Genomic DNA, 72,089 nt, shown 5'->3' with positions numbered 1-72,089 from the left:
TCCAACAATGAAATCTACTTATAAGCTCTTTTATAAACAATACATTTTATCTCTATCACACTACCGTTTCCAAATTCAACTACTTGAATTGACTATCTCAAAAAAACACAAAATCCAATACTTGTGTGACCATCAATGGTTCATAGATACAGCTAGTTGTGTGTTCACTCTACTCACATTATTCGAACAACACGTGTTTTTTATATGCACTTATCCTTATTAGTCTCACTTCGTGCATCAACCATTTGATCACAAGAATAATAGAACTCAAGTCTGATCGCACTCAACAGATCATGGTAAGAGTGTCTAGTATTATCGCCCTATGATCTCTATATATCACTAATAATACTAGCAAGAACCAATATGTTATGGTTAGGGTAAAATACAATCTTTTTACTCATATATCTCGATCGAATATTTAACCAATGGTATATCGAGAGTGACAAATTAATTCGATAAAAAGCGATGCATCTTTCAGTAATAATAGTGACATCATATGTATAACTAGAGAACTACCTTCCCTAAAACACATATCTTATTCTGGCTAGAGATTTCTTGCACAATAATCTCATCATATCATATATGATATACATACACGCTATTGAGCAGTAAATCCTTCTATACAATACATTGACTCCTATGTATTTCGTGACTACACTCAACATTGCCACTTCACGACCTCTATAGATTCGGTAAACAAGTCAAAGTGTGGCGCTAGTACGTAGAGCCTCCATGTTATCTCGAGTCTAATGGCTGATGATGTACAATCACAACCGCAGATTATTCCACTTGATAAGTGATAACCACTTGGAAAGCTCGAGTGAGGGTTGTTCAATAATCCATCCCATGATCACCAATCTGTATGAATTGACATTTGCATGTCTTTACCAATGAAACATGACGGTTATATCATATATGCTAGTCTCGAGCTCGCGGCTGAATTGATTAGACAAATATTTATAATATTTAGTACATGCGTGATGAATTTCACGACCAACCTTGCGAAATTAACCTCATGTTACTAAAGTAAATTAAAAGTCATTATCTATATAGTTTGCATGAATATACAGATAAAATAAATACCATAATTGGATAAAATCGTAAAATATTATTTAATTAAGGATTGTTTTATATTACAATTACTAAAATACAAGCTACAAGTTGTCTTCTTGGACACCTACTCTAAAATACAACCTTCACAATTCCTATTGTGAAGCATTAGAACACAATATCGAAATATTGAACGATTTCTATGAAGAATCACACCAACAATTCAACAAAAAAGAATTTTCAATGCCCGCATTTCAATATCCATAAGCTGAAATCATTTTTGCCCCTAAACATTTCGTTATCAAATTTCGCAGAATTCATTTTTGCGATCAAGAAAGTTAAACTACCGGTCAACACTTCAACTAGATGACCAACAATGAATCACCACCCTTTAACAAATATTAATAATAATAATTTAGAATATTGGGGAAATAAAAAAAGAATATTTTAAAACATCTATAATGTTCTGCACAAATCTAATCGAACTTTCTTCACAAACGTGTCCCTGAGAACCTCAAGCATCAACACGTATCACGCTACTTCCGGTGGCCACGTTACTATTCTAGCTTATCATCTTCCATCCACCACCGATATACCCAAGTATATATACACATGTGAACTTGTAACAATCAGTTCGGTAGAGTTCACTCCATATATTTACATAGAATCTTCAACCAGCCAATTTCGATTATCAATGGCAACCGACGGCCAGAAATTCCCACCTCAGAAGCAGGACACTCAGCCCGGGAAACAGCATGTTATGGACCCAATTCCCCAAGCAGCAACTCCACAATACAAATCATCCAACAAGCTTGCGGTATGATCGATATTTAATTAATTTTTCTTATTATTTGTTCATGAATCAAGCGTGCTTTAATTTACAGGGTAAAGTGGCTCTTGTCACTGGAGGTGATTCGGGCATCGGGCAAGCGGTATGCAACTGTTTCGCGCTGGAGGGTGCAACTGTGGCTTTTACGTACGTGAAGGGACAAGAAGACAAGGATGCGAAGGACACTCTTGAATTGTTGAGGCAATCGAAAAGCGCGGAGGCGAAAGACGCCATTGCTATAGCTGCGGATTTGGGGTATGATAAGAACTGCAAACGAGTGGTTGATGAAGTGGTTGATAAGTTCGGGCGGATTGATATTCTGGTTAACAATGCTGCCGAGCAGTACAAGGCTTCTTCGGTTGAAGACATTGATGAGGAGAGGCTAGAAAGGGTGTTTAGGACTAATATTTTCTCTTATTTCCTCATGACCAGGTGATCATCATTGTAGCCATCACAGGGTTGCCTTGGGATAGAAAGCATAAATAGTCCTTAATCTGCTGCTTTTGTTGTTGCTTGTACAGGCATGCTTTGAAGCACATGAAGGAAGGTAGCTGCATCATCAACACCACATCAGTGAATGCGTACAAAGGGAACGCCCGGTTACTGGACTACTCATCGACCAAAGGGGCAATCTTGTCATTCACTCGCGGGCTCGCCCTCCAGTTGGTGAACAAGGGAATACGGGTGAACGGGGTGGCGCCGGGCCCTATTTGGACACCTCTGATTCCATCATCTTTTGATGAAGAAGAAAATGTCGACTTTGGGAAACAAGTGCCGATGGGAAGGGCGGGCCAGCCGATTGAGGTTGCACCGAGTTATGTGTTTCTGGCTGCGAATGTCGATTCCTCTTATATGACAGGGCAGGTGCTGCATCCCAATGGGGGATATACAGTGAATACTTGAGTTTATTGTAGTCGTGTGATACGGTTGTTTGGTGTAATAACTGTTGGGTTTTTTTTTTTCCTGAACTCTAATCGAAATTTCGAAGTGAATTGTTTGTCTTTTATTCATTAAAAAAAAATGCAAATAATAATAATAGATCAGATGTACGGAAAGAGGCATGACTAATGCACGATCTTGTTCTTGATGGATATTTTAGTCTGTCACACTCTGGACTGACCGTAGATTGTGTCGACAATCAACTGAGTAGTTCTACTATTGTCCTGTCTTTCCGGTCCACCACTGAGTAGTTATACCATTGTATGCAAGAGGTGGCCGTCTTATATCACAAACTCACGTTAGAAAGAGTGTTAGATTTGGACCAAATTCCGCTCTGATAGTAACATGACTGATTTCAGATGGGTGTTTAGTTGGACGTTTCTTAACAGATAAGACCTCAATTTCCAAGCCATGATAAAGACGATGGCTTCAATTTAGCAACCGATCAAAGGCGTTCGCATGCAAAATCTTGGCTCTAATTTGTATTTGTTTTAGTTCTTTCATGGAGTGGATGCTAACAGAGATTGCGAGATGGTCCTGGGACGTCTGAACATCATCTGCTTCTTATAGAGCAACTAAACTTTGGTGGTGGTGTAATTTCAATGGATTACAATTGAATGAACTCGTCACTCTTTCACGAATATCGAGTTCGGATTATATGAATATGCACCATATCACAATTATCTAAGATAAAATAGGATTCAATATAAAATGTGATACACACACATCGATATAACGTGGTTCGACAATTGTCTATTCCACGAATAAATAGCACCCGATTCAATCTTTATTAACCACGAATCATCAAGATGGTGTATTCCAGATTACAGGACGAATCACAAGCTATTCCACTTGTTTCTCACAATAGAAAATTGAGAGAGAATCTCTTGTAGAGTTGTGAAGATAATAATGAAGCAGAGAAAATGTATCAGATTGATCACAAGTTTTACAAAATGCATCTCAAAATGTGTCAATGCACGTGGGATTATCTGTTAGCAACTCCCACCAACTGCTTCTTTCCTTATGTTTTGGTCTGTTAACAAGCCTCGTGCCATTGGACCATCCCCACCAGAAACAAGATTCCATGCTTGAGTCAAAGCTTCGAGACAATATTTCCACAATTTTCCACCTTGTCTCGTGATTGATCGGAGTGCTACTTGCCATTTTGTGTTCTTATTCTAAGGACCTTCCAGCTCTTCAACATTGATTAATTCTGAGCAATGTTGAAGCTTCTCTTTTGTAAATGATTTTGTTAACATGTCTGTTGCATTGTCATCAGTCGTTACCTTTTCTAGCTCGACTTCTTTTTTTCCAACTATTTCTCTCACAAAATGTAATTTCACATCCACATGTTTAGTTCTCTCATGAAACACTTGATTCTTTGTTAAGTGAATTGTACTTTGACTATCACACATCAGCCTTAATGTTGCATCTTGAAATTCTAGTTCAGCAACTAATCCACGTAACCACAGAGCCTCTTTAATTCCTTCTGTAATGGCAATATATTCGGCCTCTGTAGTTGAAAGTGCCACCACTGGTTGAAGGCTTGCTTTCCAGCTGATGATGTTCCAAACATTGTAAAAACATATCCAGTAGTAGACTTCCTAGTGTCAATGCACTCTACAAAGTCAGAATCCACAAAACCACTCCATGCTTCGGTTATTGCATTTGCTCCACCATAGGCCAAACTATACCTCATTGTACCCTTGAGGTATCTCATCACCCATTTGCCCATTTGAGGGCTTCCCAATGCATTTTCCCTGGATTGGCCATGAATCTGCTCACCATACTTATAGCATATGCTAAATCAGGCTTTGTACATATCATTATATACATTACTGATCCTACAATACTTGCATAAAGCACCTTAGCCATGTATTTTCTTTCTTCACTTGTTTCTGGTTTCTGTGATGTAATGAGTTTGAAATGTTGTGCTAAGGGTGTTAGCACACTTTTTGCTTCTAACATTCCAAACTTACTCAATACTTTCTCAATATATGATCGTTGGGACAAGTAAATCAATCTACTCTCCCTGTCCCTCTTTATTTCCATACCAAGCATCATCCTTGTTGGACCAAGGTCCTTCATGTAAAACTCTGTTTTAAACTGAGTTTTGAGCTTGTTAGGATCGGTTAACGTATCAAGAGTGTTTAGAGGGGGAGGGGGGGGGGGGGGGGGTTGAATAAACACTCCCAATTAAAATTAATATTTTCAAATTTTGAGTTCAGTTTGGTGACAAACTAATTCTCGGAATCTTGTTGATCAATATCAATCAATTAAACTGAATCAGTTGCAGAAGATAACTGACTGAAAGATAGAATACAAAAGTAAAATATGCAAGGGTTGTTTCTTGATGTTCGGACATTTCAATTACTCCTACGTCACCCCTTCTATCACAAAGATAGGATATCCATTAAAATACTTTGATCAAATACAAGAATTGTACTGACCCACTTCAGCTTGGACTTAACACTGCCAAAAACTGAAACTCTTAGTATAACAAAATGATCTCAGTGCTTAACTGATCTTAGCACTATCGAATTTCAACGATTGTTACAACTTGCTTGTAAGCTCAAATTGTAGCCTTAAATGCTACGAATAAATCAAGTAAAGGGTGAGCTGAGATTTTGACAGAGTGACAGCAAGCTTTTGAATAGTAATCACTTCGTTATCTTATTCAGCTGTTCTTCCGTCATATTTATAAACTTCCAACGGTAACTTGAGATGAATTTGAATCTTTGTATCCGTTGAATTCTTCTTGATTATTCCTTGGGCATTGTTTACATCATTTATTGTGATGCGGAGTCTTAATTGCTTTCGCCGAAATGCGTTGTTCCAAGCTGTATTGATTGAAGTGCGGTGTTCCACATTCAGTTGCAATCTGCTATGATCTTTCCCGAAGCATGTTCAGTTGAGGAGTGCTTGCAAACTGATTGAATATATCAACTGATCAGTTTCGAACTGATCAGTCAGTTGTTTTCAGTTATTAAGTCCAGTTGCTGAGTTTGCTCGATCAGTTGGTTCGTATTTTCAGTTTGTTGATTAGTTTTTCAAACTCCAGAATTTAGTTTCCAACAATTTCCCCATTTATGGTGTTGGACAAAACTAAGTAAATAATATCTGAACGTCTGAACTCATTGTAGATAAAATAAGAAGTTGAATTTCTTGAACTGAAGGAAGTCTTGATTTAATAACAACTGAATCTAATAATCTGATTAACTGCTTTTTATCAAGATGATTTCTTCTGCTGTTTCTCAAGATGCTCTTTGATCTTTGATTTCTTCCTCCTTTTTGTCAAACAATTCCATCTTCTCAGATAATTTGCGAACATCAGTCGAAAGAATTTTGACATCTGTGGAGATACTCGAGACAGCAGTTTGTAAACAGGTTTGCAGTAATTCCATCTTACTAGAAATAGAGATTTCCAATCGTTGAACTCGTTGACTAACTAAATCATGAGTTGTAAATAGGCTTTGAGCTAGACCTCTCTTCATTTCATCTACAGTTTGGGTAAGAGACTCCATGTTTGCTTGGATCGCTTTCAGTTTTGCAGAGTCATATTCAATTGAAGAATCCAATTTGACGGTGTGAGAGAATTGTGTAGATTGAATTCTATTGACCTCAGTAATTATTTGCTGCATATTGTGCTGCATGTTTTGGATTTCTTCAAGAAAAAGATCCATGTCTATGGATTGAGGAGGAGGTGACTGATGAGAGGATTCCGGTCCTCTTGTGGTTTGATCAAATATAACCAGCTCTTGGTTAGTTGCTACTGTTTCAACAACATTCTGAACTGAGGTGATTGTTGCAGCAATTTCTTCTAGAACTTGAGGCGGAGAAGATGGATTTTGATCAGCAGATGAGATACTTGGAGGAATAATAGAGTCTGATGAAGCCAAAATTGGTACCTCTTGAGGATGATCTTGGGGATCTATTGGCACATCAGTTGAAATAGTTTGGTCAGCAGATTGAATCTGGCTGAACTGGTGCTTCTGAAGAGATAGGAACCTCTGGATTGATTTGATCAACGAGGTGATCATTTTTATCAGAGAGAGGTTCATTTAGTTGGGATTCTTGCACCACTGCTTGAATTTCATCAATGTTTGCGAAGGATAATTCTGCTTCAGTGTACATTTGATGTTCAGCAATAGGAGATTGAGTCTTATCTTGAACTGGCTCTTCAGTTGGAATAGTAGTGTGTTCTGAGTATGCCATTTTCTCCTGAGAGGGAGGTTCTTCAATTATTTCCTCTTCATCATCGTCTGACTCTCCGTTATGAAGAACTAACTCTTGATCCATTTCCCAAAACTTTATCCTAGATAGCAAACCAATCAGATCGGTGTCTAGCTAAGTAACCACCGCATGGTCAGCATAGGCAGTAGGGTTTGTTGGAACGATGTTAGCCCTCAATTTTTCAATGATTTGTTCTAACTTCTTGGCTCTCATATGATCAAAGAAATATGTTTTTCTTTCCATAGCTTGAGCAATGGTGGCTGCTTTGACTATCTTGAGGACAAAAGTCTCCAGTTTGATGAATTTTTTCAACTGAGATTTCTTTCTCAGTTGCTTGGCAAAAGTATGAGTGCGATAGGCTGTCCAAGCATCATAGATTTGAAGTTTCGATGCAGCAAAATTATTAACTTCATCCCAAACAAGATCAATGTGTGTTTGAATCGGATTGGATGGCCTGGGCTCTTCAATCAGTTTGCTCTTGTCTTTATCAGAGCTGAAATGTGTGGAATTTCCAGACCAGTTCTGGTAGTATCCACCCGTTCAATAATATTGATGCCTTTGGGTCGGGCACGTGCCAGAGCAGCAGGATGAATAATATTAACCAAAGGAGCTTTGATCCTAACTGCTTATTTCTTTTCACCAACTGATTTTTCTGCTGGGATAATCTTCAGAGGAACTGGTTCAATTGGCTGCTGAGCATCTGAAGATATTGGTTTGTCAGTAGGAATGGATTCCTCTGCAGTGGTTGGTTTAATCCTTTGGGCTCTCGGTTTCTTGGCAATCTTTGTGGAAGAAGTTTTCTCTGAATCGGATTATCTCACAATTAATTTCCTTTTTGCTGATACCAGTTGAGCCAATGTCTTGGCTTTTTTCACTGATTTAGGGGCATCTTGTCTAGTCCCAATCTCCTGTTTTACCTTTACAAACTGAGCAGGAGAGATGTCCAATTTGGTCTTGAGTGGCATAGTATTATTCGCATTGAAGACTTTGAATTTTGATGATTTTTCTGAATCATCTGCCACTAACCCCTTCACTCTCAGCAGATAGCTCAGTTGTACTGCAAAGCCTTTGGACTGTTTGGATGATAGAAACATATTCTTTAAAATATTGAATATAAGATGTTTCCAGTTGAATTTACGTTCAGCCATAATGATAGAAATGGCTTGAAATTTTTTCAATGTAAGTGCAGCAAAAGATCCAGCTTTCGCCAAAATCCCTTTGGCGACTATATCAGCAAGTAACTGAACTTCGTGCTTCAGTTCCTTCTTTGGGTCGGAAACATTGATTTTCCGTCATTCAGCAGAACTTGAGGTTTGCATCTTTTCAATGTCAGATGCCATAACATCAGATAAGTGTGCTAGTCCATCAGATGGTAATGAAAAGATTTCTCCAAAGGAATCTTCAGAAATGGTCAGCAGCTGACCATTGATAGTAAATGTAGTGTCCCGTTCCAGAATCACCTACTAATCAAAAACTAAGCATGCAATTAACCTAATTAACAATAATCAGAGATAACAGCGGAAAATACCAACAAAAATAATGGTTATACAACCCAATCGAAGTCTAGAATAACTCCAAATAAAATATCCAATACAACCATATCGAATCAAAACAATACCGATAAACTAAACCAACCAGCTACTCAACGTCCTCCTCCTGCTCCTCCTGAGCTGTCCAACCTGAGGCCTGCCCCGAGGGAATGGGGTGTCCAAGAATAAACAAAACCGAGGACGTGAGCGATAAGAACGCCCAGTACAAAAGTATGAGTATACAGACCTATATGAAATGCACATGCTATGATATGATACCAGGGTAGTCAAGAAACAGGAATCACAAAGGATCTCAAAATGCTCAGTCTAGAGGCGCCAAGTGGATAGTGCCGCGCGGTCCAACCTCTGGGTCACTGCATCCACTACAAGACAGACGTGGACCTAAAATGTCCCGGACCACCGAAGCCCTCCCGACCCGTCGGCCACTGTGTACTCTCGGTGTCCATGCGTCCACAAGACAGGGCTGAGCGGCCCCAAGATATAGCTTATCTCGAAAGAGATACAGCTCAACAGTAAAGGCTATCTCGAAGAAGAATACGGCTCAACATGAAATGCAACGTGCAGTAATAAACGTGACATAATAGCATGCATCATATGACATATATCAATGCACCACATAATCATGCAACACATATAAGAATGTATACTCAACCAGGATATCTCGGATAGTACTTTCGTACCTCTATCACAGCAATCCTAATCCACTGGAACAACCAGACAACAGGTCTAATCCAAGCCTATTCATCAAGTGAAAACCATCACTAAACTTATCTACCAGACTTAACTAGATAATCCTGAGATAAATACTGATAAAATTCCAAACCTTCGTCCGTCGCTAGCCCGCTGATGCCGCTAGCTCCCAACTAGAGCACAGCTCTGCTACAAGACCAGCAGCTCCCCGCTAGTGCCCAAATCTCGGAACAAGACTAGAACCTGTCAGAAACGACTGAAATGCTATGGAATTCTCTGAATTGGCGAGTCAAAATGAGGAAATCCGACCACTATTTATAGGCCATGTTCGGATCGTCCGAACCCTCTTCGGAACGTCCGAACTCTTACGTGTCCATCGGCTCTTGACAGCTCATGATCGGATCCTCCGATCATACACTTCGGACCGTCCGAACATGCACGTGTCCAGCTGCTCTTGACACCTCATGATCGGATCCACCGAACCTACACTTCGGAACGTCCGAACTCCCACGTGTCGATCAACTCTTGACACCTAATGGTCGGATCCACCGAACCCACTTCGGACCTTACGAACTCTTCGGTGCTTCCGAACCATCTTCGGTCCGTCCGATCATGACTCGGTCAAAATTACACATTAAACCTTCTTAATCACCATTAATCCGTTAATTACCCAATTCGGCATTCGGGCTACTACAGTAAAAGCGATGTTTCCATCAGAATTGATCGTACCGTTAAGAGTAGATTTCCTGAAGTTCTTTGGGGTAGATCTCCTGTGATGATTGTCCCAAGAATGTCCTTAACCCAGCAATTTCGAGTTTTTGAAATACGTTCTTGACATTAGTGTCGCTGAAAAATAGAATTGATCCAAAGTTGATAGCCATTGCATTAAGCATGTAAGCGAGAATTTGATTCGCCATTTTGATAGATAAAATGATCTGTAATTTGTAAACGATAGCTCTGGAATTAGTATTCTGATTGTACGCGTAAGAAGAAAAACTGAATTGAAGCGGCCTTAGTGTAGTTGTTCGTGACTGTATAATTCAGGACACGTGTCAGTCCATTAAAAAATTTTGTAAAAAAATGTGTGTACGTGTGCTATAAGCGTGTGTACAATTTAAATGGTTCAAATGCTTCCACGTTTTCAAAATGAGATTCATCATTAGATAGTAGGCAGTTACGTCACTTGATTTGGAACATAATTCGTTTTAATTAGTTAACTTATATGAGAAGATTAGTGAAATTCCCAACTGAACGATCAGTTGTAAAACTGTATCCTTTCAGTTGAGAGTATACTATCATTTGTTTTCTCAGTTAACTTCTTAAAACCATTATTCCCCCTTAATTAGTGCATAAAATAATTAAAGCGAATAAATTTAAAAATCAGAAAGATTATCGTTTTGCTGAAATGTTGACGACTCTTCAGCTTCCTTGATATTCTGCTATAAATACACATAACACGGTTAGTTTCAGTCATATTGGTGAAAAATATTCAAGACTAAAGAATGGCAGATGCGAGTAGCTCGAGTGCTTCGCCATTTTCTCTGGAAGCTAGGAAGACTGCCATAGAAGACGAAGTCTTCTATAAAAGTCTCCCCTACTGGGAAAGGTTACATGAGCTTGAGTTCCTGTATAATTCTGGAGAGGCTATTACTCCAAAACTGATGGCAGAGTTGAGAGAAGTGCGTGAGCACTTGCACATTTCTGTGTGGGTGGACGTCTTCAAGGAAGGTCATATCCATCAGCTGATGCTTCAAAAGGAACTGGAGCTCCTTAATCGTATAGCTTCTTCTCACAGCTTTTGCAAAACATCTTCCTCAGCTCTATCTGTTTGGTTGAGAATGTGGATAGATGATATAGAGGAAAAATATGAAAATGTAATCCAGGCAAATATTTACGGATGAATAAAACATTTATTTTGGTTTAACTTTGTTTTTCTTTTTCCTGCAAGTAATTAGTTATTGTGATCACAAACAGATGAGCTAATGATTTGTTAATCGTTAAGTAATAAATGTCAAACTGATAACAGTTGATAATGAACAACTGATAGTTAAGAAGTCTCGGTAAATGAGAAGAACGTTTCGGTTGACTTGAGTCTCTTCAGCTTCTTCAACATTTAAATTTCATCTATTTATAAATAAGATGATAGAATGTGAGACAATGGCAGTTCAATATGCCAGATTCAAGTGATTCTGATGCGTGCAGTAGAACGCACGTTCATGTTACTGAACAATCGAATCCTCGTTTAGAAGAGATGAAGAGAAAGATGGAAGAATATGTTTTTAAAAAGGTGATGTCAACATGGTTTAAGATTCATGAGTTGCAGAGGGTAAGTAGAAGTGGTGATGTTCCTACTCGTGCTCAAGCAGCAACAGCAAGAAAATACATTGAGCGTTTTGAAGTTAGGCATGTTACAGATTTGATTGAGGACAATTTTCTGTTGGAAGCAATGTTATGGAAGGAGTGGAATGTGGTTGATAAGATTTCTAAAACTAGGGCATTTTCTAGAATTCGAATTTATGAGATGAATGATTGGGTTAGAGAATGGCTAGACTCGGTTGGTTCTATGATTTCTGCTGTAACCTGGGAGCGGTGGTTTTCTTAATGAATTATTATTTTCAATTTGTTGTGTTCTTATTTTCTGCAAATAATTCTGTTAGTAAAGTAACATTAATAATAATTTTAAGACAAATCAATTAAACCAAGAATATTGCGAAAGTAAGAAAACTTATTCTCGGGTAATGGTTTGGTGAAGATGTCAGCTGCTTGTTGTTCAGTTGATATATACTCCAGTCTAATGTTCTTCTTCAAAGCATGATATCTGATGAAGTGGTGTCTGACATTTATATGCTTTGTCTTTGAGTGAAGAACTGGATTATAGGTGATGGCAATTGTACTCGTGTTGTCACAAAATATGGGCGAATTATTAGTAATTTCTCCATAATCTTTCAGTTGTTGTTGGATCCAGATCAGTAGTGCACAACAACTACCAGCAGCAAGGTATTCTGCATCAGTTGTTGAAGTAGCTATAGATGTCTGCTCTTACTGAACCAAGAGATCAGTCTGTCTCCTAGAAACTGACAAAATCCACTTGTGCTTTTGCGATCAAGCTTACATCCTGCATAATTTGCATCTCAATATCCAACTAAATTGAACGTAGAGTCTTTAGAATACCATAACCCAACATTTTGTGTACCCTTAAGGTATCTTAAAATTCTTTTAGCAGCTGTAAAATGTGATTGCTTAGGATTTGCTTGAAATCTAGCACACATGCAGACAACAAATACAATATCAGGGCGACTAGCGGTTAGGTATAACAATGACCCAATTAAACCTCGATATAATGTCGCCTCAGCTGGTATTCCCCCTGGACCAGTGTCCAATTTTACTGATGAGCTCATGGGAGTATTTGCAGCTGAACATGATTCCATGCCAAATTTCTTCAGCAGCTCCTTTGTATATTTAGTCAGACTGATGAATATGCCAGTTTCCAGTTGCTTCACTTGCAGTCCAAGGAAGAATGTCAGTTCACCCATCATGCTCATTTCGAACTTTTCTTGCATCAACTTAGCAAATTTCTCGCATAATTTGGGGTTAGTTGACCCAAATATGATATCATCAACATAAATTTGAACTAATAAAATGTGATTATTCTTAGTAAATTTGAACAAGGTCTTATCAACTGATCCAACAGAAAAATCATGATCAGTTAGAAATTTGGAAAGAGTTTCGTACCAAGCTCTGGGAGCTTGTTTAAGACCATATAATGCTTTGTTCAAATGATATACATGATTAGGAGAGATGTGATTTATAAAATCCGGGGGTTGTTCAACATATACTTCCTCTTGCAACTGGCCATTTAGGAATGCACTTTTTACGTCCATCTGAAAGACCTTGAAATTCTTGTATGATGCATAAGCAAGAAACATTCTAATTGCTTCCAGTCTTGCAACTGGAGCATATGAATCTTGCTTTGTTGCGTCCAACTGAACCATCTTCGTTCAGTTTGTTCCTGAAAACCCATTTTGTACCTATGACAGTTTTGAAATTGGTCTTGGAACTAAGTTCCAGACATTGTTATGAGTAAACTGATTTAGCTCTTCTTGCATTGCCCAGTTAGGATCAGCAAGAGCTTCATCAGTTTTCTTTGGTTACAGTTGTGAAACAAAAGCTGAATAGATAAATAAGTTTAGCATTTGATTTCGAGTTCTTACTGGATCTGATGGATTTCCTATTACCAGTTCAGGTGGATGTGATTTTTTCCATCTGTACTCAGTATTTGTTGTCTCAGCAATTTCTTCAGTTGGTAACTGAACACAATTTTCTGCTTCAGTTGGTGCTTCGTCAACTGGTATTTGAGTGTTATCATTATGCTCTGTTAACTGATCATCTCTGACGACTTCCTGTGCATCTGATTGATCCAGTACTTCTGGTTCAGGTGTTTGAGATATGTTTTGATTATTATGACATTCCTTTGTGTCATAATCTTCCAGATTGATATCTGTAAATTGATCAACTAGCTCAACTTGATCAGTTGGCTTATTAGTTAGTTCAGTTTCATCGAAATCAACATGAGCTGATTCTTCTACATTTAAGGTTTTCTTGTGGAAGACTCTCTAAGCTATACTAACTGATGAGTATCCAAGAAATATTCCCTCAGCAGATTTAGCATCAAATACTTTTAAATAATTTTTACCATTATCAAGGATAAACATCTGCACCCGAATATTTTGAAATAAGTGATTATACTTTTTCTTCCATGCCAGATCTCATATGGTGTTTTCATATGATTTTTATTAATCATTGATTTGTTCTGAGTATAACACGCAGTGTTTACTGCTTCTGCCCAAAATATTTGAGAAATACCAGAATCAGCAAGCATTGTTCTAGCAGCTTCTTTAAGGGTCCGATTTCTTCTCTCAACAACACCATTTTGCTGAGGAGTTCTAGCTGCTGAGAGCTCATGCTTGATTCCAGCATTTTCTAGAAAATTTGAAAGAGTTTGATTGATAAATTAGGTTCCTCGATCTGATCTAATTCGATCAATTCCAACTGATTTTTCATTTAAAAGTCTTTTGAAAAGCTTGATCAGTTGTGCAGCAGTTTGGTCTTTTGATTTGAGAAAGATAACCCAAGTAAATCTTGAAAAATCATCAACAATCACCAAGGTGTATTTCATTCCCCCTAAACTCATGACTGGTATAGGACCAAAGAGATCCATGTGCAATAGTTCTAAGCATCGGGATAAAAATTTACAGCCATTGTTTTTAAAAGACGAATTTACTTGTTTTACAAACTGACATGCTGAGCAAAGTTTTTCTTTTGAAAATTCTATTTTGGGCAAACCAGTTACAAGTTCATGTTTACTCAGATAGGCAATTGATTTAAAATTTAAGTGACTTAGTCTCTTGTGCCACAACCAGTTTTTAGATGATTTGGAAGCAATAAAACAAACTGGTGCATTAGTTTCTGTTAGAGTAGGTGCACGTCGAGCCAAGTGTTGGCCGAGTATTCACAATGAAACTCTATGTATAAGCAATCTTTATTTTAATAATATTTGAAATTATTGTTTTGGCACATCTTTATCTGTATACCCATGCTAGTTGCATAGATAAAGCCCTTGAATATACAAATAGTAGAAAGAAAATGAGATGCTCATACGATGAGTATCATGAAACTCATATTTGGAATACTGTATATTCTAAACAGTTCCTAGTCGATTCAGCCGTCGCTAAGAAGGATATAGGCCGCTCGAGTTTGAGACTAGTATCTGCGATGTGAGTACCATGTTTCATTGGTAGGGGACATTGTGATGTCCAAGCATGCAGATAGCTGCTCCTGGTAGAGTGCACTGAACAACCCTCCATAAAGGACTTTCCAAGTGGTTCTCACTTATCGAGTGGAAAAGTCCTAGTTTATGGTTGTACACCATTAGTCCTTATGACCCGGGACAACATTGAGACTCTATGTGCTAGAATTACACTTTGACTTGTTTACCGACTCTCAAGGGGTCATCATGTGGCAAGGTTGGGTGTTCTGTCGAAACATATAGGAGTCGATGCATTGTAGTCGGGGATTCACCGCTTACCTTCGGGTATGGATATCCTATGTGTTCTCATGTGTATGTAGGTTGAAATCTCTGATCAGAGTATGGTGGTAATTATGAAAGGGGTTTCATAGATTACACCATCGATGCAACTACGACATGACACATAGTATCGATTCATTGACAACTCTCGATAAACCAATGGTTGTCGAATCGGTCGGGATATATGAGTTGAAGGGAACCGTACTGTACGCTAATCATAATTGAATTGTTCTTGCAGGCACTATCATTTGATACCTAGGGAATCATGTAAGCGATGCTGCTAGGCGTTTAACATGATTGGTTGGGTACTATCAGACTATAGTTCTGACGTTCTTGTTATCAAGGAGTTGATAAGTAAAAATTGAGCAATTGGGGTATGCTCATATAAAGACATTTTTAGTCCGAATCACATGGAGATGTGAACCCACGGCTAGTTGTATCAGTGAACCATTGAGGGCCACACAAGTACTAGCTTTCTAGATCCCGTTGAGAAGAGAAATAGTTCGATGTGTTGAACGGCTTATAAAGGAGTTTATAAACGTAAAGAAAAATTAGAAGTATGACTTCTATAAAGGAGAAAATAGTTCAATGTGTTGAACGGCTTATAAATGAGTTTATAAGCGTAAGAAAAATAGAAGTATGACTTCTATGAGAGAAATGTAAATTTTAATTTATGAATGTGTTCCTAAATTAAAAGTTGGCCACGTGAATAATGTATTTGAAAATTGTGATTTTCATAACATTATTATGGACTAAATTAAATTAATTCAAGTGTCTAATTAATTAAACACTAGTGGACCTAGTAGAGTCCAAATAATTAAATTAATTCAAGTGTTGAATTAATTAAATTATATTGAGTCTTGTAGAGCTCAATTTAAATAAATTATTTAACTAGTGGACTTGAGTAAATTCAAGTAATGTTTAATTAGTCTCAAAATGTTTGAGATAATTAAATTTAGTCCATGGTTTTTAATTGTTAAAACACCATATAATATTGCATGCATGGGAGGTGAAGAGTTGGAGACAACTTTTTCAAATATCAAGGCTTGGCATGCTACTTTTGCTTTTTGCTTTTTGCAAGTCCAAGACAAGTCTTCCTTCCCCCATTTTGAACACACCTTGGCCAAATTTTTGGGATGATTCTCTCCTCATTTTTCTCCATTTTTTTCTTCTTCAAGTGTTGAGAAAAGAAAATTCTTCTCATTGAAAAATCCTCTTAGTTTTCTAGTGCAAATTAAGAGGGGATCTACCTAGTTGGTGGTGGGCTTAATAGTTTAGCAAGGAGTGCTCAAAGGAAGCTTGAAGATAGTTTCTACCATTGAAGAGCTAAGGTGTTTACACCTTAGTTGGAGCCATACATCAATCCTTGTGATTGATAGGTAAAATTCTAAACACACTATGAATGTCATTTTTGTGTTTTATTGTATTTGCTACACATTATAAGGGGTGGCCGAAAATTTTGATAAAAAATTTGATTTTTAAACTTCCGTTGCGCTTCCGGTCACCGTAACTGATTCCCTTTCAAGTGGTATCCGAGCTATGGTTACAAATTTTGGTGTAGCAAATACATAATATTATATTGATGTCGATTTCTAACCGTATGAGATAATTTGTTGCAACGTTTTCAAGGCCAAAATGGGGAGCATTTTGGGCAGAAATTTGCTGCCCATTTCGGGCATGCCCGAACGGGCAGCAAGGGCAGCCCGAACAGCCCCCCTTCGAAATTTTTTTTTAAAAAATTTTTTTTGTGCAAGTTAGTAGGAATCCGGCAACGGCGATGACGACTAGGATTTCCAAAAGTGTTTTGGATAATCAAAGTGTCATAGGCCTTGATGTTGTTGGGCCATTAGATGGTTAACATATTTGTGAATTTTAAATGGGCCAAAATGTTTTTGGTGAAAAATGAGTTTTTGGGCCCTTAAGTTTAAAATTACAAAAGTTGCAAACATTTTCTCATGAAATAAATATTTTAAGTTGGACTTTAAATATTTATAGTAAATGGTGATTTACAAGAAATTCGGTTATAAATAAATTAATTTGAAAGTAGACAAAGGTGTTTGTATACTTTGTTAATTTAGTTTATAATCGTGGCGGTTAGTGATTGGATCAAGATATATAATATTGGATCAATTAATTATTGTGATAATTAATTGATGGTGTATGATATGTGATATTATGCATGAAGGATGATCAAAAGCCCAAGCCCAATTTGCTAGGTGTATGCTAGGATATTTTGTGTTGAATGATTGTAATAATTATCAATTTATAAAGTGGGCTTGGTTTATGGCCAGTTCCCACCCACATGAGATGTATCCTTATTTGCCATGGATATTTATTTGTAAATATTAGTATAGTGGATGATCAAGATTGGAAGATGGTGGCCATGATGATTATGAAGATCGAAGACATATAAATATTGGAAGCTAATGTAATAGTTGCATTTGCATCCCATGCATTTCCCTAGGATTGGACCTAGGCCCGTGTTTAGCTCACACGGGCCGTTAGTATTGGGGCGATTGATCATCCTTGTTTGTTTACTGTTTATAATATATGCATGATATGTTATAAATAATGAGTATGTGCGTTATTATTATGATAATAACAAAGTTGCATGAATCCGGCAAACATACGATCAAACATGGCGAGTTTTTAAATAAAATTAATGATGAGACCTTTAAAAATTAAAAAACCCTCATTTTGAATAAGATTCAAAATTAATATCAAACCCGAAAAGGGAATTATAAATTTGTTTATAATTTCCATGTCTTCCATCGACAATGGATGCATGATGAACGCTACCCGTACTTGGGGCTCGGCTCATATTATTGGGGGGGCCCTGGGTGCCGGAAAGCTGTGATATCCATTGACATGGTGATGTGAACTACGTGGAACTCCCATGATTTCGGCTCAGATTATTGGGGGAACTCATGGCGACCGTCCATTAAGGTTCAATATCGATGGGTAAGGCTTGACACGTGAAGATGAACGACGTCATATTATTGGGTCCTAATCAAACGTGAGACAAAAGTTTACGTAGAGGGTTGCATTGTGATGCAATTGGAAACTACCTTTTAGGAATTGTGATTGGCTGATATTATTCGGGATCATAATTCGCTAATTGGACCTTACGTACCTACTGAGGAAAGGAGTTTCCCGTTTTCACTAGAGGGTAGTGAAAGATGTCAAACAGTGAGAGCAAATATTTATGAAGTAAAAGTCCAAACTTCATATCTTACTAAATACTTTAAAATAGTCATCAACATTTATCTATTTTTACTTTCAGTACAAATTGACAATGTCTTCGATTCGCAATCCGCTATCTGCAATACTCGAAAAACACATATTAACTGGACCTAATTACCTCACTTGGCTAAGAAACCTGAAAATCATCTTGAATTCGGAAAGGGTAGCATATACACTGACTGAGTCGCCCCCTGTTGAGGCTCCGACTGACTGCACTCCTGAGGAATTGCAGGCTTACAAGGAAAGGTGTGACCATGACTTGATAGCCAGGTGTTATATGCTGACTTCTATGAATGATGAGCTGCAGAGGCGTTTTGAGGATGCAAAGAGTGCTGCTGACATTCATTTGCATCTCAAGGAGCTCTTTGGTGAACAAACACGGCCTCTTAGGCATGCTACCGTCAAGGAGCTGATCACTATGCGCATGCGAGATGGGGCCTCGGTCCATGAGCATGGCCTGAAGTTGATTGGGCTCGTGGACAAGCTCGTTGGCATGGATCTGATCTTGCCTTCGGAGTTGACCACCGACGTGTTGCTGTTATCATTGCCTAGCTCATTTGATCCTTTTGTAGTGAACTTCAACATGAACAAGATGGAGCCGACCCTTGAGGAGTTGGTGAATATGCTTGTTACGTTTGAATCAACCATCAAGAAAGAGAAGTTGGTTCTTTATGTGGGTTCTTCATCTGGTACGAAGATTGATCCACATGGGAAGGGAAAGAAGCGTTCTTTCCAACGTCCCAAGAAGAACGTGCCCTTGTTGAGGCAATCTCCGAATCCCGTTGTGGCAGCCACACCAGTTAAGGCTGACAAGACTAGTGATGTTTGTCATCACTACAAGAAGCCTGGACATTGGAGGCGAAATTGCAAGGAATATCTGGCCCGGAAGAGTTCTGGAAACTGGTATGTTCTATATTGAAGTAAACATTTCAATTAACTCTACTTCTTGGGTATTAGATACCGGTTGTAATTCACATCTCTGTAATGAGTTACAGGTGATGGGAAGAAGTAGGAAGCTTAAGGAAGGTGTGACCTTCTTGAGGATGGGCAATGGAGCAAGAGTTGCTGCCAAGGCTGTTGAAGATGTTTACTTATTATTGAACAGTAGTTTTAAGTTAATTTTATGAGATGTTTTGTTTGTGCCTAATTTTGTAAAAAACATTGTTTCCATTTCTATGTTGATAAAAATGGATATTCTTGTTTATTTTGCAAAGGTGTTTGCAACATTTACAAGAATGAATGTTTGATTGGTACTGGAGAACTTGAAAACGGTCTCTACAACTTAAAATTGAAAGATATTCCACTAAATGTCCATTTAAAGGCAGACACCATATGAGATATGGATGGGTAAGCCTCCCAAATATTCTTGTCTTAGAATATGGGGGTGCCCTGCTTATGTGAAGTAGGCAGTGGGAGATAAACTGGATAGTCGATCCATTTTATGTTACTTTGTGGGATATCCAAGGAATTCAGTTGGATACTACTTCTATCATCCCCAAGAAACAAAGGTGTTTGTTTCTAGGAATGCAACCTTTTTGGAAAAGGAATTTCTATTGGATAGAAAAGGTGAGATGATAGAACTCGAAGAGGTTCGAGAGACACCCACAATTATAGAACCCACACCCGAAGAGCCAAGAGAGGAGATATAAGCTCCTAGAAGATCCGAGAGAGTCTCGAGATCACCTATGAGGTATGGTCTGCTTCTTGAAGAGGGCCATGATGAGCCTAACCTTGGATGTGATCCAAAGACCTTCAAGGAAGCGTTATCTGATGCCGATTCATCCAAGTGGCTTGAAGCGATGGAATCTGAGATGAATTCCATGCATTCGAACCAAGTGTGGAATCTCGTGGATCCACCTGAGGGAATTGTTCTCATAGGGTCTAAATGGATTTACAAGAGGAAACTTGGGGCGGATGGGAAGGTGTTGACCTTCAAGACGCGATTGGTGGCAAAAGGATATACTCAAAGACAAGGAGCTGACTTTGAGGAAACCTTTTCTCCAGTTGCAATGTTCAAGTTCATAAGGATTTTGCTAGCCATAGTTGCATGGTATGACTATGAGATATGGCTGATGGATGTTAAGACAGCATTTCTTAATGGGGATATTAAGGAAGAGATTTACATGTCTCAACCTGAAGGGTTTACATCTATCGGAAGTGAGCATATGGTATGCAAACTTCAGAGATCTTTTTATGGTCTAAAACAGGCATCTAGGAGTTGGAACCTCAGATTCGACAGTACAATCAAAGAGTTTGGTTTTGATAAGAATCCTGAGGAAACCTGTGTGTATAAGAAGGTCAGTGGGAGTGTTGTGACATTCCTGGTGTTTTATGTTGATGACATTCTAATCATTGAGAATGATGTAGGAATGTTGCGATCAACTAAAATATGGTTAGCAAGTAAGTTCTCGATACAGGACTTGGGTGAAGCATTATTGTATTGGGAATACAGATCTATAGAGATAGATCAAGAAGATTGCTTTGTCTCACCCAGTCGACATACATTGATACCATCGTGAAGCGGTGCTCGATGGATGAGTCCAAGAGAGGACATCTACCAATGTGTCATGGCGTGTCCCTATCCAAGTCTGTCTTTCAAGACTGATGCAGAGATAGCGGCGATGGCAAGCATTCCTTATGCATCTGCGATTGGTTGCATCATGTATGAGATGATATCTACACGTCCTGACGTGGCTTTCGCACTAAGTGTAGTGAGTAGATATCAATCGAACCCTGGTCTTCTACACTGGAAAGTTGTGAAAAACATCCTCAAATAGTTGAGAAGGACCAATAAATTGTTCTTGGTCTATGGGGTGGAGAACTGAAATTGTAAGGCTATACCGACTCTAGCTTCCAAAGCGATATCGATGACTTGAAGTCAACCTCTGGGTTTGTATTCATGCTCAATGGTGCTGCTGTCTCTTGGAAGAGTTCCAAGCAAGACAATACTACGGATTCCAGCATAGAGGCCGAATACATTGCTGCATCAGATGCAGCAAGGGAGGCTTTGGATAAGGAATTTCGTCCAAGAGTTGGACGTCATTCCAAATGGAGTTGCTCCTGTCCCGGTGTTGTGTGACAACACGGGAGCTATAGCTCAAGCAAAGGAGCCAAGGTCTCATCAGAAGTCCAAACATGTATTGAGAAAGTACCACATCCTCGGAGAGATTGTGGAAAGAGGAAGAAGTGTCTTTTGACATAGTCGGCTCCGCAGATAATGTTGTTGATCCACTAGCTAAGCCTTTACCTAGACCATTATTCGAGATGCATCGCGAATCAATGGGTTTGAAGCATTTGGGTAGTTGGCTCTAGTGCAAGTGGGAGATTGTTAGAGTAGGTGCACGTCTAGCCAAGTGTTGGCCGAGTGTTCACAATGAAACTCTATGTATAAGCAATCTTTATTTTAATAATATTTGAAATTATTATTTTGGCTCATCTTTATCTGTATACCCATGCTAGTTACATAGATAAAGCCCTTGAATATACAACTAGTAGAAAGAATATGAGATGCTCATATGATGAGTATCATGAAACTCATATTTGGAATACTGTATATTCTAAACAGTTACTAGTCGATTCAGCCACCGCTAAGAAGGATATAGGCCGCTCGAGTTTGAGACTAGTATCTGCGATGTGAGTACCATGTTTCATTGGTAGGCTACATTGTGATGTCCAAGCATGCAGATAGGTGCTCCTGGTAGAGTGCACTGAACAACCCTCCATAAAGGACTTTCCAAGTGGTTCTCACTTATCGAGTGGAAAAGTCCTAGTTTATGGTTGTACACCATTAGTCCTTATGACCCGGGACAACATTGAGACTCTATGTGCTAGAATTACACTTTTACTTGTTTACCGACTCTCAAGGGGTCATCATGTGGCAAGGTTGGGTGTTCTGTCGAAACATATAGGAGTCGATGCATTGTAGTCGGGGATTCACCGCTTACTTCGGGTAGGATATCCTATGTGTTCTCATGTGTATGTAGGTTGAAATCTCTGATCAGAGTATGGTGGTAATTATGAAAGGGGTTTCATAGATTACACCATCTATGCAACTACGACATGACACATAGTATCGATTCATTGACAACTCTCGATAAACCAATGGTTGTCGAATCGGTCGGGATATATGAGTTGAAGGGACCGTACTGTACGCTAATCATAATTGAATTGTTCTTGCAGGCACTATCATTTGATACCTAGGGAATCATGTAAGCGATGCTGCTAGGCGTTTAACATGATTGGTTGGGTACTATCAGACTATAGTTCTGAAGTTCTTGTTATCAAGGAGTTGATAAGTAAAAATGGAGCAATTGGGGTATGCTCATATAAAGACATTTTTAGTCCGAATCACATGGAGATGTGAACCCACGGCTAGTTGTATCAGTGAACCATTGAGGGCCAAACAAGTACTAGCTTTCTAGATCCCGTTGAGAAGAGAAATAGTTCGATGTGTTGAACGGCTTATAAAGGAGTTTATAAACGTAAAGAAAAATTAGAAGTATGACTTCTATAAAGGAGAAAATAGTTCAATGTGTTGAACGGCTTATAAATGAGTTTATAAGCGTAAAAAAAATAGAAGTATGACTTCTATGAGAGAAATGTAAATTTTAATTTATGAATGTGTTCCTAAATTAAAAGTTGGCCAAATGAATAATGTATTTGAAAATTTTGATTTTCATAAACATTATTATGGACTAAATTAAATTAATTCAAGTGTTGAATTTTGGACCTAGTAGAGTCCAAATAATTAAATTAATTCAAGTGTTGAATTAATTAAATTATATTGAGTCTTGTAGAGCTCAATTTAAATAAATTATTTAACTAATGGACTTGAGTAAATTTAAGTAATGTTTAATTAGTCTTAAAATATTTGAGATAATTAAATTTAGTCCATGGTTTTTAATTGTTAAAAACACCATATAATATTGCATGCCTGGGAGGTGAAGAGTTGGAGACAACTTTTTCAAATATCAAGGCTTGGCATGCTACTTTTGCTTTTGCTTTTTGCAAGTCCAAGACAAATCTCCCCTCCCCCATTTTGAACACACCTTGGCCGAATTTTTGGGATGATTCTCTCCTAATTTTTCTCCATTTTTTTCTTCTTCAAGTGTTGAGAAAAGAAAATTCTTCTCATTGAAAAATCCTCTTAGTTTTCTAGTGCAAATTAAGAGGGGATCTACCTAGTTGGTGGTGGGCTTAATAGTTGAGCAAGGAGTGCTCAAAGGAAGCTTGAAGATAGTTTCTACCATTGAAGAGCTAAGGTGTTTACACCTTAGTTGGAGCCATACATCAATCCTTGTGATTGATAGGTAAAATTCTAAACACACTATGAATGTCATTTTTGTGTTTTATTGTATTTGCTACACATTATAAGGGGTGGCCGAAAATTTTGATAAAAAATTGATTTTTAAACTTCCGTTGCGCTTCCGGTCACAGTAACCGATCCCTTTTCAGTTTCATCATTCCAACTGACTTTCTATGTGTTTCCACAACGTTTGCCAGTTAGTATGATTTCATTAGTTGGAGTTTTAACTGAGCATGAGTTTTTGTCAAAATGTATTGAAAATTCACTGTCGCATAATTAACTAATGCTGATCAAGCTATACTTCAGGTTTTCTACTAATAGAACATCTTTAAAAGTAAAATTACCATGGATAAGCTTTCCCTTACCCATAGTTCTACCTTTGGAATTGTCCCCGAAACTGATATTTGGACCACTGTATTTGATCAATTGAGATAGCACACTTGCATCTCCTGTCATATGTCGCGAGTATCCACTGTCCAAATACCATATTGAATTCTTGTTTGTACCTGTTACCTGCAGTCACACACATAATATAATTTGGTACTCATATCTATTTGGGTCCTAAACTGATTAGTCCCTTAGAAATCCATACTAGGATTTGTCTAACATACTTTCCACTAGCTGTATTCCAAATAGTTTTTCTCGACTTTTGTGTGTTTGTGTTGTAATGCCCGGTTACTCGTACAAATGATAATAATGCGTTTATGTCGTTTATTAGGTAGTTATTAAGCTTGTTAGATTTCAAGTGATGATTGAAGTATCAATATTGAGATTGAACATGACTTTTATATTGCCCATGGTATATTGAGAATGAATATATGCCTAAATAGTTAGAGTAAGATGTGTAGGTGATGATAGTGTAATGGAAGTTGTGGGAAATGAGACGTAAATATGGTAGTTCGTACGGGTTTTAGCATAATGATTTGAATATTGATCCAAATTGTGTGAGGCCTTAACCCTAAGAAAGCTAAGATATAATGCTACAACTTTCACGTTTTGGGTTTTGTCCAAATCATTGTGGAAGACAAGCCAAAAGCGCCCCGAAGTGAGTTGTGTGTATCGTCACTCCTACAATGACACATGTTGGGAGAATGAGCATAACGTTTTACTCAGACCTCCAAATGACCTGAAACCAGTGGGAGATTCAAGCCAAGACAAAGAGCTACAACTTCCTAGTTTACCACCTTTCCAGATTATGAACGTAAGAGACGTTTCTGGAGCGATATCTTTGACGAAGTAGTGCGCAGAGGCAGAACAAGTGGCGCCCGAGCGGTAAGATTCTACCGCCCGAGCGCCGGTACACTAATGGTTCACGAAATTTACAGAACATATGGCGCTCGAGCGGTAGAAAATGACCGCCCGAGTGCCAGTGCACGAAAACTGCTCCTTTTGGACAGAACATTCCGCGCTCGGGCGGTAGAAAATGACCGCCCGAGCGCCGCCTTGCTTATAAGAAGATAAGCTTCGACTTTCTAAGCCATTGTATCAGTTTCCTTCATTCTTTTCTCAGCAAAACTCGAGAGAAACAAGAAACCTTCCTCCCAAAAAGTCATTTTCTTCTTCTCCTTCATCATTTTGAGGCTAGAAGTTTACTCTCCATCACAAGAACATCATATAGGAGTAAGTTTTCTTCTCTTTAAGTTGTTCTACCTGTAGAGGAGTGATTTTCACCTAGTTTATACAATAGTGACTGAGTTATTGGTATATTTGACAGTATAGGAGCGAGATACATCGTCTCAAACAAGTATTCGTACGCTTGGAGTGTAAGTTGGCATGTTCTTGAAGTAATACATGAGTAATATTATGATTTCAAATGATTCTCATTGATTATTGATATATGTACATTGTTAGTATATTTATTGTTGAAACATAGCACCATATTCCATTGTTATGTATTAAATATGTAAGGAACTCATGAATATTGAAGATGGGTGCTATGTCAAGAACAAGAACATGAACATGAAAGGAAAATGACTGATTTTTACATGATATAGAGCTTGTTGACATCATGGGTGGTTTTAAGTCCACCAAAGCTATTGGCCAATATATGTTCATGGGGCGTGGGGATGCCAAAGGTTGCTCCCTGACGTCCATCACAGTAGTAGCTATATAATAAAGCAAGCACGGTAGTACAGGTCAACTAATGAGGCTCAAGTACAAAAATGAACATTGAATATATGCTACGGTATGACATGTTTTTAAGATTCATTGTTGATCACGACTTGATATGTATGTTCCTTCTATGCATATTGATACGTACAAGTGCCAACTTATTGAGTTTATAAACTCACGTAGCTCATGTATTACAGGATCAGGTAGTGAAGATGCGTAGGATGCCGGTTCGCCAATGGATGCTAGTGACGTGCCTCACCTCCACAAGAACCGGGCTTCTTATTGTATAGCTTCCGCATATGTATTATAATGAATTGAATGTCAGGGTTTGAAACAAGTTTTACAATGTTTATGTCTAGGGGTATGATGGTACAAAATATGTTTGTGTGTAAGAATACGATTATATATATATGGGTTGATGTTGTTGCTTGAGTTGAGTTTGTGTCTATGTATATATAAATGTTGTTGCTTGGTTTGGGCTTATACAAAATATAGGGACATCATGCCAAAATTTTTACAAACCGTCAAAGTGATGCCCCTTGTTGATTTGATTCATAATATAGTTATATCATTCAAATCCTATTTTGATTATGGTAATTATGCTAAGTATAGAGTAATGGTGTGACATTTTTATGGTATCAGAGCCCACGGTTCTTCGACAGGAAAGACACTTCACTTCATCCACATGGAGAACTCGGCAAGTAAGTATCTTTGTATCCCATAGTTTATGCTAAGTTATGTGTCTATGTGATCTATATGTAGGTTAAGATAAGCGACGATGCCACCGAAACGTAAAGTACAGGAAGGAGAGTCATCTAAGGGCAAGGCCCCAGTAGTCGAAGGTGAGGGCAGTGCGCCACGACCTGTAGATGACTTCGCCCAATTACTCCAACAACAAGCAAAGGTCCATGGTGAACAAATCCAGCAGCTACTGGAGATGCAACGGACTACTCATGAACAGGCACAAGCTCAAGCCATAGTACACAGACATGTGCCTGTTCAAACAGACGTATATGATCGTTTTAGACGTTTGAATCCTCCGGAATTCATGGGAAGCACCGATCTAGCAGTAGCAGAAGAGTGGATTAAGTCATTGGAGTCCATCTTCTCCTACCTTCATATGGATGATGCTGACCAAGTGACTTGTGCCATCTTTCTCTTAACAAAACATGCAAGAATATGGTGGGAAAGTGCAAGAGTTGCATTACCGGTTGGACCGTTGACATGGAGAACTTTCAAAACTGTGTTTTACAACAAATATTTCAGTAAAGACGTACGAATCAGTTACCACTTTTGGGCTTTAACCAATACCATATCTTTTGCCCTTATTCATACTTTCAGTTGGCTTTTCAACCAGTTTACTTGGCTCTGATTGTTCTTGTACCAATACTGATTTGACAAAGTGAATGTATTTCCCTTTGCTCATATTCAGTTTTGGTTGAGTATCATCGGTGGACATTTCATCTTGGTTACAGAACCCCAAACCAGTTTTATCAGTTACTGATTTTTGGGAGTTCAGTATATCAGTCAATGCAATAGATGATTTGTTCCATGACTGAATAAGCTCAGTCTGTTTTGTGTTCTCAAGCATAAACTTCTGTATTAATGACTGATTTTAGTTTCTTTCTGCTTTTAGCTCAACAATTTCTCTTTTTAGACTCAACCCTTCAACTGATTCATCAGTTTTGGTTTTATTATCTGTGGGATCAGTTTGCTTTGCTTTGAGTTTTTCAAATGATGATGCAAGTTTCTGATACTCATCTACCATGTCATGTAATGTGAAAATGAGTTCTTCTCGTGTAAAATCAGTTGAACTGAAATCAAATACCTGTTGGCTAGATGACTCTTCTGCTGCATCATTAGCCATCAATCACTTTACTTCCTCATCATCACTAGAACTGCATGAGCTTTCTGGTTCCGATTCTTCACTGTCAGTTTCTGCCCGTTTTGATTTGTTTTCTTCAGCTAAGAGTACTTCATGTTTCTTTCTGAAGAACTTTTTATCTTCCTTGGGTCTTCTTTTTTGTTCATATGATTTCTTTCTTCTATCAGTTGAGCCTTGAATATCCTTCTTAGGTTTAGGACAATCAGCAATAAAGTGGTCTGATTTGCCACAGTTGTAGCATGCATTTGATTCATCCTTGGAGTTGTTTCTATGATATGGTTTCTGGAAGTTCCCTTGGTTCTTTCTCATGAACCTTCCAAATTTTTTGATAAACAATGACATAGCATCGTTACTCAACTGATCAGTAGATTTTTCAACTGAACTGATTTGTTCAGTTCTGACAGCGGCTAGAGCAGTTGTGGCTGTAGAAGTAGATGGTTCTCCTTCTCTGGTCTGCAGCTCAAATTCATAGGCTTTTAAATCAGCAAATAGATCATGGAGTTCAATTTGGTTCAGATCTTTGGACTCCCTCATTGTCATGGTCTTGAAATCCAATTCTTTGGGAAGACCTTTCATTACCTTTAGTGCAATTTCTTTGTTGGTATACACTTTTTCAAGTGCATTTAGCTCATTGATGATATCACTTACTCTTTCATCATACTCGTGCATCGATTCTCCTGCTTTCATTTTGATGTTATCAAACTTTTGCACAGCAACAAAAAGTTTATTTTCTTTGGTTTGATCATTTCCTTCACACAGCTGGATCAACTTTTCCCAAATTTCTTTGGCTGTTTTACACATCTTTATTTTGCTGAAAGGTACTTTGTCCAGCGTTTTGTATAGAATGTCTTTAGCCACATTGTCAATATTTGCTTTTCTTTTGTCTTCAGTTGTCCATTCATCTCTGGGCTTTTCTATTCTTTGTGGTGCCCCTTCTGTGATGGCAACTGATGTATTTGCTTTTAGAATCTTCATGGGTCCATCAGTTATGACATACCACATGTCATCATCTTGTGCTGCTAAATGAGCTTGCATTATAATTTTCCAATCATCGAATTGTTCTCTGGAGAACATAGGAATTTTGTTGAATGAAGTCATGCTAGCAAGTTTATATATCAAAAGTATTCAAGAACAAGATTCACCCGCTCTGATACCACTTGTTATGATCGGTTAACGTATCAAGAGTGTTTAGAAAGGGAGGGGGGTTGAATAAACACTCTCAACTAAAATTAATCTTTTCAAATTTTGAGTTCAGTTTGGTGACAAACTGATTCTCGGAATCTTGTTAATCAATATCAATCAGTTAAACTGAATCAGTTGCGGAAGGTAACTGACTGAAAGATAGAATACAAAAGTAAAATACGCAAGGGTTGTTTTTGGATGTTCGGATATTTCAATTACTCCTACTTCACCCCTTCTATCACAAGAATAGGATATCCACTAAAATACTTTGATCAAATACAAGAATTGTACTGACCCACTTCAGCTTGGACTTAACACTGCCAAAAACTGAAACTCTTAGTATAACAGAATGATCTCAGTACTTAACTCATCTTAGCACTATCGAATTTCAACAATTGTTACAACTTGCTTGTAAGCTCAAATTGTAGCCTTAACTGCTACGAATAAATCAAGTAAATGGTGAGCTGAGATTTTGACATAGTGACAGCAAGCTTTTGAATAGTAATCACTTCGTTATCTTATTCAGCTGTTCTTCCGTCATATGTATAAACTTCCAACGGTAACTTGAGATGAATTTGAATCTTTGTATCCGTTGAATTCTTCTTGATTATTCCTTGGGCATTGTTACATCATTTATTGTGATGCGGCGTCTTATTGCTTTCGCCGAAATGCATTGTTCCATGCTGTATTGATTGAAGTGCGTCGTTCCACATTCAGTTGCAATCTGCTATGTTATTTCCCGAAGCATGTTCAGTTGAGGAGTGCTTGAAAACTAATTGAATATATCAACTGATCAGTTTCGAACTGATCAGTCAGTTGTTTTCAGTTATTAAGTCCAGTTGCTGAGTTTGCTCGATCAGTTGGTTTGTATTTTCAGTTGGTTGATTAGTTTGTCAAACTCCAAAATTTATTTTCCAACAGAGCTTTATAATTTCTTCTCTCTTTTTGCAGGTGATCAATATATCATCCACGTATAACATTAGATATATCATCACGCCTGCTTCACCGTGTTTGAAATACACACATTGATCATATTCGCTTCTTCTAAAATCAGCTTTCAACATGAAGTCATCAAACTTTCTATTCCATTGCCTTGGAGACTGTTTTAACCCATACAGTGATTTCTTGAGTTCACACACTTTATCCTCACTTCTCGCCACAGCAAAACCTTCGGGTTGAAGCATGTAAATATCTTCTTTTTCTCCATGTAGGAAAGTTTTCCTAACATCCCTTTGTTCCAATTTCATGTCCCATCTTGATGTAATGGCCAATAGGATTCGAATTGATCTGTGTTTTACTACTGGAGAGAATAATTCATGAAAATCAATTCCCTCTCTGTGTGAAACCTTTGTTTACAAGTCTTGCCTTAGCCTTGGTGGTTCAACTCCAGGTATACCATCCTTCCTTTCGAACACCCATTTTGATGCAACCATCTTCTGTCCAGATTGTTTTTCTACTAATATCCAGGTCTCATTGACTTGAAGTGACTTAACCTCTTCTTTCATAGCCTTTAACCATTCGTTCTTATTCTTACAGCACAGAGCTTCCTTATAAGTTTTTGGTTCTTCAATTTCCAAACTTTGAGCTGTAATACGGGCATATGAGATAAGGTCAGCATAGCAATACCTTTCTGGTGGTTTACTTGCTCTTTTCTCCCTATCTCTTACCAAATTGTACCCTTCTTCTTCTATCTGTTGGGCTTGCTGTTCTATAGATGGTGAATTTTGATCAACTTCACCAGTCACCCTTCAAAATCCAGCATTGTTTTCTTACTTGTTGGTTCACCACCCAAGGTAGGTCCATCTGTTGTTTGGTTGCTGATATTTGCCATATTTTCTTCGTTGCACACAACATCTCTACTTATAATCATCCTTTTAAATCCGTTTTCCAAGCACCAGAGTTTATATCCTTTAACTCCCTTTGGATATCCAATGAATATGCATTTTAAAGCTCTTGATGCAAGCTTGTCTTGTCTCAAATGTGCATATGCAATACATCCAAAGATTTTTAGGTGCTTATACGTTGCTGGTTTACCTGTCCATAGCTCCTGAGGTATCTTAAGACCTATGGCAGAGGAAGGGCATCTATTGATGAGATAACACACTATACATACAGCTTCTGCCCAGAAGGTCTTTGGTAGGTTAGCTGTTACCAGAATGCACCTTACCCTTTCGAGTATGGTTCTGTTCATTCTTTCTGCAAGGCCATTCTGCTGTGGAGTACCTCTCACTGTCTTGTGTCTTATGCTTCTTTCTTTTGCACAAAACCTGTTGAACTCATCAGACAAGAATTCAAGACCATTATCTGTCCTAAGACATTTCACTTTCCTTCATGTCTAATTTTCAACCAGTACTTTCCATTCCTTGAATGATTTGAAGGCTTCATCTTTACCTTTCAGAATATATATCCATACCTTTCTGGAATAATCATCTATGATGCTCATGAAATACTTAGCCCCGCCTAGTGAAGCTGTTCTTGAAGGTCCCCAGAGATCCGAAAGGATGTATTCTAAGGTAGCTTTGGTTCTGTAACTGGATGTATTGAACTTGACTCTACAAGAATTTCCATACACACATTCCTCACAGAGTCCCAGACTTTCTATTTTATCCCCACCAAAAGCTCCTTGTTTGCACAATTCCAATAATCCATGTTCACTTACATGGCCTAGCCTTTTATGTCACAGCTGAGTTTTATTGTTTTCACCATTTGCTACTACAGCTGTTGAACCAATGATTGTGCTTCCAACGAGTGAGTATAGCTCATTGTTTCTGATTCCTTTCATCATTACTAGGGCACCTTTAGAAATCTTTAGGACTCCATTTTCTGCTTTGAACATGTATCCGATTTTATCCAGTGTTCCAAGAGATATTAAGTTTCTCTTTAATTCTGGAACGTATCTTACCTCTTGTAGTGCTCTCTCAGTTCCATCGTACATCTTGATTCGTACAGATCCAATTCCAAGTACCTTGCATGCTTTATTATTTCCAAGGAGTACTGAACCGTTTTCCATTTGGTTTAATATTTCAAACCAATCTCGATTGGGTGTCATATGCTATGAGCACCCTGAATCTAATATCCAATCCTTAGATGTGTCTTTATCAATCACTGTTAGTACCTCAGCTGATTCATATCCATCCTGAGAAATGGCTGCATCCCCTGATTCAGTTGTTTTTCCATTTAATCTCTTCTTTCTTTCAGGCATTCAATCTTGAAATGACCTTCTTTATGACAAAAGAAGCATCTCCTTTTACTTCTCGACTTGGATCTTGTCTTGAACCTATTTTTACTGAATTCCCTCATCTCTGGTCTTCCACGGACTTCACCTGACTCTTCTTCTTTGATATCAAATTTCTTCTTTAGCTCTTTAGAGACCAGTGTCGTTTGCACTTCCTCCAGGGACAAGGATTCTCTGCCAAAGATCAGTGTATCTGCTATATTCTCATATTCTTTGGGAAGAGATCTCAACAGCAACAAACCATGATCTTCATCTTCAACCTTTATCTCGATATTTTCAAGATCAAGAATGACTTTATTAAAGTCATCAATATGATCCTCCAAGGTCTTCCCATGCCGCATCTTGAATTTGTAGAGTCTTTGCTTCAAGTAAAGTCGATTTGCCAATGATTTTGTCATGTAAAGTTGTTCAAGTTTCGTCCAGATTGCAGCTGCCGATGTTTCCTTAGAGACTTCCCTTAGAAATTTGTCTCCAAGATTCAAGATCAGTGCACTATGGGCTTCATTCAAAGTATCTTTCCTTTCTTTATCAGATGAAAAAGAATATAGTGTCTTCTCTTGCAGTAGAGCCTCATCCAATCCTTGATGAACCAGCAGTGTGTGCATCTTCAAACGCCACAGCCCAAAATCATTTTTCCCTGTGAAATTTTCGACTTCATACCTCGCGGCTGCCATGCTTCCTTTTAAAACCGAGCTCTGATACCACTTGTTGTAATTTCAATGGATTACAATTGAATGAACTCGTCACACTTTCAAGAATATCGAGTTCGGATTAAATTGAATATGCATGATATCACAATTATCTAAGATCAAATAGGATTCAATATGAAATGCGATAAACACACATCGATATAACGTGGTTCGCCAATTGTATACTCCACGGACAAGCAGCACCCGATTCAATCTTTATTACCCACGAATCATCAAGATGGTGTATTCCATATTACAGGACGAATCACAAGCTATTCCACTTGTTTCTCGCATTAGAAAATCTAGAGAGAATCTCTTGTAGAGTTGTGAAGATAATAATGAAGCAGAGAAAATGTATCAGATTGATTACAAACTTTTACAAAATGCATCTCAATATATGAGTCCATGCACGTGGGATTATCTGTTAGCAACTCCCACCAACTGTTTCTTTCCTTCTGTTTTGGTCGGTTAACCAGCCTCGTTCCATTGGACCAGCCCCACCGGAAACAAGATTCCATGCTTGAGTCAATGCTTCGAGACAATATATCCACATGTGTGGTCCATCAACAAGTTCCTGTATTTCAAGTTTACTTCTGGATACAAGATCATGATCTTCCAAGTGGTTTTTTTTTTCCTTCCAAATAGTAGCTAGAGATATTGGCAAATTGTTATAGTAAGTGTCCAGCGAGTCAACTTTTGACGTAGATTTTATTGATCTTTATTTTAATAATATTTTATAATTTATCTTATTACGACTGTATATTCATGCAAACTGCATATAAATTCTTTGAATATACAATTATTTATCATAAGATATATGTATCATAAGATCTACCTCTCAATGTAAGATCATGTAACCTATTAGATGTGTACTTTTTATTCTAAACTAATTCTTAGTTGATTCGGTAACCTAAAATAAAGATAAAGATCGTTCGAGCTTGAGGCTAATATCTTTGATGTAAACGTCAGGTTTCATTGATCATTCTTAAAGATGAATTATCATTTGATGATGCAATAAACAATTCTCTCTAAGAGTTTCCAAGTGGTTATCACTTATCAAATGAAATAGTTCACGGTTATGTTTGTTTATCATTGGTATTTAGACTCAGAACAACATGGAGGCTCTGCGCACTATCATGTACTTTGACTCGTTTACCGATTTCATTAAGGATCATCAGGTGACGAGGTTAAATGTAGTTTCAAAATACGTGGGATTCGATACATTGTAGTCGGTTTGCTGTTTTCGTGCAATCAGTTTGATATTTCAACTATCAGTTTGGTTTAGACAACATTCGATTTAGCCCAACTGACGTGAAATAAGATTTGTCCCAAGCTGAATTTTCTATTCAATTGTCTACGTAGCTGGTCATTTGGATTATCGAGCTGTGAGATATCATCAAAATACCGAAGCTTATCAGATTTTTAGTTTTGCTAAATTCGAGTTTCAGCTTCCATCTTGAGTTAATAACTTCACACTTGAGTAAATATGTTCGAAACAATAACATGTTTTATTATCATCAAAATCAAAATTGTTAGAATTTCTAAACCCAACACACCGATTGCCTATGGATTTTTAAAACATTCTTAAAGTCAGATTTAAACGGCCAATTCAGTTTTGGGTTACATAAAACCATAACCAAACAACAATAATTTCGGTTCAAGGTTATAAAACCAAAATAAAAACTTGATTAGGGTTCGGTTCGGTTTTCAAATATTTATTGTTTGAATTTTCGATTTTTCAATTGAAATCGTATTATATCCACCTCTACATGGAAATAGTCGGTGAAAAGCAACATAAGAGTTCAATGAAATAAGTAATTACTGATAATGGTATTAATTATTAATAATTATGGTATCTCATAACTGAAAAGTTAGAAAAAAGACATCAATTAATTGTCATTCAACTTTAAAAAAGCTCCAGAAATACCAATAAAGGTCATAGAAGCTTTAAAAAAAGTAAAAAAAAAAAAAAAAAAGAAGAGAACATTTGTGAAAATCCATAATTTTACTAATTATGGTTTAATTATTAAAAATTATGATATTTTGTAATTAAAAACAGAAAACAATGACATCAATTAATTATCATTCAACTTTAAAAAACTATTGAAATACCCAAAAAAAACAAAGTTCGTCAAAGTTGAAAATTTAAAAAGGGAAAAAAGAAAATTTGTAAATTTCACATTTATAGATATATAGAATAATAAGCTAAATCTTGTTTTATCTGTATAAGTTACACTAGCAAACAACATTTGTTTTTATTATATTAACATACGCTTCATATAATAATATCGGACAATTTTATGTTATACTTTGGGTAAACTCAAACTCAAATATGAATAAATTACAATATTCTGCTATACAACTTGTATATTTTTTTATTTTTTGTACCATCATCACACTTCACTTATGAGGATAGAGTCTGGTATGTCAAGTCAAGTGAATATTTATATCTTCTTGGTCAGCATTGGTGAAGCTTTTCAAACGATGACTACGAACAAAAAAGGTTGTTCCTGTGAATATTTATATCTTCTTGGTCAGCATTGGTGAAGCTTTTCAAACGATGACTACGAACAAAAAAGGTTGTTCCTTATTTTAGAAGCCCCTTAGTAAAAAAAAGACTCGAAGCATCCATGTAAACAATCCCAATAAACTAATTACTAGATATAATACAGCTGGTGGAGACTAGATCTTTGGTATCTTCGGGACCCCAACATAAAAGTCCAAACAAGAACGGATATAGAACAGTTACTTTAACCACAAGACAGGGAAGGGGTATGTATATATGAAGAGAAATGAGAATTAGCCAAAGTATGCTTCAAACAGATAGAAACGAAATGGTCATTTTAGATACATTTCTTGGGTCTAATCTCAATCCCTTGGACAATGAGACCACTCTTCCAATTACCTCCCTTCACCTCCATCACACTCATCTCTAAATCATCCTCTCCTCCATCCACAAGATATTCTCCCAATTCAACTTCCATCCAACCATCCTCTCTGCTCCTCAACAACTCTGTACTGCCCTCCATTGCTACATCATCTTGTGGCCTTTGTAGGTGCCATAAGCGATTGAACAGTGATCCAGGACGCCGTCTTGGTACAATCTGATAGCTTCGCCTTTGTGCTCCCTCTGGGTCCAAACAAACTGTACGTTTGACCATTTCATGCCCTTTGATTCCAACACAAGCTTCCACCGGGTGATAATCAAATCCATACATTCTTGATTTATTCGTGAACACGAGGTAAGCTGCATAGACTGTGTGGGAAGACAACATCTTGGTGTTTATATAGCCATGTATTTCGAACCAGCAAACGTCCAGAAGTTCTGCTACTTCCGAGAACCTGAATCAGTGAGGGACTTAGAATCACCATGAGGGTATGTATATTAGTTGAAATTGGTGCGGGAGGATACTATTACCTGGACTCGGGATGAGGTATCCACTGCCAATATTGAGATGTATCGCCCCACACGATGTCGAGGTCTCTTGCAGCCAGCATATAGCATTTCTTTCCACTCCATTTCTCCAACTTAAAGCTCTGTATGCCATGAATACAACACAAGCCATTTAAAAACAATAGGATTTATTTTGATTTATGATAGAATTCACGATGGTCAAACATATAATCAACCACTAAATTGAGAATCAATCGCTACATAAACGACATGATCTTAAAATATGTGAATCGGAGAAAAAAAAATTATCAGCTTATGAAATATGTCACCGTTAAAAACCAACATCTCCGCTCTATCCGAAGAATCGATAGGAAAGTTATAAAATTACCTTGAGGCCAGAGTCTATGAGGATGGGATGATCAGATAGATGAAGATAAAGATCCTTTCTGGACTGGAATTTGTGCAGCAACGAATCGGAGTCGTCGATCGAGCGGGAAATGATGTCGCGGTAGTCGGAAGGCAGGAAGCGCTCCCAAACGGCGTCGGACTGGGCGGCGGATCTGAAAGTAGAGGCGACCGTAGACAAGCGGCAAGCATCCTTAGGGGTGGTGAGAGATAACGCGTTGGCTATGCAATCTTCCGGCAGGCCACCGATGATACAACTCTCCACCGCCATTTTCAATTTGTTGAAAACACAAAATAGCAATCAATAATAAAAATACACGGAGTGCCAATACTGATGTTGCGTTTGGATGCATATGTGTACTATATAGGGGATATGGAAGTCGGTCTGTCTATTATTTGACAAAAATACGTGTGAAACGATCTCATGGGTCGTATTTGTGAGACGAATATCTTATTTGAGTCATTTATGAAAAAATATTACTTTTTATGCTAAAAGTATTACTTTTTATTGTGAATATGGGTAGGGTTGACCCGTCTCACAGATTAAGATCCGTGAGACGATCTCACATAAGACCCACTCCTCTCATTTTGTGATATTTTATAATTTCATTATTTTAATTAATAACATCTCAATAAAATTTTAATCATAAAAATTTCGGTGAAATGGTGTCATATGTCAATTTTATAAGACAAATATCTTATCAAGAAAAAATATTATTTTTTATACCAAAAATATTATTTATTATTATAAAATATGAGCAAAATTGATATGTTCGTGAGATCGTATCACAATATACGTATTAATTTTTAGTTGGATATTTTGTAATTCAATGATTGGACCAAAAACTATGATCGATGGTCTCCAATTAGAATGACATTTTAAAAACCATATTCTAATTAGAGTGAGTCTCATGTGAGACCGTCTCACGGATCATAATCTGTGAGACGGGTCAACAATACCCATATTCACAATAAAAAATAGTACTCTTAGCATAAAAAGTAATACTCTTTTATGGGTGACCCAAATAAGGGATCCGTCTCACAAATAATACCCGTGAGACCGTCTCACATAAGTTTTTGCCTTCTAATTATATTAAATTATATCATTATAATTCGTTTTTTTTAAATTTTATGGATCCGGCCGACTGTTTGTTAAAAAAATTAGTGATCAAAGTAATACACTAAATATATTTAGGGGAATAAAATTATATGATAAGGATGTCGGTGGAAACTAAGTCCTAAAAATTAATAAATTTAATTTTATGAAATTGTAGCAATTATTTCACATATAAGTTTAGTGGATATGATTTGAGAGAATTCACATGTTTTGGGGAATTCAACAATAAGCGGAAATACCAAAGTATATGTTTGTAAAATACAATAGCCCATTTTACACATCAATATGAGTCGATGAGCAACAAAAAAACAACAATTATTTTAAAAGAGTTAAAAGAACTTTGACAAAAACTTGTGTGAGACGGTCTTATTAGTGGTATTTTGTGAGACATTACTTTTTATGCTAAGAGTATTACTTTTTATTGTGAATATCGATAGGGTTTACTCGTTTAACAGATAAAGATTCGTGAGACCGTCTCACAAAAGACCTACTCAATAACTTTAAGAGGGCTTTATTTTTTTTTTTTTCCTGTAAACAAAAGTTTCAAGCAATATGGAAGTAATTAATCGAGGTCAATATTAAAGGTGAAGGCAAAAACTTGTGTGAGACGGTCTCACGGGTCATATTTGTGAGACGGATCTCTTATTTGGATCACCCATGAAAAAGTATTACTTTTTATGCTAAAAGTACTATTTTTTATTGTGAAAATGGGTAGGGTTGACCCGTCTCACGGATTATGATCCGTGAGACGGTCTCACATGAGACTCACTCCAAGGTGAAAATTGTTATAATTAATCTCTTTCTAATAAATACTTTTTAAATTATGTAAATAATTTATATAATCTAAAATAGAAATTCGATAGATAACTTAGTGGTGTTGCGAAGTGTGAATCCCACTAATCAATCAACAAATTTGGTGTGGCGTTACTTAACATGGTGTTCTTGGAACTGTTTAAGTAAGCTTAAGGGTGAAGGTTGAGCTTTAGAAAAAGTTCAACGAATATCATATTATCCTTTATTTTCTTTATTTTTATTTCTATTTTTACAGATAATACCACAACACTCATATGTGTGTGCACATATAATGTTTAAATTTCTCTTTTTATGTATACTTATCTACATGTAGGATGATATCGTATAACGAACCGAAAATTACCGTATAAGAAAATTTTTTACTGATACCGTACCAAAATTTTCAAATAACTAGCATATCGATTACACCGAAATTGTAAGGTATACCGAGATTTCAGTACAGTGTCGGTATATACAGTTTTATACCGAAAAAACTTTATATTTTTAAAATTTATAAATTTATTGTTTAAAAATATTATATATTTTTAAATTTTTATATATGGTTTCGATATTTCGATATTCGGGTATATACCGAAATTTTCAAATTTTATACATTTACTATATCGAAATCTTCTGTATATAATGTTTTTGTACAATAATCTCGATATATCGAAAATTGGATATTTCTTCCATCCATATCTACATGTCCAAGGAAAACATAGATGAGAAAAATGTGATAGTGTATATGTATATATAAAGGCAAAAACTTGTGTGAGACGGTCTCACGGGTCGTATTTGTGAGACGGATCTCTTATTTGGGTTAATAATGGAAAAATATTACTTTTTATGCTAAGAGTACTATTTTTTATTGTCAATATCCGTAGGGTTGACCCTTCTCATATATTAAGATCCGTGAGACGGTCTCACATGAGATCTACTCATATATAAATAAGGGATGATATTATTCAATATCATTAATTTGAAATTTTAAAAAAATGGTATACATAGGGCATATATGAAAAGTTCAACTTTTATGGTTAAAGTTTTGATAAAGGGAGAAGATAAAAGATTCATGTATGTTCCACCATTGCAAAAATATAGAAGATGCTTCCCACTCGATGTGTGTGCGTTTCTATATACATATATGCATAACTTTTACTCTCTCTTTTTTAACATAAATCTTTTCCTTTTCCTTTTGTTTGATAAGATTTTAAGAAATTCTCAGTAATATCAAATTGGGTAACAAATTTTATTGGAAGACCCACACAAAAAATCTTGCGCAAACCATTTTCAGGCAATGGAGGATGATGTCGGGAGGTTGCAAGAAATGGAACAATTGGTGTAGAATAGACCGGAAATAGCTAGCCTTCCTATTGCCAATGAATAATGGCGCACCCAGATTTAAAATAGGAAGAGATTGTGAGCCTAATATCATCAATATTATTATCATTAGCAGACATGTTTGTACCATTTTATTTAACTGCAAACCAACATATTTAACATGACATTCTCTAACTTAGATATAACAAAGCATGTATTCCAGATTAGGTAAGATAGTACACACAATCCTTCTCTAACACTTCTCATTTTCTAATCTATCTATTTCAGGTTCCGGTACTCCGATATCTGATATTAAAAGACAATAGATGTTAAGTCTTTTAGGACTTAGTGATGACAAAAATTTGGTTTACTTATTATAACTAGTCGAACTATAATATAACAATATAATGATTCAATATGATGTATCATGAGAGGAAAACGGTAAAATTCAAAGTGAAATCAATAAGAATACAATAATTGTACTTAATTGTAAAGTGAATATTTTAGACTAAAAAAGTGGCTCTCACCAACACTTGATGTAGCATTTTTTTCCCACATATTCACAAAAGATTTCGTACAATCGCTTATTTACGAGCCATGATGAACTTATATTTCCGGATCGAAATCACGTTGTTCAGATGAACCTTACACCCAGGTTGATAATACGTTAATTGGACTCATATTTCTGGGCCAAAGTCACGTTCTTCAGTAGACTCAATTTTCGGTACAATGACTATATTCCAAGGCTTTAATTTATAATCATTCGTTCATTTACAATAGTTAAAGAATAATCAGAATCAATAACTTTTTCGCAATGACAAACATGCAGTACAATATGATCAACACAAGGACACATTTAAGCATGATGCATTATTTAAGAATGAAATGGTATAAATTTTATCTTAAATATCAGGCTAAATTCCAAAAGGCTATATAGAAAGAATTCTGATAGTAAAACCTCACATTTCAACTTATGTAATGACTTGATTTATCACTACAAATGCTTTAATATTTCCTATTATCATAAATTTTGTGATACTTATGTGTTAATAAGGTTACAAAGTAGTTGACTTTGTTTAAGTTCAAACTTTTGTCAAACTTGAGTTTAAACACAATTGGGGATTTACAATAAAAAAATTGATAATTCAAAAAACAACTCAGAAATTCTGAATTTTTTTATAGTAGGTGCAATTTGTTGAGTTATATAACTTTTACAGAGAAACTTTTGAAATTCCCTTATGATTCTGCTCAGTGTTCAAATTTTCAGAATGACTATCATGGGTTTTGATCACTGAAAAAAACTGCTACATTCGTAAAAGTTTTGGGAAGTGGCCCAAGATTTTTATAAACTAGACAATATGGGTGAACAACTCTTCTTTTTATACATGAGCCCAAAATAGCGCACCATGTCGTGAAAAATGGGCATGAAATCAGCTCTTAACTATTAAACTCATACGATAGAACTTTGTTTTTTTCATAAAACAAATTCATAATAAATCGAAGAATAGTCAAAAAATTCTCAAGTTTGGGTCCAAAATCTAAAATTAGTTCAGAAACATTCAGCCATAGCCAAATTTAAAAAAATGAAGCGGCACGTGGAGAACATGTGCCACCTCGCCATTGTCTTTTAGATATGTTGAAAAGAGTCTATTAATAAACTCAGTGCCTTTGTCACTTCTTATTCTACTAGCCAATGCGGTTCTCTAAGTTTGTAATATTTTTCAGAGCTTGATAAGCTGGGCAACGGTCTGAATTTTAGAACTTATGTAGATCAACCATGTAAAACGTGAAAAATAATCAATATTCACTAGAGTGTACTTATTTCCTTTTAGGCTTATTACGAGCAATGTTTTTCAAAGTCGGACTGGATCAGTCAGTTCAACGGTTAGATCGAGAACCAATTAGTGGTCCGGTCGGAACACCCTCAAAAATTGTTTAGCAGTCAAATAGGTCAATAATCGGTTGAACTGGCTATGAGTGAATAAACACTTTAAAATATTATGATAGATTTTGAGAACTTTAAGCCGTGTAGATTGCTAAAATTGATTTTCTAATCAAAATTAGTAGGTAAGCAACTAAACTGGTATAGTAAGGAACAACTCAATATACAAAGTGAATGTTATACAAATATAAAATCAGAACAAATAAATAAGTAGCTGAAGATAAATATGAGCAAGAGTTTGTTTATGAAATTTCGAGACAAAGCTTCTATATCTCTCATCTTCTGTTTCCAAAAAGATCCCATTAGAAGATTTGATTAATATAACTCTTTGTATAAACATACTTCAGCTCGGTTCACTGACCCTATTTAGTTGAAACTCTTAGCAACAATAACAATTTTCTAGCAATCACAATATTTCTTACAAAACAATAAAGTTCAAGAATACAAAAGACAAGTGAGAACAAATAAGTGTGCTGAATGATCCTTAATCGATCTGATAGAACTTTTGTGTTTATTCAAATCACCTTGAAATAAACCTTTAGAAGATGCTGATGATTTGGAGAATGCTTGATGATAGATTTATTGTAACAATCGTCGTAAATACATTTGATTTAATTCATTCCTCTTTTTATAAGAGTCAGTCCAATGTTCATAAATATGGATGGTACTCACAATTGTATTGGATGTCAGACAACATTTCAGAGGGTATCACGTGTCCTTGTTGTCTTCCTAAATATAGTAGGCATACAACATATTCTTTATTATGTTGTCAGTTATTAGTAAATAAGCTCATAAACTGACAGTTACACTCAGAGAATGTCTTCTAACCAGTCCAATAATTAGCACAAGTGCTCTAACTAGTCTGATTCAGCTTAATGCGTAGAGTTGTTGAGTGCCATCAGATCAGTGTATTTCTGTTATTGCCTTATTTAATTGCTTATTTATATAGATTAATTCAGTTTAGTTGGCATGTTCTATAAGTTTATTTGAGTTATTTGCAATAATACAATTTTGTCAAATTAGTTTAGTTTAATAATACCCGAAACTTAAGTCCAATTTTTGTCATGTTATATTATTATTTAGTAATATTTTTTTTTTGTAAAAAGGAATTTTAATCATTCTAGGAAATATAAACTTAATATTTCAAATGATTTGTCATTTTCTTCCCTTTCACATCATTTTCCTCAACGATAAGTTCTTGCCAAAGTATCCAGAGCAGCCTTCCTAGCATCAACATCTAGTTCAACAGTCATACTTGCGACAATTTGCAAGGATTTTAACAGCCCACTTATTTGATCATGGAATAAATAAAAAAGGTATAAAATGAAAAAAAGAATAATGAATCAAAACTCAAAATAATGTTAAATCCTAAACAAGTCTTGTTAAAAAATTACCTAAACTCCATAATTATCCAGTACGAATCTAGCAAGGTCAGCACCACTCAATTTGCAGAATACATGTCCATTATTTGCTTAATAAGTTCCTTCGTTTTATATCGTTTTTTTGTAAAAGTTACGCCCAGACTGCAACCCCACGGGCTGTTGTGGCTAAGATGGCGTTTGCATAATATTTTGAGTCGTGGGTCTGTCAGATACAAAGATTCATCAATTTGTGTAAAAATTGATAAAGATCTAACTTTTAAAAACGTTAAGATTTTAGATATTAAATTTAACCGTCCGTTATGATCTCCTAAACAAATATGCCATAAACAGTGAATACTTAAAAAAAACTGCTGAAAATTGGTAGATAAACTTATAACATGATCTATATTTTCAATAAAATGTAGAAATTTACAAAATATTAAGATATACTGTAACGCCTCAGTTTTGGAATAGTTCTCCTTCCGGTGTAATATTGGTTCATTCATATTCCCTCCGCCTAGAAACCTGCCAGGAGCCGCTCATTATCCGTGCAACCTCATGGCACCGACGATCACCCCCCGCCTTCTTCGGCCACGGGTCTCACATGCCCACCAGCTTTCGCTTAGTTCGTCCTCCAACCACATCGTACTAGGAGAGGTCGGCTCTGATACCAACTATAACGCCCCAGATTCGATGACTGTCCTCACTGTACCAAGGCGAGTATTTCCAACGTGTTTATGTTCTTACTCACACGCACCCTGGGAAACTTCCTAAGGGTCACCCATCTCAAAATTGCTACAAGTCAAGCACGCTTAACTTTGGAGTTCTTATGTCATGAGATACCGAAAAGAAGATACAACTTCTTGATATGAGTAGTTCATATCAAATCTTTTAAGTCTACCTCAACTGCACAGTCTCATACCTGAACAGTTTTGGAATCCCTCTCTTTCCGGTGTAAGATCGGTTCATTCATGTTCTCTCCGCCTAGAAGCATGCTAGGAGCCGGTCATTGTCCATGCAATCTTATGACACCGGCGATCACCCTCCACCCTTTTCGGGCCCGAGTCTCTCATATACTAAAATAACGTTGCTGAAATATGCAAAAAGATTACTTGAACTACTTAAATCTGGAATGAAAACTATGAAAACAAGATATGTCTCAACTCCTTTGCCAGAGAAACTAAGCTACAATAGGTCTCTGGGTGTGATCCAGATATGCATGTCAATCTAGCAAACTCCTTGTTTTGGGTGTGATCTATTAAACTATGAAAACGATTGACTAAAAGATAGGTCTCTACTCTTATCTGCACGGAATTTGCTAGAATTTGTGCCATCCTTTTCTGCGGATTATTTATCTCTATTTGTTCATGCTTGAGACGGTTTCTCCAACTCTCGGTTGCTCAACTCCACACTTTCTTCATTGTTCACGATCGCTTTCACGTCTGCCATCAGCTATAAATTACTCCCATGATCTCCTTGTTTGGACGTTATCTGCTTATTTAAATACATTGACGGACCTTTTTATTTTTCTTTATTAATTTAAATTTTCGGGCTTGGATAATTAATTGGATTCAATTTAATTTTTGGTGCAAACTTATGGGATTAGAAGAAAAAGAAACGTATAAAAATTAGATATTATTATAAACAAGAATTACAATCAAATTGGTAAATACAAATAAAAGAATTTAACATAAAATGTCAACTTAGCAATCAAAAGTATTGATAGCATTGCAAATAAAGTAATGAACGCATTTTCAACATAGACACAGACAACTAAAATAACAGCTACCTTCTAAACCAGGCAAGGAAGAAAAATGGTTGCCTGTGCTTTAGTCATTGTGATCTACCCACATTCTTCAACATGCTTAGAGGTTCAGGTAGAAATTCCAGAACCTACTCTGAAATAAATCAAAATCTCCACACATCAGTATTGCTGCACGTGAAAGAGATAAAATTGGTAAAAATTATAGATTTGCACCAAAGCCAGAGAGCTAAAAACCCCGAGTAGTTAAGTGTTGAAAGTTCTGTTCCCACAGTGTAAGAGTGACGATGGTGATTGTTGCGTGTATCAGAATGTAGGTGTTGTGCGTAAGTGTTGTAACACCCATGACAACATGCATCAGAAATTATAGTTTAACACACTAACACACAATTTGAATGATAACTATACGAGATACGAGATATAAATTATGCACAAGTATAAAATACTTGTGCGGTGCCTCAGGGCAAAATAATTCACTAGAAAAACTTGTAAGTTTACAAAAACCAATACTAGTGAACGAATAAAACAACAACCTTATTAAGGCGAGTAACAAATTACATCCTAAACCTCTAACAAACTGTATAACTAAAATACATAGGATGCATCAACTGAGAAGTGAAAAAGTCTTCAAAAATCAGCGCACAAATCACAACAGTGATTAGGTGTTGTCTTCAGATGTTTTCAGCACTTCACAGCAACACTTTATCAACGACGCGAGATTACTTCAATCAGAAAACCTTTCTTCGTACGAATGCGTCTTTATCTCCCTCGTTATGCCCTGTATCTGCTTCTCTCTTTTTTATGTATTCACTTCTCTTCTTAGTCCTGTTAAACATGGAAAGCAATTTCATTAGAAAATAAACTCTTTTAAAACTAGGATATCATATCTTAAAGATTATGTCATATCTTAAAGATATTGTTGGTCATATAGTCTTATATCACATATTGAATTTATACGAGATCCTATCATTAATTTCAAGATTATTCTCATGTCTAGAAAGACAAAATATTAAATATGCAAAAAGGAAAATATATCAAGGAATAAAATTCCTTTCAATCTCCCCCTTTTTACCTTTCTGGACAAAACAACCCAAAAATGGCTGAACAGCTCAGCTCCCCCTGAATTAGCAAATCAGTGACTCAGCCAACTTTCGTTGACTCCCCCTGAATTCTACCGTTTAGCCTTCCCCTTATGAAAAATACAGTTCACACTGGTGTTGTATGTTAGATGTTGCAACATTTAGATCATAAAACCGAAACAGTTCATTAATCAGGAGGAACAACTATCAGAGAGAATAAGAGGACAACTAAAGTAAGAAGTACTAGAACCATCAAGAGAGACTAAAACCATCAAGAGAGAAAAAAAACTCAAAATCTCATTATCCTTCCTTACTGCCATCATCATCGTCATCATCAGCCATTTTTGCTCCACTGGTTCCAGCTATATCTGTATTATCTACTCCCTTTTTTTGTCCAGAATGGACACTTGCACCCAGCAGAAGCTCATAGTCAGCCACTTGATTTTCATAATATTCAATGGTCTTCTTGGCATTTTCAATCTGTTGTCGACCATAGGCAATCTCAGTTTGAATATAGGAGATAGAGAGTGTGACATAACCAGTAGGAGGGACCTCTGTAGGTGGCGATTCAGCCGTCTCAGGCACAGGTACAGATGTTGGAGCATCAGTGTTGCCAACATCCGGAGCAACACTAGAATGCAGCCAAGGCAGATCGATCTTTCTGTTGCCTTTGAAATAAGCAGGAGAAATCTTCAGAGGTTCTCTGACAGGGCAGTGATCTTCATCAACATCCCTAATAAAACCTCGAGATTCCAAGATTCCATAAATCAGTGAAGGGTAGGGCAGCTTTGTTTTCTTGAAGTCTCCTTCAGCATATTGCAATGTTGTCCTGAACACCAGATTTCCAAAGTTAAAGGCCCTTCCAGTACCAATAGCAAACAACACCAGGGCCTGAGATCTAGTCACAGTAGTAGAATTTGTGGACGGTGTCCAATTCCAGATTGATGTCTTGTGCAGCACGGAGAAAAAGGAAGTGAGATTAGCAGCACTCAACTTTTTGGGATAATCAGGGAATACTGTGATCAGACCTCCAGTGAGCACAGAGGTTACAGCATGTATGTCCAGATCCTCTTCAACTTCCTCAATATCCGGAGTGTTATAGAATGCGTTGATCACAAAAGATGAGAACTTGTAAATACGATCACGAACAAACACTCTCCCATACTTCACTGATTCCTCATATCCAACACTGCGCAAGAGATTGCAGTAGAATTCTAACACTACACGGCGACAGTAGGGCATAACAGTAGTGACTGTGGATAGCAACCTTCGGTCTTTGAGAAACTCAATCAAATTGTATTTCCCATATGCATTAACCTCGATATTTTTCTCCTCAATCAGCTCTCTCTGAACAAACAGCGGTCATAATGCCAAGGCATCCTCAGAATAAAATTTGGGGGAAAAAGACTTACTTAAATCATAGTCAACAGAGTCAATGTGGTGCTCGGTGTTGTCAACATCCACCTCAACACCGACAACAGTAGTAGCAACATCTTCAGAAGACTCACTAGCTTCAGAGCCAATATCCTCAGATTCAGCATCCCCCTGTTCCTCAGATTCAAAGTCAGATACAGACGATGAAGAGGAATAATCAGAAGCTCCAGGTCGGTTTTGCTCAAACTCCTTCATCATTTCTGAATCAGGTTCATCATCCTTAGAAATTTGTTTCTTGGCAGCCTTTTCTTCCTTAAGGTGAGCAAGAAACTCGGCCAGAGATTGTTCATCTTCTACAGGCTCATCAGGAACTCTTTCTTCTGCAACATTTTGAGTATCTGTGATGGGGTTTTGCTTTTGAATACCAGAAGTAGAACCAGGTTCCTTTGCAACAACAGTTGGTTTGGGGCGAGCCACCAACTCAAAATCATCATCATTGGAGTCATCTCCAGATGAGAAATCAGGGTCCAGAAGATTTGAGGAGGTAGATGCCCGTGGTTTCTTGGTTGGAACAAAGTCAGGATCGAACCCTGTTTGTCTCTTTGATCTTCGACGCATAGGCGCAGTGGGAAAAGCTTTATTCAAGACTTCAAAGTCCGATGGATTCTCGACATTGATCTCGTTCCCAGGTTCACCAGGAGCGATCATTTCCAGCGGAGTCGATTCTTCTGGCACACCCACAATTTCTAGGCCCCCAACATTGGCTTCGGCTGTGGATGTTGTGTCAGGTGATTTTCCACCCATGCTCGCAGCCATTTCACTTCTAATGTCGTGAGGATCAAAGCAAGCCATCTGTGAAATCAAGAACAAAAGAAGTAGACCGGTTCGAAGCACACAGAAAATCGCGAAGAACAGAGATATTTTACGCACACAAAAAAATGAATAGTGAGGGCAGGAGAAATTTTTAGGATGTTAGGGAAAGTACTAAACAGTAAAGTTATTCTTCATCCATTCCTAATTATTTAAGCACAACCCTCCAACGGTAACATTCTGTTGTGCCGCAACTTCAGCACCTATTCAACTCAATTTTTACTCTCACCCAACAGTAACTTTATGAAACAATGCCATCATTATTTCAAGAAATCAAGCAGGATAAAACACCACGTCGAATTAACCCCACAAACAATTAGAAATCAAGAAATTTCAAAATTAAGTAGGTTAGGGTTTTCTTCGTATTTCATGAATTAAAAGCTGATAGCCCACTGGACATGATGAATTCACATAACAGCAGTATGAATGACTTAAATTTATGCCTAAAATATGATAAAAAATGAAATACACACGCATGTGATCAAACTGTGATCAGTCTGTACTTAGGTGTTGGCAACACCCCTTGGCAACACTCACAAGTTGGACTCAAACTTTCTTGAACATTTTTTAATTCAAACATGGTAGCTCCCACTCTAGAAGAACGGTCTTCATATGACTCCTCTAGGTAGCTTTTTCCATCTGTATTTTGACTTAGAAGTGGTAGCTCTCACACTAGAAGAACGGTCTTCATTGGACTCCTCTAAGTAGCTTTTTCCATTTTCTTCTAACAAATTTTTGTTCAAGTTTTCTCCTCTTTTCTATTTTTCACCTTATTGCTCAAGAATTTTTTAAGTCATTTTCTACATTGGACAAGATCATGTGGTACACGAACATCCTCAACAGCTTAATGACTTAGATTGAGCACACTCCATACTTTAGAAAATTTTGATAGAAAGTTTGATTCTCAACTGAGAGCACACCATTTAGTATCCTTCACTTGTACAGGCTTCACACAAAACAGAATGAATGCAATATAACTAGCATCCTAAAAATAACATGCACATGCATGTTGAGTGTTGTCCACAGGTGTTGTAACACCAGGTTAACATCCGTGAGTGATCATTGTGCACACAAGCTGAGAGACTTCCTAAGATTGGAAAATATCTCAAAATCCAATGATTTTGTAAAAATATCAGCCAGTTGGTTCTCAGTTCCAATAAATTACATTCGAATCATACCCTTCTCAACTAAATCTCGAATAAAATGATGTCTAATGTCAATGTGTTTTGTTCGAGAGTGTTGTACTGGATTTTTTGTAATATCAATTGCACTTGAATTGTCACAGTATACTACTAGGGTGTAACTGTTGAATCCATAATCTTTAATCATTTGATTCCTCCACAAAAGTTGTGAACAACAACTAGCAGATGCAACATATTCAGATTCAGCAGTGGACAAAGATACACAATTTTGCTTTTTACTATACCATGACACCAAATTGTTACCTAGATAGAAACATCCTCCAGTGGTACTCTTCCTATCATCTAGATTTCCAGACCCAGTCAGCATCACTAAACCCCACTAGATTTGTGTTTGTTTCTTTGGTATACCACAAACCTAGGTTAACTGTCCCGGCTATATATCTCAAAATTCTTTTGACAGCTTTTAAATGAGTGACTTTAGGGTCAGACTGGTACCTGGCACACAAACATACACTAAACATGATGTCGGGACGACTTGCACTTAAGTAAAGAAGACTGCCTATGATGCTGCGATACTGGGTGTTGTCAACACCTGCAGCAACATCGTCTTTGGACAATTTTTCAGTCGACCGCATTGGTGTTTTCATGTGTTTAGTGTTCTCGGTAAAAAATTTCTTCAGCAAATTCTTGGCATACTTGGATTGACACAGAAAGATACAATCATGCATTTGTTTAATTTGCAATCCAAGAAAGAAACTTAATTCTACTACCATTATCATTTCAAATATGATAGACATGCATTTAACAAATTCATCAACATGCTTTTGAGAAGAAGCACCAAAAATGATGTCATCCACATAAATTTGACACACAAGAATATCATGCTTCGATTTTTGAATAAAAATGGTTTTATCAACCTCACCTCGTTTGAAGCCTAAGTCAATCAGATATTCAGTAAGCCTACCATACCATGCTCTTGGAGCTTGTTTAAGTCCATAAAGTGCCTTCTTCAACTTGTAGACATGGTTCGGGTGGTTTGGATCTTCAAACACTTTTCACATCCATTTGATATAGTTTTATGTTCATGTGACAAGCAATAGCAAGTAAAAGTCGGACTGACTCAATCCGGGCAACAGGGGCAAATGTCTCATCAAAATCAATTCCTTCAATTTGAGTATACCCTTGAGCAACTAACCTTGCTTTATTTCTCACAACAATTCCAGATTCATTAGTTTTGTTTTTAAAGATCCATTTGATTCCAATAACATTGACATTATCAAGTCTGGGAACCAAATCCCACACATCATTCCTAACAAATTGTTCAAGTTCTTCATGCATCGCATCAACCCAAAATTCATCTTTTAAGGCTTCATTTATATTTTTGAGTTAAATGAGTGAAACAAAACAAGAATGTCTTACATGAGAGTATACGAAAGTAATGCATACTAGACCCATCATTTTCCGATAATCTATCTTCTCCTTTCTTCTAGTTTGCATTCCTCCAAATGCTTCTCCAATGATCTGAGATGATGGATGATTTTTCTGAATCTTACTGGGAATATCAAACCCTTCATTGGTTACATCATCATCATTTTCAGTATACTCTCCTGGTTCATCATTTGATTCTGCCAGTGCAGGTGTTGTCTCAGGTGTTACAACACCGGGTGCAACATCTGTGTTAGGCAGTGTCTCACTTACGTTCAGTAGCCCATCAATACCATCCTCGATTGTTTTTCCCGTTAGATCTGCAAGATCGTCAAAAACAACGTTAATAGATTCCATAGTCGTTCTTGTTCTGAGATTACACACGCAATATGCACGACTATTGGATGAATAACCAAGGAATAAACACTTGTCACTTTTAGAGTCAAACTTTGCAAGATGGTCTCGGTCATTCAAAACATAACATACACACCCAAAAACATGAAAGTACTTCAGGTTTGGCCTCTTTCCAATGATAATTTCATAGGGTGTCATAGTAGAGCCACTACTTAAGTACACACGATTTGAAATATGACAGACTGTGTTTAAGGCCTCGGCCCAAAATCGTTTTGAAATATTCTTTGAACTCAACATGACCCTAGCCATTTCTTGCAGTGTCCTATTCTTCCTTTCGGCTATTCCATTTTGTTGAGTAGTCTTAGGGGCCGAAAATTCATGAGTTATCCCTCTCTTTTCACAGAATGATATAAAGTGTGAGTTTTCAAATTCTTTACCATGGTCGGTCCTTATCTTACCAACCCTCAGATCATGTAGATTAGTAATCTTAGCATGTAATTTCTTAAAAATAGTAAATGTGTCGGATTTTTCTCTAAGAAAACTTACCCATGTACAACGAGAGAAATCATCCACACAAACACATGAATACTTCTTACCTCCAAGGCTTTCTACTTCCATTGGACCCATAAGATCCATGTGCAAGAGTTCAAGACACCGTGTTGTCCCAAAGTGTTGCAACACTTGATGGGGAACACGTGTTTGCTTACCCTTTTGACATGCACCACAAACATACGGAATTCCAGAAGATAAATTAGGCATACCTCTTACAGCATCATACTTACCAAGGTTCTTCAATGTCTTGAAGTTTGCATGACACAATTTTTGATGCCACAAGTTTAATTCACTCACCTTTGAATGATTGCACACAAGGTCCTCTCCAAGTTGATAACAGTTGTCAGCAGACCTTGTACCTGTTAAAATACAAGTATTAGTGTCATCAAAAACTTCACAAATTTCTTTATCAAACTTAACATGTAAACCATCATCACAAAGTTGACTTATTCTTATTAGGTTTGAGTTAAGTCCCTCTACATGAAGCACATTGTGTAGGTTAGGCAATCATCAATATCAAGGTCCCTTTCCCAGCAATTCTTCCTTTAGCACCACCACCATACGTCACATGACCACTTCTCAGTTTAACATAGTCAAACAGATGGTCTTTAGAACATGTCATGTGGCGTGAACATCCACTGTCAAAGTACTATATTCATGCAATGTTAGTCTATAACGAAGTATAGATACAGAACATTGAATATTGGCTTTTGGCACCCAAACCCTTTTTACAGACGGTTTCCTATTAGCAGTGTTGCGCCGGGTGTTGTACAATACCTGAGGCAAAACCTGTTCAGATTCCCATCTCTTGTAGTCATCTCTCAATTTAAAACAGTAGGGTTTGATATGTCCATGTCTAAAATAATAGTGGCAGATAAAGTGGCGTTTCCTGGACTTGGACTTCTTGGTAGATATTTGCCTTTTTGATGAAACACCTTTTTCAGTGTGTGTAGCATTCGTGATTTCAGCACTTTCTTTGACAAAGACAGTTGGTTTTCTTTCAGTATTGGAAGATTCTCCGATTTCAAACATGTTATTCGTATAACCAAGTCCAGCTTTGTCATTCTTTTCAATCATCAAGAGTGAATCAAGTTTGGATGAACTTGAATTAAGCTTAGCAAGAATTTGAGTTGTTTCTCCAAGCTCCTCCTTGACTTTGCATAATTCCAGATCTTTCTTGCTCAAGATTACTTCAGTCGAGATACTTGTGACTTCAGCTCAGTGTTCTCTTTGGAGAGAATTGCATTTACTTTATTTCTTTTGATCCAATCTTCATATAATTCTTCATACATTGCCTGCACACTTTCCAGAGTGACTTCATCATCATCTACTTCTTGGTTTTCAGACTGAATTGATTCACCAAGGGTTGTAGAATTAAGACACACTGAATTTGAAGCGATGTTGCGACCAGGTTGTTGGAACTTTTCAAGTTCGCAATCTTGATTTTGATGTTAACAAAACTTGTTATTGTGTTTCTAACATATTTACTCAAGTGTGAAGTTGCAAACACAAGAAGCAAACCGAAACTGAATTCTGCACAAACTGAATTTCTGGCGAGCTTCTGTATTTTGAAGATATCTCTCAGCTGGATGATCCAAAAGACAATCCGCCAATTGGACTGATTAGAAAACTCAATTTCGAACAAGTTGTATTTCACGTCAGTTGGGCAAAATCGGATGTTATCATGGCCTAACTGATCGCTGAACTACCGAACTGATCACACAAAAACAGCAATCAGTTGGGTTTGAGCAGCTGCGGTATTTTGGTCATATCTCTCAGCTCAATTATCGAAACGAAGCGATTCAGTATGCGTTGGAAAGACAAGACAAAGATCTACAAATCATTAATAGAAGTCAAAGTCTGAATCGAAGCTTAAGATGCTGCTAAATGGCGATGAAACTACTGGTTCTGCACAAACTGAAATCAGCTGGGCTGATTTCAGCACACCTGCTGAAACTGAACTGACCTGCTGAAACTGAACTGAACCAGCTGAACTGACCAACTGAACCAGACTAACTGAAAGACCAGTTGAGTTGACCAGAGTTGACCAGTTGACCAGAGTTGACCAGTCGGAAAAATGCCCAGTAAGCTGAATTTGACCGTTGCACTTCCCGAAACAGTACAGAAACTTTCCAACGGTCATATTCTTGTGTCTAACTTATATATCATTGTTGGGGCTTATAAATACAACATCTTGAAGATCAAACAAGAGCTTTTGAAGGAGATTAAAAGTATGGGCACTTAGCATGAAGAAATCAGCTAGTTGAGAGCACAAGCCCTTGTGTGAGGATACTGAGATGTACACTGTAATGATAAATTCCTCACACACATTCACTCACACTTATACAAGAGAGTTGAGCTTCAAAGATTAGTTGAGTGAGTCTTGCACAAAGACAATAAACTTGTGTATGTAGTCTTTGCATATGAGACATTAAACAATATGCTGATTGTGAGGTGCTGCCTACAATCTTGAGTGCTAGGAGTTCAGTTTTAGGCAGTGGGTAAGCCCTAGCTGAATGGGTTTGTACAATGAGTTGTATAAATCAAAGTCTTCTAGTGGATCCTTCCCAAGGGGAAGAAGGGGTGACGTAGGAGTGTTTGAAATCTCCGAACATCCATAAAAAAATTCGTGTCTATTTCTTTATTGCATTTACTTATCATTTCATAGTTTTAAAGATGCATTGTTGAAGCATTTTATGTGTTCTTCAAATACCAAAATATTGTACACCAAGTGTTTGATAAAATGCTTCAACTGAATATTTTAACTCATTCAACGTGCATATATTTTAAGTGGTTTACAAATTATTTATTCGGTTTCTACGAAGGATTATTTCGAGTATTTTCCGCTTGGTTTGAACACCAAACTCGATTTAATTCATCGGTGTTCAATATTTCAAGAACCGAGCTATTTTAGCTCAACGATTACCCCCATAATCGATCCTATCACAGGTATTGCCACACCTGTGGCAACACACAGAGGATTGATTTGCATTAAACTTTTCTTCTTGATCACAGCAGACAACGATGTGTGATTTTCAGATTCATTTGATCCATGATCATCATCAGACTCTTCATCACTCAAGGTGACAGTCATGCCTTTGTTTCTTCGAAGTCGATTGGCACACTCATTGGCATAGTGTCCAAATCCAGAACACTCTATGCATTGCACTGAATCCATATTTCTGACATTTGATTGTATTTCCAATTGATTCCTTGGTCGAAATTGTCCTTTCATAGGGGTAGACTTTTGAACTTTTGCAGAAGTGGTGATGTTGGGCAGCACAGATTTTCGTCCAGTATTCTTCTTCTCTCTCATTATCTTCAAGTAATCACCAAATTTCTTAGTAATTAGAGAGATAGAATCTTCACCTAAATCAGACTCATTCAATTCCTTAGATAGTTGAAGGATTTCATCATAAGAGTCGGCTGAAACTTCAAGGGCTATTGTTTTCACTTTATCCTTCTTTTGTAAATCAAGATTCATTTCAAAGGTTCTGAGAGAACTCATTAATTCATCCAGATTGATTTTAGAAGTGTCTTTAGATTCTTCAATTGCACAAACTTTGACATTAAATCTCTCAGGGAGATATCTTAAACTTTGTTCACCAATCTTTCATTGGGCATGGGATCTCCAAGACTGTGAGCTTCATTAGAAAGTTGTCTCAAACGGCTATCATACTCACGAATAGACTCCTTGTCCTCCATCCTCAAGCTTTCAAATTTTGATGTCACCATCCTTAGCCTAGTTTTACGCACGCTCTCGGATCCTTCACAATGTTTCTGAAGTATATACCAAGCTTCTTTGGCACAGACACAGTTGCTGATTAAATTAAACATCCTTGTGTCAACAGATGAAAATATAGCATTGAGAGCCTTGGAATTAAACTTTGAAGTTTGCACTTCATCGATTGTCCCTGTGCTTTCAGGTTAGAGCCGAGTGTCTCCATCAGCATCCTCGATCTTTGGTGGGCTCCAACCATCAAGTACACGTAGGCAAGCTCTTTTTCAATAGATTTTATAAAAAACCTCATCTTTACTTTCCACAATGCATAATTTGATCCGTCTAACACGGGAGCTCTAAACACAGTGTTTGTTGATACTTCCATTTTTTCCTGTGAAAACAAAACAAAACAGGATCTCACTTAGTAGCGTCAAGTGGTGGCTCTACCAATTGAAAGTTCTGTTCCCATAGTGACGAGGGTGATTGTTGTGTGTATCAGAATGTAGGTGTTGTGCGTAGGTGTTGTAACACCCACGACAACATGCAGCGGAAATTATAGTTTAACACACTAACTAACACACAATTTGAATGATAACTATACGAGATACGAGATATAAATTATGCACAAGTATAAAATACTTGTGCGGTGCCTCAGGGCAAAATAATTCACTAGAAAAACTTGTAAGTTTACAAAAACCAATACTAGTGAACGAATAAAACAACTCCCTTATTAAGGCGAGTAACAAATTGCATCCTAAACCTCTAACAAACCGTATAACCAAAATACATAGGATGCATCAAGTGAAAAAGTCTTCAAAAATCAGCGCACTAATCACAACATTGATTAGGTGTTGTCTTCAGATGTTGTCAGCACTTCACGGCAACACTTTATCAACGACGCGAGATTACTTCAATCAGAAAACCTTTCTTCGTACGAATGCGTCTTTATCTCCCTCGTTATGCCTTGTATCTGCTTCACTCGTTTTTATGTATTCACTTCTCTTCTTAGTCCTGTTAAACATGGAAAGCAATTTCATTAGGAAACAAACTCTTTTAAAACTAAGATATCATATTTTAAAGATTATGTCATATCTTAAAGATATTGTTGGTCATATAGTCTTATATCACATATTGAATTTATACGAGATCCTATCAATAATTTCAAGATTATTATCATGTCTAGAAAGACAAAATATTAAAGATGAGAAAAGGTAAATATATCAAGGAATAAAATTCCTTTCAAGTGCGACTCTTTCAAAAGTAAAATTATGTTTTGATTTATATTTTTTAATGAGTAGGTCTCTTGTGAGATGGTCTCACGAATCTTTATATGTGAGACAAGTTAACCATATCGATATTCAGAAAAAAAAAGTAATACTCTTAATATAAAAAGTAATATTTTTTCATGGATAGTCCAAATAAGATATCCGTATCACAAAATACGACACGTGAGACCGTCTCACACAAGTTTTTACCTTTTTTAATTCAAACTCCTAATTTTTGGAAAGATTTTCTCTTATTTTAATTTGTATATTTAACAGCCCCCTATACAAATCCTCTTGGAAGTAATTCCTGAGATCATTCCGAGGAAACATAAGAAGAAGCTAACGATCACTTCTCTATAAATATAATATGTTGTCTAGTAAGGCATTCTTTGGTACATGGGATAAGGGTGAGATTGATAAATAATCTCCCTTATCCCATGTTTGGTACCTTTTTCTTGATAAATAAATTTTGAGAAGGATAAAACATCCTTTGTAAGAGGTGTGATAATTTTAATGTAATGATAAAATACAATGATAAAATACATTACAAATGACTTAATTACCCCCAATTTAAATGTATTTAAGTTAATGTTAAATGTTTATTAAATACATAATATATACAAATATATAGATACATATATACACACACAAATATATATATATATATATATATATATATATATTGACACACACACATTTATATATATATATATATATATATATAAATGTGTGTATATATATATATATATATATATATAAATGTGTGTGTGTATAAATATATGTATATGTATATATGTGTGTGTGTGTGTGTCAATATATATATATATATATATATATATATAAATGTGTGTGTGTCAATATATATATATATATAAATGTGTGTGTGTATAAATATATGTATATGTATATATGTGTGTGTGTGTGTCAATATATATATATATATATATATATATATATATATATATATATATAAATGTGTGTGTGTATAAATATATGTATATGTATATATATATTTATATACACACACATATATACATGTGTGTGTGTATATACATGTATGTATACACACACACACACATATATATATACATATATATTTATATACACAGTGTATATAAATATATATATATGTGTACATGTATATATATATATATATATACATGTACACACACACACACACACACATATATATATATATATATATACATGTACACATATATATACATATATATATATTTATATACACCCACATATATATACATGTGTGTGTGTGTATATATATATATATAACGTAATTTAAGAATTGAGATATGTAATTACAAGATATTGATACCAATGAAATATAAGTTTTTGTGATAGGGTTAATTTTGTCATTACAATTCAATATATAAATTTAATCACTCTTGTTAAAATCATACCAAACATTCAACATATTATCTTATCATTATATTTATCCTTGATTTATCCTCATACTATATATCACTTACTTATCCTATTATATGTACCAAACTGTACCTAAGTGTTTATTAGGCAATGATATCATGTCCCGACATGAGAGACATGATCACCGGCTGTCGTCAACTAAAACTACCAAAAGTCGCAAACTTAAAGACTGCAGGATCGAAATTTAAGTTTTGAGACAAGTGCAATTTTTTTTATGTCACTTTGGTAATCACATTATTCGCAATTATCAATTTATCATAAGGGTCATATCATATTTGTAAAAAACTCAAGGCGCACTAAGGCGTAAAAGGATCTTGGAGCGTAAAGGGGTCCTCAAGCCTGAGACGAGGCACACGCCTTATCGAAACAAGAGACGCTATTAATTTTATGAAAAATATATTTATTTACTACTATTACATGACAAAACACTAATATTTAAATAATTAAACAAAATTAAAATATATTACATCACAAAAACATATTTATGTATCATTGTTATACGGAGAAAATGCTATTATTAATGTTTAGAAAGGTATGTTAGCCAACTGTTATTTTACGGCCAAATATATAATTTAGATAATCTTTCGATATTGACACATTTCTGATTTGCTTCTATTTATGAGCAACGTCTCAATTAAATTGTTTAAAAAGGAAAAATATACGCTTTCCTTGATCAGCGCCCGTCTCCTTTTATCTCCATGGATTGTTGGTCTCACATGCGGTAATTTGAAAATGTCGACAAAGATGATAAAATCCGAAAATAAAGCATAAACTGGACATCGAGATTTACTGTGGAAACTCCTTAAAAATTATTATGGTAAAAACCACGGGCAAGATGAAAAGATTTTCACTATAATATTTTATGATTTACAACTCACTCACTGTGTTTTCAAATAGAACACACTCAAATGATATAAGATGAGAGAAAACTCGAAGAATGAATAATATGAAATGATGGGAGGAAGCTCTAACGGAGATTTCTGTCAGTGTGAAAACGCGTTTCATATTAATTGAAATGTTTCACAACCGTTTCCCCCGACAATATGAAACTCGTTCCCAACCGATTCCCCCAACTTTTATCAGTTTTTGTTGACCAATTAATGCACAACTGCCGACATGGGTAACATGCAATAGAATTTTCCCTAAACGTAATTCCTCAAACATGAATTATGCGAACGACCATTCTCTCTATATCATCCTGCAGGATAACAAGACAATTCGTTTTTGTAGCTCGCACACAGATCACCAAAGCAGCTGTGAATCGACTTTCACCATGTATACCTTATCTGAGAATCTTTAACATGGAGCAAAACCTGAGACTGCAAGTTGATATCTTGGACACAATTAACTCTTGTCTGGAGCCATTTGTAGAAATAGTTCTCAGCACAAACCAAATTTGGATCAAACAGCTTGTTAATAGTTCAAAACATAGCACTTTAAACAATTGAAAACATACTGTAGGAGTGGCCTTGTTTCCATGTCGTGATGGATGATGACCATAAGCATTAGCTTTTCTGGTCTTCAAGCTGTTTTTGGATGTCTAACCATAAGAAACTGTCCGACCAGGATCAAAACTTTCTGCATGCAAGCAATAAGCTAAGCACAGAAAAAACAACTACAAGATACAAAACACCTCTTTCCTGATCAGGAATTGCAGAAGTCGATTGAATCATGCAATAACAAATAACACCAGATATTGAAAATGTCTCATGTGTAAACCCGAAGAAATTAAAATCAGAAATAACAAATGTATAGGAGCTCGATGAACCTTCAGTTTAATAAATGAAATACCAAAATCCTCAACAGCAGAAACCAAGCACCAAAGACATTCACTCAGAACCTTAATTGGGATTCTTGTGCTCTTTCATAATAATAATTTTATAAAGCTGACACCAAAGAAAAATATCCAGAAGAGTTCTTACTAAAGGAAACAAAAAAACCCATCAATCAAATTGCAACAAATAACTGTACTACATACATTATGAGAAAATGAATCAACAGTTCTACCATCTCACTTAAGAAAAATTACCAAACTGTTTCGTAGTAAAGGTTTTAGTTCCCTAACGATTGATTATTCACAAGTGTAGAAATTATCAAGTTCTTGATATAATTCATAAATGGAGCAAATAAGTTTATTTTTTCATTGCCATCCTAGAAAAAGTATCCTCAAAAAATATCAATCTGTGACTTGAGAGGTCCGGATACACTGTTTATGGAATTTGACCTTAAGACCAATTCCCATTACCTTAGTTGAGTTTCTACCCTCAACACCCACAAGAAAAGGCTAGAAGCTATAATTATCCCAAGGTCAACATATACCATCCAGGGATATTAAACACTTAAGTATCCATACACATATTACCTTCAGTTTTGTCACTGAATGTAGAACACCCTAAAAAACTGACTTTGGACCATAGGCACTAACTTAATTGTGGCTAGAAAGTAATTACTGAGATAGAAAACAATAATAAGGATCAGGAGTTTTAACGTTTCTTTCTTTTGGTGAATAGCAGAAATTGATGACCTGCTCAGCTAGTAGATGGGCCAGAGAGAAGTGGTGGTTTCTTTCTAGGGATGTTATCTATGGTGGTTGTGTTGCTGTGTTTCTGAAGAGTGAGATAAAGAGAAAAGATTCAAGATATATGAATCTAACAGAGTATTAGGTTTTTCTTTTTAAAGTGCAGGCCATTAATTCCTGCATAATAGTCCTCATATTGCAAGACATTCCATAGAATAGGGGACACAATCTGTATGGATGCACCCTGTCAAAGGAAGAGGGTTAGAGGCAAGCCCAAATCATGACACAGCTGGGGCAACCCCAACAGCCCAAGAAGTAAGTCCGCGTTACAAGGTCTACAAATAAGATCCTAGGCCTAATGCTCGGGGGCAGTGTGAAAGCTCGTCGTTGTCCTTCTAACCTTTTCTCAGCAGTCATCACTGCAATTTAGGACATTCAACAAGCTCAATATAAAGCAAGTTTCTCTTTTTATCAGCAAATTGTGTGGTTGAGGGTTGAGTTGCTTCCAATTCATTAATGTGACAGTGTTTAAATATTAGTGGTCGTATCACACCCCAACAATCTTCTCACTACGTGAACATTTTTCTTAAAACACCGCCGGTACGAACAACAGCATTTCGAATAACTTACCCTCTCAAATATGAACCAACCCGGACCTACAGCACACAAAATGTAGTAAGACACTTCATGGCCTGAGCACGAGTCTTGATGTCAGCTACTCTTTCACTGATACCTGTCAACAAGTTAAATCCACTGCAGAATTCAGAAATTGGTGAAAGCCTAAAGTTATTTCAACTTAATACACGCGGAAAGAACAGGGCCAATTAATTGACAAAAAAGAAAATAAGAAGTTTGATTTTGTAAATATTGCAGGAAATCACTTCTAGGAGTTAATAGTAAGAAAAAGAAGACAGAACTACACAAGTTACATAATCAGTAAAGAAAAGTAAAATAGAGGGAACAATCAAAAGAACTATATATATTGGCAAAGTAATTTCGGCGTGATAAATGATTGGAAGTAGCTGAACTAAAAGTTAAAGATCGACTCATTTTTTTGGGAACTTCGATGCAGTTGAAGCAATACAAGTGATGAAATCGACAATCTGTTGTTGAACCTTCTCATCAACATCCCACCAGGGATAAGCTGATTCATTCAAGTGACAAAATTGCAATTATACTAAGAACACAAGTGTAATAATCAACACATCTGAACACTTTTCTCATTCCAACCAGGAAAAACACAGTAAATTGATCAAAACCTCAACTGACGGGTCAAGGTCCGTTAGCATTTCCACCTGCTCTTGGAAAGACACAATAGCTGCGAGCAACAATTTATAAATTATAAATCAATACCATCTTTACTTAGAAAATGAAGTAGTCTACTTGGTTAATCACTTCGAGATATCATCACAGTCAAAACTATGAATGTCAAAGAAAAAGACAAATACACGAGTTTGAAGTTAGAAACTCTCCAAACTTCAAAACTTCATCAGTTTTTTGAGAGATTAAAATTATTGGACAAAGATTCACATAAACTCAACAAATCTATATGATGCTTACGTAGGCCAAAGTTTGAAAAACACTAAGTAATTAAAGTCAAATCAACGAACACATCAGCTACGCAGTCAAAATATAGATTTTGAAAAATAGAATTACTTTGTCATAAAAGAATATCCCAACATAGAATATCAACCAAACAATAAACCACAGGAAAATAATCATTAAAAATTAGTATGTTTAGGTAACGTTTGGTTGGGGTGATTGGGTAGGATAGATAATTTTATCCTACTCTATCCGGCGTTTGGTTGGGGTGATTATTTAACCAAGTCAATCTCTCCTATGAATGATTAGGTTATATTAGCTAGGTTAAAATAATACCTCCTCACCCCCTAAGATTATTTATCCCACTCTTAATACCTCCTATTTTTCCAATTTTACCCTTCTCCTAAATTCAAACTCACCATCACTTCCTGCCTAAAATCAAACTTACCACCACTTCCCGCCACCGACTGCCGCCTCCACAACCGCCGCCGGCCGACCACCGGTCGACCGCCGACGGACCGCCAACCGCGGCCGAGCACCGGCCGACAGGCGATGGACCGCCGGCCGACAGCTGTTTAGCGACGGTTTGTAAAAAACCGTCGCAAATAGCGACGGTTTGTTTTCAAACGGTCGCTAAATGTCAAATTTTTTAGTAACTAAAATAATTCAAAACCAGATCGGCGACGGTTTCTCAAAAAGAGCGACGGTTTTTAAAATCCGTCGCTACTTTTCCGGAAACTGCCACCATTTCCGACCGGCCGCCGCCGTCGCGAAGGGGAAGGGCAATTTCGTCTTTTCATCCAAAAATTCAAAATTATCCTACACTTAAAAATCTTACCAAACATAATATTATTTTACACCATATATTACAATCCTACCAAATTCATTTTCTTTATCATAGTACTAATCATTAGTTTATCCTATCCTTCCAACCAAACGCAGCCTTACAGTATTGTTAATGGTAGGATCATTCCTCAGTGGAACCAAAGTTATCTTAAACATTCAGTCAAAAGAATGAATAACCTAGCAGTACAAATTACCATAAAAATAACTTGTAATAGAACAATCTTTCAAAACTCAATGTCAAACAACTAATTTACATAAATATGATTTAAAAATGTTGATGATTCAAGAAGTTGCCACAGTGCTGAAAACGAGGTAAAAACTTATCATCTAGAGAACTTCTTTGGGCGACATTCCGACGTAAATTGGTCGAAACACGACAACAAAGTCTTTCAGAAAAGAAAAGGGCACTATAAACACAAATGGGAAACCATTGGAAGCAAATTGGCAAAATGTTTGGCTAGAAACTGTAAAATCCAAGAATTTTAAGTTTTATTACGATAGTATATTTTGGATACCAGGAGCGCAGATAATTGTCTAAGATTTGAGTTGATATAGAGATACCGGGATAAAAATCAGGCAAATGATAATAAAATCCCTAGAATTCGAAATTTATAGTGTATATATTTGAGAATTTCGAAAATCGAGAGATAAAAGATTTAGAGTTCGAATTTATATCACGAATAGATCACGACTCTCGATAAAGATTTGATTCAGATTCAAACGCGATATCACTCGATCACGATAGCAGTCAACCACTATAAATAGGAGGGCCCCGTAGACTCGAAAATCACACCACATATCACAACAAATTTTCGAAATTTTGTGCTCTAGTCTCCTTAGGAATTTTCGAACGCAGCGAAGCCCTGCCGCCGTCCAACAAGTGAAGTAGGAATTTCGAAGAACCCTAGCTTTTTTACGTTTTTCATCAAGAATTTAAGGTAAGTTGTTTTAAATTGTTGAATTTCGGTGCATGTATTTTCGTTTTTGAAAAATTCGGACGAGTACAATTCTTCTTGTACACCCTTCTGGTTACGATGTTTTTGGCATGATGTAAATGTTTTGACACTGTGAGAATTCAACTTGATATGGGTGGGAATCCCAACCATACGTACCCTTACGCGGTGGGGGAGATAACCGGTATACGGCCTCGTCCCCTTAGAGGAGCAAAAATTAGGGACTGATATCAGTAAACCATTGAAAGTAGATGAATCTCAGTGTCGGGTTAATGATGCGCACGTGATAAGAATTATGTTTGCATGGTATGTATATTTCGAAATTGCATGTTGTTTTGTTGTACTCGAACGGTCCCCACTTGCTGAGTATTTCTCAAAATACTCACCCCTTACAACCTTCCCAGATAAATCCAAAGAGCAGATTGAAGAAGAAGAATCGGAACAATTTTGGGGCTGGTGAATTGTTTTAATCTCGAGAGTTGCTAGTAAAGAGGTTTCTGAATTTTGGTACTCAAGTTTTATGTAAAAACGTTTCCGCATTTATTTCATTAGTTATTTCAGTTGTAAAGACTTTGGTTTTTGAGATTATGATTAATAAACTGGTATTTCGGTTTATACTATGCTACGAGGCTGGTTGTTTCAATTGTGTGATTGTTAAACGACGCTAGTGTCAAATCCCGAGTTTCGGGGCGTGACAGAAACTTTCAACATTAAGTGACAAAGCTAATGACATAACTATAGAAGAAATTCCTGCAAACTTATATTGATTAAATTTGTAAATAGAAATGTCAAAAAAGTCGTGCAAAAATGTAGACCTTCAAGTCGCTCTTTCCAAACAGCACTCTTCAACTGAGATATTGTATCCGACTGTATAAGGGAACTTAATTTGTTTCTGTAAATCAAGAGAGTCACCAATCAGATAAATGAAATCGTAATATCATATATACTGGCTAGCATTACAAAAGAGTTGACCATATACATGTATATGTATCAGTGTTCTAAAAAGCGGTAGGCGGTAGGCGGGCGGTCACTTACCGCCTAGCGCCTAGGCGTTTAGGCGGGGCCTAGGCGGCCGCCTAGGCGGTTTTTTTTAAGCCCAAAAATCTTGTGATTTTCTATGCAATAATAAATTAATAATATTTAGTATATAGATATTAATACGTTTTTATATATTACTAATATTTGTCAATCACTATCATATGTTTGCTACAACCTTCGTATCATCCATGATATTTCAACATTTTTCCGACAAAATATATAGATATTAAGTCTAAACATCTATTTCTTCTTGTTCATCTCCATATTTTTCCAACACTTTTTCTGTATCAGATTCAAACTCAAAATCCATGGCGTCTTCCTCCTCTTCATCCGATACAAATTCTTCTTCGTGAAGTTCTCTTACATCTTCGACATTTGTCTCAGCATCTTCATCTCCACCATCAACAATCCATCCTTGTGCCATAGTCGCTTCAGTTGTAAGTAGCACATCTACTCCTTTTTCTTCTTGTCTTCTCCTCTTGTTGATGATCTTGGCATTAAATTGAACATAGACTAAATTGTTCAACCTTCCGGTATCTAGTCTATTTCCTTTTTTTTGTATGAATCTGGATTAAAGAAAAATGTTAATATTGAATACTTATTTAAAATTTTAATAATAAATACAGAATAATTAATCAAGTGCTTACCCCCTCAAAAGTGCTCTAATTTCTCTCACAACCAGAAGAACTTGTAGTTAAAGAAAGAATTCTTTTAGCCATTTTTTGCAATTTGGGTACACCATTTCCATAAAGATGCCACCATCCAACTAAATAAACAAATGAAACAAGTCAACAACAATTAGAGAACAAATAAAAAAAAACACAAACAATAAAATTTACAAAATAAATTAAGTTCTTACCCGGATCATATTTCTCATCATTTTTTGTGCATCCCGCCTTAGCCAATGCTCTTCCAAATCCACCCTCTTTGTTGATATACTTCAAAAACTCCACATTTACTACCTCACTTTGGCTATCAATATCATCGGGGAAGAATGATTCAACACAAGTGAAAAATCCATTTGTGATCACTTCTTCACTTCCTATGCTTGGGTCATTGAAGGAGTAATAAGGGTTCAAGAGGTAGGCGGCCAAATGTAGTGGACTATCAAGCCGATTACGACTTTTCCCATCAATAATGTCAATAATGGGACGATAATGAAGCTCTTGATTTTTGAATGTCATTTTAATATCATCTTTTGCTCTAAGTAATTCACCATACAAAAAACCCATAGATGGTTCCTTATCCCCATCAACAAGACGAAGCACCTTAACTAATGGAGCAAACACTTTCAAGCAAAAACTTACCCCGTTCCAAAAAGAGGCACTCAAAGCGGTATTATATGACATCTTCCCTTTTACACTCTTTGAATGTTTGCATACATTCCACTCTTCACTAGCAACCATATCTCTCAATTCATTTTTCTTCTCCATCAAGCTTTGCAAAGTTAGAAAAGCGGTTGCAAATCTTGTTACTCCCGGCCTCACAATGTCTCTTTTTTTGGTGAATTTCCTCATCATTGACAATGTCTTGTGATGTGCATAAATAAAGATGGTGAAACATTTCGCCTTCTCAATCACCCCTTTGAACTTAGATTGGTTTCCAATTCCTTGAAGCATAAGATTCAATGTGTGAGTTGCACAAGAAGTCCAAAATATATGTGGTCTCTTCTCCTTTAATAAATCTTTCGCCGCCATATTATTTGAAGCATTGTCCGTTACCACTTGAACTACACTTTGTGCTCCAACTTCTTCAATGCACTTGTCCACATATTCAAATATATAATTCCCGGTGTGTGCTTCGTCTGATGCTTCCCTCGAAGAAAGGAAAGTTGTGCCTTCCTTACAATTAACACACAAAATTGAGCAACCATTCAAAATCCATTCTTCTTCTTGCTTTTTTAATAAACTTTTAGTTCTTTCTACCTCTTCTTTCAATAAGGGCTCCCTTAATAGGTATTGACTTGGAGGACAATAACCCGGACCAAATTGACCAACCGCTTCTACAAACCTCTTGAAGCTATCATTGTCAATGGCATGAAAAGGAATACCAGACTCATACACCCATCGAGATACATATTGGTGCACACTATGTGTCCTTTGCTTCCAAAGTGCATCAATAATATTTTTCTGTTGAGTCGTCTTCTTACTACCACTCAATGAAGAATCAAGGTTAATTTCAGATGCAAATCGGTCCATAGGTCCAAGATTAAGTGGTTTTCTTCTTGTCCCTAGACTTCCTTCTACTTCCTCATATTCATCAAGAAAAACTTCTTCTCTCACCATCATTTCATTTGTATTCTTTTGTTTCTTTTTTGTTCTTGCTTCTTCAATAGCATTCTTACACTTCACTTTATCCTCGTCCGAAGAATTTTTACACGGGGCAACATTTCCCTTGATATTGGCAATATGTTGTTTCATCCGATAAATTCCACCACTAGTAATTTTACCACACAACTTACATTTCAACTTATCCATATTTGTAGGATCCACCAAGTCCGCAAATTCCCATCCAACATCTTTCGAATTACGCTTCAAAGGGTTATCAATCTCCGTCCCCGGTATTGAATTAGATGCTTCAAAAGACATAGTACCCGCAATTTTCCTTCACAAATATCAATTCAAGATTAAAAAATAGGTAAATACAACACTTCAATCAATATTTCCCGAAAGATATGAGCCCACAAAATGATCACTTCCATCATTCCGAGTCCAAACCACACAAATTAATCCATGCTAGTATATCCATTTTTTAAAATCGTGCTAGTAAATATTTCTGATCAAACACATGACACATCAGATTCTCCGCCCCACCAAAAGAAAAGGGTCGGATTCACCATTTTACCAGGAGGTAAAAACAGAAACAATATTCCTGTTTATGATCTAAATATGAGTCAAAGTTACTCATCATGAGAGCAGCTCAAAATGACTTTATTTTTGCAAATTGCACTGCTTTACAGTCATCAAAATGTTTATTATAAGCTTAATTTCAGGGAGCCTTAATTAAGATCAGTTGCCTAAATTCGAGACTTGGTTAGAGAATCGATATCATAAGATGCATCCTTGTTATCAACAACTGGCTGCAATAAATCTCACCGCATGAATGCTACTACTTATCTTTGCAACATTCAAGCGAGCAAATGCTAGTTTTTTCTTCACATGTGACGTGCAAATATGAAACAGCTTAAAGAAAATACAATGGGTGCACAACAATCAAGACTATCAAATTACATGGTAGCTACAACTTAAATGAAAATTCAAATATTAATCGAACAAAACAAAAAAGACACTCAACAGTGAGCTATCGTACCTCGAGCAGGTGATACGCGGGGAAGTGACTGCTTCTCTGCCACTGCCAATAGCAGCGGCTGTGTATGGTGCTATTTCAATTGGGTAAATTGACAAACACTATCAAGGAGTAACTTTGAGCAAGAAGGTGTTGAGGAGGTGCGACGGCGGACGTGGTGAGGACTGAGGACTACGCGAACCTGCAGCAACAACAACGAGCAAGAAGGTGTTGAGGAGGCGTCACGGCGGTTGGTTCGATGGGTGGTGAACCGACATTACTGAGTATGAAGGATTTTTGTGAGGGTTTAGAGCTTCTGCCCAATCTGAATTTTGTATCGCTTTTCGTTTCAACCTCTCTTAGGCCCATTTGCAAAAATTTAAAGGCCCAAAATTTTTTTTTAAAAACCAATCGGCCGCCTAGGCGGATACCATCCCGCCTAGGCGGCGCCCGGGCCGCCTAGGCGGCCGCTTAACGTGGCAGCGCCCAGCTCCGTCGCCCAGCCAAAAATCGAGGCGGTGCTAGGCGGCGCCTTTTAGAACACTGATATATATGGATGTCAAAAATCAAGTTCATGAGTGGAAAATGCATATATATGTACAGTTGACCATACACTATTTAGGCAAACCACGTGCGAGACAACTGAATTTCAAATTGTTCAAGAAAGAAGCAATAACAGAACCCAATTTAAAACAGAGTAGGAAGCATGTGTGGCAGTCAAGTTGTGGTGCTATTTACTAACCTCCATTCAGTTCAATGTCAATGATTTAATGTGAGGAACTTTATTTTTTAATGTTGTCTTAACATCTGTGACAAAAAAAGTTGCATTCAGCACTTCTAAAATTTGTCCAAAAACTTAATAATCAGGCACCCATACTAACACCAGCCTTTGTTTTGATGATGACCCGAACATGAAAGAATGACTCATAATGGATTTCACCTTAAAAAAAAGTATAACCACATTCACCTTAAAAAGGAACCAGTTTTGAACCATTTTAAGGTGTGATGAGTTTTTTTAAAAATCAATGCAGTTTAAGGTCCATCTCCAAGATGGAAAGAGGTCGGTATAATAAGGCGGCTCATTCACAAAGACCAATGGATACAAGTTCTTTATTGCTGCAACAAACGAGTGAGACGGACAAACTACAAAAAGCTCGAATTTCAACAGGAATTGGGAAGCTTAATTCCCTCACTATTAAAATATATCTCCCTTCATCCTTGCTAGCATTTTCTGGGCAGTAACTCTCTGCTATGCTACTACCTTTAGAAGCGGACCAAGTGGCTACCAAAACTTCTAAGGTTTTTACTTATTATCAAGATAAAAATAAAATAAAAAACCTGTCTAAATGGAGTCGATTTAAATAAAACCATATGTTGCATTACAACAAATACTAAAAATAGAATTTTTAGAAAGGACTATCGAAGAGATGGAAAATTACAGCCCCGCAAAGATGTGAGAGATGTGGGAACACTATAAATAGTGAAAATAAGAAAAAGAGTGAAAAGAAAGAAAGAAAATTGATATCATTAGTACTCGTAGAAGCAAGGAAAGATCACCCATCTAACATAGGTGGTGTAAAATGCAATGGCACTAAAGATTCGAGAAAAATTTAGTTAAAATACATGTTCAAAATATAAGGCATGCCTTCAACAATGTCCGTAAGATTTAAGCATCTAGACTGGTGCATTGCTTGAAGAGTTTGTGCAAGTGCCTCCGATCCACCGAAGTTGGTTTCTTCTCCTTGAGTGTTTTTTTATTAAGGATAGGAAACGAGAATCTTCTCCTTACGTTTTTCCTGTACATAAACAAAAGCAAAGCTCAACTAAATCAGCACAACAGTAATAGAATCATAATTTCTTCATCAAACAAGTGTTTCACAAGTTTGCGTCCAGCATAAGGACACACAGAGCTGGGTTAATCAACGACGATAATCATTACTGGGCGTTCCAGAATTCTTTTCTCCACAATACAATCATACGCCTCTCATTAATATATAGCAAATTAAACATGCATGGGCAGAATTTTGCAATGATAATTTCAAAAGTATTCCTGACCATGTTCATCATTGCATTACGTAACTTTGAGATAAATAAATGTAGAAGTATAATTCCAACAAGAAATGGGTTCTTAGACCTCTGGAATGATTACCAAGCGTTTGTATTGCGGGTACTCGGACGCTAATTCGATTCTTAATCATCTTTGGGATTAATTCATCAATTATAATAAACAGTGTCTAATTTTTTTTTTTAAATACAATATTACATGCGGAACGTAATGACATTCATCTATTATACATATCAGTATAAATTAAGGTACGAGTCCTGTACAACATATATTTATTCAAACTAAGGTTTAACAACTAAACATCAAGTGTTCAAACCCTATCTCTAATCAAGGTCCGTAGTCTCCACTCTATTCACGATCTCTGTTCATCTCCTTGACCATGAACATGTCCAACCTGTTGTCATGCACATATACAAACAAGACAACAACCGGATAACTCCGGTGAGAATTACATTCCCAGTATAAATCAACGAAACATGCAATCATATAAACAATATAAAAGCATGTAATAAATATCAATAACATGTATCAGAATTAGAAACATAATCAATATAAAATCGTCAATCAAACTTGTGACTCCACGTTTTAGACTAGACCCAATCATAGTCTAGGGATCCCGGTTTCCAGACGTTGGCATTCCATATCGACCAACAATAATATAAGAAACTCTGATTCTATCCACGTCGATATAACCAAGCATCCAGTGTCTTGACCTAACCGTCACAGACTTTGGCATTTTCACCAATTTCCTATCATGTGACATCGTGCAATGTGCCCGTGACGATCCCACCACTATCAGGCACTTCTGTCACAAGATCACTCGTCTAATACTCGTCTAATACATGCTTCCTATAAAGCAATAGAACAAGCATATCAAATCAAATCAATGCATATAATAACATTAAGTATGTGATTTAGGGAAACTCAAGTATATCCTACTTGAGTCGTTCTCCCGGTACCACATTGATTTATACCTTTGTCTTCCCGATCTGACGAAGTCGAAGTCTCGAAGTCAAATCTGTCCATATCAAATCTGAAATGACAATATTGAATAGACCGTGTCGATATACAACTCAATTCAAGACTTGCTCTGATCAATACTCAAATCAAGACATAATCTGATCAATGTCAACGATACAATGATACAATCTCAATCAAATGAATCTGATTAATAACAATCTTCTGATGTTTCGACGGCATACAATACAATCTCAATAACCCCGTCAATTTCAACATCACAGATATAATAACACGGCTCATAATCAATATAAGTACAACCCATAATCTTAACAATAACATATCATAATCTCACATCTGCACAATCCCGCAATACCGATAATACAATATCAGTATATACAAATCAACAACTCATCTGATCCCAATCTGAATAATATTAGTAAACCCAACAATACAGTATAAATCAGATATCGATCCCAACCTCTCATAATCGATAACAACATAATTCTGATACCAAATCGGTATAACCACAATCATCTC

General features: G+C 36.6%; 3 protein-coding genes and 1 long non-coding RNA gene across 8 annotated transcripts; 2 read left to right on the top strand and 2 right to left on the bottom strand.

Annotated features, from left to right (window-relative positions):
• The first annotated feature begins 1,576 nt into the window (after window positions 1-1,576).
• LOC140824683 (glucose and ribitol dehydrogenase-like) lies at window positions 1,577-2,972 on the top strand. Its single transcript, XM_073186228.1, has 3 exons — window positions 1,577-1,867; window positions 1,935-2,311; window positions 2,401-2,972. Exons 1-3 carry the CDS (start codon window positions 1,745-1,747, stop codon window positions 2,780-2,782), a joined length of 882 nt encoding a protein of 293 aa, XP_073042329.1. The 5' UTR covers window positions 1,577-1,744; the 3' UTR covers window positions 2,783-2,972.
• A 32,261-nt stretch (window positions 2,973-35,233) lies between these two features.
• On the top strand, window positions 35,234-35,929 carry LOC140823115 (uncharacterized). The gene is made up of 2 exons (XR_012116151.1): window positions 35,234-35,530; window positions 35,607-35,929. It is a non-coding gene; the product is annotated as an uncharacterized lncRNA (long non-coding RNA).
• LOC140823114 (F-box protein PP2-B10-like) lies at window positions 35,827-37,160 on the bottom strand. Its single transcript, XM_073184274.1, has 3 exons — window positions 36,810-37,160; window positions 36,446-36,564; window positions 35,827-36,369 (listed from the first exon to the last, which is right to left on the bottom strand). The coding sequence occupies exons 1-3, from the start codon at window positions 37,095-37,097 to the stop codon at window positions 35,871-35,873; spliced, it is 906 nt and encodes a 301-aa protein (XP_073040375.1). The 5' UTR covers window positions 37,098-37,160; the 3' UTR covers window positions 35,827-35,870.
• Window positions 37,161-59,316: 22,156 nt separating this feature from the next.
• Window positions 59,317-68,908, bottom strand: LOC140823113 (uncharacterized). Of its 5 annotated transcripts, none has more exons than XR_012116148.1 (5): window positions 68,552-68,908; window positions 65,020-65,096; window positions 61,494-62,181; window positions 59,802-59,923; window positions 59,317-59,700 (listed from the first exon to the last, which is right to left on the bottom strand). XR_012116148.1 is itself a non-coding variant. In XM_073184272.1 (4 exons), the coding sequence occupies exons 2-3, from the start codon at window positions 67,828-67,830 to the stop codon at window positions 65,905-65,907; spliced, it is 1,833 nt and encodes a 610-aa protein (XP_073040373.1). In that variant the 5' UTR covers window positions 67,831-67,846; window positions 68,552-68,908; the 3' UTR covers window positions 65,191-65,808; window positions 65,890-65,904. The 5 variants fall into 5 exon arrangements, 1 of the variants encoding a protein (XP_073040373.1); XR_012116149.1 differs by having other exon boundaries at window positions 59,317-59,923; window positions 61,494-62,007; window positions 62,123-62,181; XR_012116150.1 differs by having other exon boundaries at window positions 59,317-59,923; window positions 61,494-61,596; window positions 62,123-62,181.
• Between the last annotated feature and the right edge of the window lie 3,181 nt (window positions 68,909-72,089).

Source organism: Primulina eburnea, chromosome 2 (assembly GCF_022965805.1).
Source record: "Primulina eburnea isolate SZY01 chromosome 2, ASM2296580v1, whole genome shotgun sequence".
Classification (NCBI taxonomy): Eukaryota; Viridiplantae; Streptophyta; class Magnoliopsida; order Lamiales; family Gesneriaceae; genus Primulina; species Primulina eburnea.
The sequence above is the reverse complement of the archived record's forward strand: the minus strand, read 5'-3'. Positions and strand labels throughout refer to the sequence as shown.

What these genes read in the sequence shown, in the direction of transcription:
- LOC140824683 (XM_073186228.1), top strand. Translation starts at nt 1,745, where the DNA reads ATGGCAACCGACGGCCAGAAATTCCCACCTCAGAAGCAGGACACTCAG. An exon ending in AATCATCCAACAAGCTTGCG is followed by an intron (nt 1,868 to 1,934) that starts GTATGATCGATA and finishes TTTAATTTACAG; the next exon opens with GGTAAAGTGGCTCTTGTCAC. An exon ending in TCTTATTTCCTCATGACCAG is followed by an intron (nt 2,312 to 2,400) that starts GTGATCATCATT and finishes TTGCTTGTACAG; the next exon opens with GCATGCTTTGAAGCACATGA.
- LOC140823114 (XM_073184274.1), bottom strand. Translation starts at nt 37,097, where the DNA reads ATGGCGGTGGAGAGTTGTATCATCGGTGGCCTGCCGGAAGATTGCATA. An exon ending in TCATAGACTCTGGCCTCAAG is followed by an intron (nt 36,565 to 36,809) that starts GTAATTTTATAA and finishes CATGGCATACAG; the next exon opens with AGCTTTAAGTTGGAGAAATG. An exon ending in ATACCTCATCCCGAGTCCAG is followed by an intron (nt 36,370 to 36,445) that starts GTAATAGTATCC and finishes TCACTGATTCAG; the next exon opens with GTTCTCGGAAGTAGCAGAAC.
- LOC140823113 (XM_073184272.1), bottom strand. Translation starts at nt 67,830, where the DNA reads ATGTCTTTTGAAGCATCTAATTCAATACCGGGGACGGAGATTGATAAC. An exon ending in TGATGAGAAATATGATCCGG is followed by an intron (nt 66,009 to 66,101) that starts GTAAGAACTTAA and finishes TTGTTTATTTAG; the next exon opens with TTGGATGGTGGCATCTTTAT.